A 54,969-nucleotide genomic window follows, 5' to 3' on the forward strand; every position below is an offset into this window, starting at 1 on the left:
AGTTTGTATTTAGTGTCCACAAAGGTCTTAATTAATGCAACCTGCAGGTCTTTACTCTCTTTCAAAGAACCTTCCATTCCAATAATTTTCCTTGAATTCTCCTCCACTGAATTCTTCACTCTCACTAGCAGTGCAGACACAACCTTGGCAGATTTTTCCCTTTGGTTCAATTGCCAGTTCGTGACAGTGTGTTGATTGCCTTCAATATAGAAGCCAAGGTGATCTCTGACTCAGACTCCAACCCTGCCATTGGCATAGCTTCCTCCCACCAGCAGTTAGCCCAGTCTCCTTTGTGGGTCAACAATACCTGGAATTGTGTCTATGGCTAAGACTCCCTTTCTTCTGCGTGGGAGCAACTTGGACAAGTTTCTGCTTCAATACACGGTTCCAAATATTTGCTTGTTCCTCCAGTGGAAATCATCTGGAAAAACAAGAATAGAGGAGACAGTTGCTCCAAATCAATGTTATGCAAATTCCTTTTATAAGTTTCAAAGTTATTTGAGTTTATGTTGGTCCTAAGTAATTTCAGTTTAATGATCTCTCCAAAATAGACACTGTAAAATTCAGACAAAATGCATTCTGTTTAATGGTCAGATATTATTAAATCCAAAGTATGACCACTCACATGTTTGGTATCAGTTTGTATTAAGTTTGCTTTTTTTCTGGTTTTGTATATTCAATTCTAAAGTCACTTAGAATGCAGTAAATAGCATATAAATTGTTTTAAATAAAAAAATAAAAAAAATACAAATATTCCTTTTTGAGCAAGCTTTGAGTCTGGGAGTGAGAAGTCTTACTAACCACACAGACATCCCAACAAAGCAGTGGGGCAGCCTAGGGGGCAGTGCATTGAACTTCACATAAAAGGTCCCAAGTACATATCACATTATAACTCCCTTATATTGTACGGTGAGCCCTCCAGGAATAGCAAAAAAATGTACTGTACCCAACTGTACACCACTACAATAGCCCCTTATGTGGGTTCAGTAGGTATTGGGTTTTGAGAGCGCTCACACTTTCCACCACAAGAGTACCAGTTAGAATGGGATATGGGCCTGTGTCCCCTTCTCTACAGTCCACTGCACCAACCACTGGGCTACTCTAGGGAACTGCTTGCAGGAACAAGGCTTCAACAATCAAGGCTTTCAGGAACGAGGCAGGCTTGCTGCGAAGGCACTGGAAGAGGGGGTTCAGTCTCCATAAAAAATGCTCAGCCCCGACAATGCCCAGGCGTGCCCCTCCTCCAACATACTTCCCTCACTTCAATTCAAGGCTTGCTGCACGTGGATGCCCCCCAGGCAGGGGGTGCACGGATGTGGGAGGATGCTGCCACCGTGAATCTGCAGGGCTGAGATCAACACCCTGTTGCAGCCCCAGCGAAAAGAAGCACTCTGGACCTGAAGCAGTCATGGTAGGATTGTGACAGGCCACGCCTTCCTAGAGTTAAAATCTAGTGAAGACAGTTATATAAGACATACAGACAAAAAATAAATAAAAGGGTTTGAATTAAAACATTGAGGCTATAAATATGAAAACCTAATTCTAATAGGATTACATGGTGTTTGCAGGTGGAAATAGTGGAAATGTTCAGATGGTGTCTAAGTAGTGATTTTTGAAAAGCTGCTACTTGCATGTGTATATCCACAGGGGCCCATGCTTTTTAAGGGGATATGTTCTGGACAGGCCTGGAAAATATGCATATATTTCCTATATGGCAGGGCAAACCATGTGCATGTTTTTTTTTTTTTTTTTTAATTATATGTTACTTTGCACTTACACCTACTCGGTCATGAATAAACTTGCACTTAGACTTTGGAGGAGGGATTGAGGGAGCAGCTGTGTTTAAAATTGCCACTTGTTCAGGATTTACCCATGATAGGCCCTAGGCAAACAAATATATTGCTCCCCCTCCCCCAAGTATGTTATGTTATGTTATGTAATGTTATGTTGTGTTTTGTTCTGCCACTACCTGCATAGTTCAGGGTGGATCACATCAGCAAGATACCAGACCAAAATGTCTAGGAATTACAATGCAAATGTGCTGAAAACTGAATGTGCAAATATGAGCATTTACCCAATTTGTGCGCACAATTTAATTGATTAGCAAGCCAATTAGCATTGATAATTGGGTGCTATAATCAATTATCTTATCTTACTACAACATCACTTTGTATTTGTTCACACCGGAGTCTGCGAACGCCTCTCCAGTATTATGTAAGCCACATTGAGCCTGCAAATAGTTGGGAAAATGTGGGATACAAATGTAACAAATAAATAAATAATCAGTGCTAATCAATTATATCTGCAGCTGTCATAGAGCCTGGTATATACTGTCACTTTCACCTCTTAGGGGTGGGTGGGAGGGGGTCAGTAGCCACTGTGGGGTTAAGGGAAGGTCATGCCTTTAACCCTCTAGTGGTCATCTGGTCAGTTTGGGCAACTTTTTGGCACTTAGTCATTACTGAAACAGGTCTAGCCAAAAACATTCTATTTTTTTGTCCTTAATGTTTGTTCCATTATTGCAGAAAAAGTCCAAATTGTAAGACCCCCCCCCCCCCAGTCCTGCCCAAAGCACGCATCCAACATGCTCCCTTGAGATTTAGACGAACTTCATAGAAAAACGTCTTAAAATTTGTTTTGAAAATAGCGATTTTGATGTTTTTCCGAAAAAGAAACCCATCCATCTGCTGCTTTGTGCCATTGTTTGGACGTTTCTCTGTTTCAAAAATGAGTCCCATTATATAATATGTTCACTGCAAGTTACTTAGGACCCTGTTTACTAAGCAGCGATACAGGCGCGTTAACATTTTTTTTTTTTCCATATCATTTTATTGATAACATGAACATAGCACATCAAATAATGCAAACAGTACATACAATAATGTCATCAACTTTTTGTATATTCCCTCCCCCCTCCCCCCCCCCCTCTCCCACCCTCAACTATTCCGCTACAAGTTCTGTTAACAATTCAATATCCTACTTCTCACAACGGGTGTCAAGGTATCCCAAAACGGGAGCCAGGTTTTACAGAACTGGTCTCCCTTCCTTGAGGCTAAGTCTCCCACTTTTTTTTTTTCCAACATACAACATTGCATCATAGCACCACGCCATTGTGGTGTTTCGGGTGGGTCTGGTTGTAACCATAGTTGTAATATGGTACGTTTGCCCATCAGAATTACTCTTTTCAAAAACTCTTTGAGTCTCTCTGGTGACTTGCCACCAATTTTAAAGACATCAAATAATTGTCCTGGTGTTGGCTGCCAGTGTATGCTCCACATTTGTGATACTTGATGTCCAAGTTCTATCCAGAAGGGCTTTACCCTTGGGCAGTGCCAGAACATATGTCCCAGAGATGCCCCCCTCGTTCCACATTTTGGGCAGTCGTCTGTTGCTCTCAAAGTCGCCTTGTAGGCCCGGTGTGGTGATATATACATTCTCATAATAAATTTATAATGCATCTCCTGCCAGGTTACATTCTCCGTCACACTGTACACACTCTTTAAGCTCAGTTTTATCTGCTCTGGATCCAGTTTCCATCGGAGCTCCTGATGCCATTGCTGTGACACCTGCGTGTAGTCAGGTGTTTCCTGTAAGTCTCTTAAGTGATGATGAAAGTATTTTAGTGGTACTTTTAATTGTGCTTCTAGGCCCATCATCTCGCTCATTGAGTCCCATATTTGTTGGGTGAGGGCCACGGCCGGCAACGTGCATATGTAATGTTTAAGTTGCAAATATTGAAAATAGTCTTTTTGTCCAAGTCCAAATTCTGTACACAGGGCCTGAAATGTTTTAATAATCCCTGTCTCCGACACTACTTGGAATAGATATTTAATGCCACATATTTCCCATTTCCTAAATAGCATAGATTGTCCTCCCTCCGGGAATGCTAAGTTACCTTTAATAGGTAATAGTGGGGACACCCCACTATTCCATTTGTGTTTTTTACTCAACCATTTCCATGTTTTCCGCAAAGGGTTCAATAGAAATCTATATGAGCCCAGGTTTGGGAGTTCCCCTGGAGGGGCTTGCAGCCAATAAGCAAATCCCATTGGGGCCATCAACAGGGTTTCCACTTTCGTACAGGAGAAAAACTCTCTAGAACGAAACCAATCTGATAAGTGTCTCAGGTTACAAGCAATTGAAATAAGCTTTAGATCAAGCAGCCCCAGCCCTCCTTTTAGGCACGGTCTCATAAGTTTATGTAAGCCAATACGTGCGCGCTTTCCTTGCCACAAAAAGGTTGTGAGGGTTTTTTTTAGCCACCTCTCCTCCTTATATCCCAGTACAGCAGGAATCATCTGGAAGGTATATGTCCATTTGGGAAATATAAACATGTTATACATAGTGATTCTTCCCCTTAAAGACAAAGGTAAACCTTGCCACCCCTGCAGGGCCTCCCCTGTATGTCTCATTAAGGGGTCCATATTTTCCTTATATAGCTTTGTTAGATCTCTCGGTACCTTGACCCCTAGGTACTTAAGTGAGCCCTGTGCCCATTGAAAGGGAAAAGGACCCTCCCACTCCTCCTGCACCGCGTCCTGTACTGAAAGGGCCAGTGATTTTTGCAAGTTTAATTGCAATCCTGAGTAGAACCCAAATTCGTCTATGACTTCTAATAGACGTTGAACTGAGGTTTTTGGTTGAGTGAGTGTGAGAAGCATATCATCGGCAAAAGCCAGGGTCTTAATTTGTGCCCCATGAAGCGTAACTCCCTGTATGTCTGGGTCCAAAAGCATGGTACGCAACAGCGGTTCTAAATATATGAGAAATAGTAAAGGGGAAAGCGGGCACCCCTGTCTAGTACCACGCTCTACTCCGAATGGCTTAGACCTGGTACCATTTATTAGTAGTTGTGCTGTAGTGTTTTTGTACAGTGTTTTTGTAGCGTTTAAAAACCAGCCATCCAAGCCTGTATATTCAAGTACTTGGAACATATAGTCCCAATTAACTTTGTCAAATGCTTTGGCTGCATCTAGGCTAACCAATATGAGAGGGTCCCCTGTAGCTTGCCCATATGCCACTGCCAATAGTGCTTTCCGTACCTGCTGAACTGCTTGACGGCCTTTTACAAACCCCACCTGGTGTTCTCCAATTAATACTGGTAAGTAACGCATCAATCTATTTGCCAGGATTCGGGATAGAATCTTTACATCGACGTTAATGAGGGAAATAGGCCTATAAGATTCTACTTGATCTTTAGGTTTGCCTGGTTTAGGTATTAGAGTGATCAACGCCTCATTTTCTCTGGGTGAAAAGGCTCCCCTGGCAACCACTGCTTCTAGGTAGTCAGTTAGTGCTCCACATAGTTGTGGCGTTAGCATTTTATAGTACTCATGAGAGAAGCCGTCCAATCCTGGCGCCGACCCTATTTGTACATTTTTTATTACTTTGAATACTTCTTGTGTTTGCAAAGGTTTAGATAGTATTTGACTGGCTTCCTCTGGCAATCGTGGCATTTTTGCATCCTCTAAGTAATCTTTAGTTAGGGGGCCTTGGACCCTATTTTGTGAAGTATACATCTGTGAAAAGTGCTCATGGAATGCATTTACTATGTCCTGTAGCTGATTGAACTTGTCTCCCCTGGCATTTTCAATCGAGGGGATAAATCGCTGGGTGGTAGTTGCCCTGGCCACTCTTGTCAATAATTTCCCAGACTTGTTCCCAAATCTTTGAAAATTCAAACGTCGCGCTATTAATTGTTCCTTTGTTTGCTCATGTATCAGGGAATTCAATGCTACTAAGGCTGCCGACATTAGGTCTCTATTAAGTATTGTGGGATTACTTAAGTATTTTCTCTTAGCCTTTATATAAGCTGATTCTAGTTGCAGTATGCCGGCTGCCAGGCGTTTTTTCCTAGCACACTGAAATGCTATTATTTCTCCCCGCATGACCGCCTTAGAGGCTTCCCAGTATATTGTAGGGGAATCACATGATAATAAGTTTGTATCTTCATACAATTGCCATTTTTCTTGCATGTGTTCTAATAATTGCTTATCTCGGTATAAGTATGCAGGAAATCTCCATTTGTTGCTTCCTCCACTACCTCCACCCATATTGATCTCCACCCATATCATGTTATGGTCCGATATTTCCATCGGGCCAATAATGGCTTGCTGGACTTTAAAGAACCAGTGTTGTGATATTAGTATGTAGTCAATTCTGGACCAGGAGGAATGTACTTTAGACTGATGTGTGTAATCTTTTGTTGAGGGATGAAGGGTGCGCCATGGATCAATTAGTTGGAGGTGTTTGCAGAGCATTGGTATCCCCTTTCCCTTACCTAACCCGGGAATGGCGGTTGACGAGGATCTATCTAGATTCGGGTCTAGCACTTGATTAAAATCTCCCGCCCATATCCAGGGAGCATCGCTGTGTTGTAGTCCTAGTGTTATAAGGGACTGGAAAAAAGCTGAGCTATATGTGTTTGGGGCATATATTGCACAAACGTAAAACTTTTGCCCTTGGTAGTTTATTTGTAGAAGTACAAGTCGTCCCTCATTGTCTTTATGGATTAGCTTTGCTGTGCAGGGTAATCCCTTACGAATAAGTATTGCTACCCCGCTCCTCCTATTACCCGAAGAGGAGAAGTGGCTTTCCCCCACCCAGCGCTGACATAATTTTTTGTGTTCTGAGTCAGATAATTTTGTTTCCTGTAAACATGCAATGTCTATACCTTGTCTCTTTATCTGTGTCAGAATTTTGTATCGTTTTACAGGTGATGTGACTCCTGAGACATTCCATGACAAAATCTTAAGACTAGTTCGACTGATCTTTCCTGCATTTCATTGAAACTATTTTAAACATCATCAAATTATTCCTCCAGGGGCCCAGCCTCCCCCAGAGGGTATATTCAGAATGTGGGAGATTTTCCATTGTCCCAAATACTCCATTTGTGAGAACAAACATTATTAAGAACTTCTTCGCTATTTTATAACATGGCTCCACTGTTATCTCTGCCCTCCCGTCCTTGCCCACCCCCCTCCCTCCCTCCCTCCCTGTGTCTAACCCCCTTATTCCCCCCCTTTGCTCCAAGATTGGCCCCAAGATGGATAACCCCATCTAGGCAGAATCACAACGTGCCGGTTCCCCACTCACCCCCAGGCCCATCAATGCAATAATAAAACACATAAACTATGACCTCTATGTATCAAGTCTTTACAGTGCTGTTTGTCCCATCAAGACAGTTCAATCAACTGCAGAATGTGCTCACCACCATGTGCTCAGAACTGGTTCAAGCCGGCGCTTCCTGGCTTTTCAGCTCTTGATTAATATGTTGTCGTGCTAAGTGTTCTGATGTAAATGATATCCACTTCCCATTCTCCATAATTTTTAGGGTGGCAGGGTAAAGCAACATAAACCTGGTATTTTGTTCGATCAAAGTTGTACACACCGGGTGAAATTTCCTTCTCCTTTCTTGTATACTGGCTGAGTAATCTTGAAATATGCGAATCTTGGCACCTGCGTAGTTAAGCGAATCTCTTTTCTGGCGGAATCCCTGTAGGATTTCTTCTTTGTGGATATAGTTGTGAATTTTTATAATTACCACTCTAGGCTTAGCTCCATTTAGGCGTGGTTTCCCCAGCCTATGTGCTCTTTCAATGCATAGTGGGCCTCTGCTGTCTGAGATAGCAAATTCTTTAGACATCCAACTTTCAAGCAGCGTGCCCAAATTTTTATCCGGGATTGTTTCAGGCAGTCCCACCAGCCTAAGGTTGCATCGTCTGGCTCTGTTTTCTAGCTCATCCAGCTTCTCCTCTTGGGCGGCCAGGCGTTTTTTTAGGTTGGAAAGTTCTGGTTCTTGTTGTTGCCAAGTTTCTTCGATTTCAGATACTCTCCTCTCCACCTCCACGGTTCTACTATTGATTTCTCCCAATCGGCTGTCCAGTTTTTCCAGCTTCCCCTCTAATGTGAGGAATCGAGGCTCTAACGCTGTGCCCACCGCCGCTACTAGTTGCGAGAGCTGTCTGGCGGTAAATTCCGCGTCACCGCCGCCATCTTGGATTCGCCGCTTATTATCAGGATCTTTTCTTTTTCGTTTTTGGAGCTCTTCCTCGTGCTTCCAAGCGGCATGGGTACGAGAAATGGGTCCATGCACCTTCCACCACACTTTAATGGGACGAGGTTAGTATAGTTTGAGGTCAATCAATTTGTAGGGCGCCGGGAGCGAGCGGGGTCCGCGGAGCAGCAGCAAAACGTTGCTATCGCTCCAACTGCATCACGTGACTCTCCGCGCGTTAACATTTTTAATGCGCTTTAACCATGTACGTGCTTACAATATTCCTATAGGCGCCTACATGGTTAGCGCATGCCCTTTAAATGTAGGCGCGCTAAAAACACTAACACACCTTAGTAAACAGGGCTCTTAGCGTTTTAGAGGAGCAGCATATAAGTTTTTCTAATTAATAAATTTTTCCACTCTGAGGGGCCTACTCTGTTGACCCTAGACTGTGACAACTGCAGGCTTGATCAGAGTCTGCAGTTTGTGAATGAAAGGGTATTCATTCCTCTCTCACTGCAGGCTCCAAGGACTGAGAAGGGAGGACATGCTCCAGCCCCAATACACACCTGTGCAACTCCAAACTGCATGTAAAACAGGGAGGTATGTATATCCAAGAACAGCACCATGGCGTGAACCTCCTGGCAACTGTAGAGGGAACACGGCAGGAAGGAACATGTCAGGGACACCTAGAAATTAAACACAAATAACAATTCTAAGCACTGCTAAGGCTGTACAGCACTCGCAGGGTATTCTGAGGTTCAACACCAGCAGCCATCAAAAGCTAACACCCTCTGAAACTATACATTACTAGCTTTGTTACATCATACCATTCAATAGTGACTGCCTATTACCCCATCGTGCATCTCCAGGAAAGGGAGCAATGCCCTATTACCTTATCATTAGGCAACCATAGGCTACTGCAGCTTTGCACCAGACACTGAAGCCAATAGTCATTATCAGCTATAGATGCCAGTGTGAGGAACATGTATATAGACAGCAACAGCATGGCAGAGGCTGTCAGGCGTGTGCTGAACAGCAACAGGACAAAAAAAAGGGAAAAGAAAGATAATTTTATCGTTGTTCGTATACCACAGGATTCTATATAGGACGACTTAAGTTGCGCACGAAATCCGGTCATATTCTGTATTTGCATGCGCAACTTAGTTAACAAGCCAATCGTCTTGATAATTGCCAATTAAGCAATCATTGACACTAATTGGCATTAATTAGAATTTATGCGCATAACTGTCTGTATTCTATAACATGATGTGCGTAAATTCTAAGTTGCATAGTTGAAAAGGGAGCGTGGAATGGGCAGGTCGTGGGTGTTTCTAGAATTTATGTGCATTGTTACACCTGGTCCATGACTAATTTAGTGGTCGACGTTTACACCATGTTTAACTTGGCGTAAGTGCCCGCGACTAAATTTAGTCGCACAGATGGGCAGTCGGTGTATTTTATAAACCGCACAGAAATTTAGGTGTATTCTATAAAGTATGCCTTAACGCTTAGGCGTATTTCATTTCGGCACAGATTTTTTTAGGCGTGATATACAGAATCTAGTCCATAATGCTACCAGGCACACATAGTGCTTTAAGAGGTATACAAGAGATGGTCATGTTGTGTTTTGGGGTACTGAGCCCTTGGACCACAGTCGTAGGCCTGACTGCAGCAGACAGATCACCTCCAGGGCCTATGATGAGAGACAGGAGCCGGCAGCCGATATGGCTGACAACCAGGAGCAGGACTTAGCTTGACAGGCACCAGGAACAAGACTCGACTCTGGCAGTAACCAGGAACAGGGCTTGACTTGACAAGAACCAGGAACAGGTCTTGGCTTGACAGGAACCATGAACAGAACTAGGTGAGCAGGAACCAGGGGCGAGACTTGGCTTAAGCAGAAACCAGGAACATGTCTCTGGCAAGAACAGGAGCAGGGCTCACAAGAGCAAGGCCCTCAGGAACAGGTTCGCAGGAGCAAAGCTCACAGGAGGAAGGCCCTCAGGAACAGGGTTTGCAGGAGCAAGGCCCTCAGGAACAGGTTCGCAGGAGCAAAGCTCACAGGAGGAAGGCCCTCAGGAACAGGGTTTGCAGGAGCAAGGCCCTCAGGAACAAGGTTCACAGAAGCAGGGCTCTCAGGAGCAAGGCACTCAGGAACACGACTTGCAGGAGCAGGGCTCACAGGAGCAAGACCCTCAGGAAAAAGTCTTTCAGGGACAAGATTTCAGGAACAAGGCTTCAACAATCAAGGCTTATTGTGAAGACACTGAAAGAGGGGGTTCAGTCTCCTGACATGAAGCAGTCACGGTAGGAATGTGGCAGGTCACTCCTTCCTAGAGTTAAAATCTAGTGAAGACAATCATAGAAGATATTCAGACAAAAAATAAATAAAAGGGTTTGAGTTAAAACATTGAGGCTATAAGTATGAAAACCTAAGGAGCTAATTCTAATAGGATTACATGGTGTTTGCAGGTGGAAATAGTGGAAACGTTCAGATGGCGTCTAAGTAGTGATTTTCAAAAAACTGCTACTTGCATGTGAATATCCACAGGGGCCCATGCTTTTTAAAGGGATATGTTCTGGACAGGCCTGGAAAATATACATATATTTCCTATATGGCAGGGCAAACCATGTGTATGTTTTTTTTTGTTTTTTTTTAATTATATGTTTGCACTTACACCTACTCGGTCATGAATAAACTTGCACTTAGACTTTGGAGGAGGGATTGAGGGAGCAGCTGTGCTTAAAATTACCACTTGTTCAGGATTAATGTGTGATACGCCCTAGGCAGACAAGTATATTGCTCCCCCTCAGTATGTTATGTTATGTTATACTCTGCCACCACCTACATAGTTCAGGGTGGATCACATCAGCAAGATAACAGACCAAAATTTCTAGGAATTACAATGCAAATACGCTCAAAATTGCATGTGCAAATATGGGGACTTACCCAATTTGTGCACACAGCTGAATTGGTTAACAAGCCAATTAACAATGATAATTGGGTGCTAATTGGCATTAGTTAAAATTTGCATGCACATCTTTAGGCACTGGGTTCTGCACATAAAGTTTACATGCAGATCTGAAAAGGGGGCGAAGCCATAGGAGGGGCATGGGCAGATCAGGGGTGTTCCTGGAAGTTATCCGCACCTAATTTAATTGCGAGAATTTACACCAGGTTTTACACCAAAATTGGGCGCCATTTATAGAATTGAGTCTTTGCCATTATTCTAATCATTTACATATGTATTTGACATGAAAATGTTAGTGCCCACTTTATGGAATTACACCCTTTGCCCCTAGGCACATGCGTAGTTTGCCTATGCCTTAATTCTGCCCTGCTTACTTGCTTAGGTTGCAGAATCTGCCATTATGAATTCAAAGCCCTGAGATACGCTGCTTTTTTTTTTGTTTGTTTACGTGTTTCTTTGTAAAATGGTTATTCCAAGTGTACATGCTACCAACTACACATGCATTTCTCATGAGTTTGTATTTTCCATTCTCAGGAGGAAAGCAGTGGAAATGCAGGCACACTTGATGATGAAGTCTCAGACTGATCCTGTATGTCGATGCTCTCCCCTTGCTACAGCTATGTTTTAGACTCACTGGGCATACGCGAGAGTTCCCACGTCTGGCGTGCTCCTCCCTCTCCTCTCAGTTTTTATTTCTCAACCGTTCCTGGTCAGACACAGCTCTCCCTTCTTCTCCACACAGAGAAAGAACAACAGCAATCCTTCAAACAGCCAGGAGAAGAGAACCAGATCTCACGTTCGCACCTGCCTGTCTCTTCCAGCCAACTGCTCTCGAACAACTGCATGGCCTTGCAGTCCGACCCTCCAGCAGCTGTTTCCACCAGTCCCTCCAACCAGGGCCCTGTTTCTGCACTGTTGGGGGAGCCGAGCCGCAGACCTCCGCCATCAGCAGACCCCGGATTAGTGTTGCAACATATCTCTTCCAATGAAGGATGCAGCAGGCAGACTATAGACCGTTGCTTCACCCCCCTCTCCTCTCTCGGCGACAGTGACAGGACCTGAGGCAGTGCGGGCACCTTCTAAATCAGCTCGCCAGCCACAAGAGTGCAGCAATGCTCCTGCGGGTCCAGGCTCGGCCTCACGGTCCTCTGCTCCAAAGAAATCTTCAGCAGCTGCTCCCTCTGATAGAGGTAAGGCCTCTAAGCACACACAGCCCTGTCCCCGCAGCACCAAGGCCTGGGCCCAGTGTGCTCCAGCTCTAAACGACCTGCCTCGTCCCACCTCTCCTCCCCAGAGGGCCTCTCCCCCCCAAAAATGGTCTGCTCTACCACCTATGCCGGAGCTCCTCCCAGAGTCCCCACAGCATCCCATCACGCTGGGACCTCTAGCAGCAGCTTTCCTACAGCTGCTCCAACAATTTATGCAAAGCAGTGCTTCTCTCCTGCAAGATGCTCCCACTCCAGCCATGCCACCCCTTGCTGTGGCACCAGTACCCCCACAGGGCCTGCCGTCAGCACCTATTTGGCCCAAACCTTCTTCTCAACCCTCCATCTCGAGGGAGCTTTATGCCCTGCCTCAGCATCCTATTCCTACTTCGGACTGGGGGACATTTTCTTCCATCTATTCTTCTCCTCGACATCCTTCTGGTTCCCTCAACATCTGGTCAGATGCTGACCCTGAATCCGAGTCTACGCTGTATCCTTCTCTTCCTCCCACTCCGCAGCCTCCGGTGGACCTACTTGAAGAATACTCCTACCCTGTTCCTCCAAAACGTCTCCTCCTTCCTCAGTCTCAGCCAGATCAACACAACTACAAACAGAAGGGATTTTCAAGCCATCCTTCAATCCTGCCAGGCTCCTCCTAAGGAACTCGTTGCACTGCCAGTCCATCAGGTCTTGCAGGATCTTCAGCTCTCCAACAGGCAGAAGCCTCAGCCCATTACCACTACCTCCATGCATTTGGACCTTAAATACAAAGTCCAGAAGGCTCCGGGCCACGGTTGTCAACAACTTCCGCACTGGGTTTGTATTTTACAAAAGCCTCCACATTCAGTGAACTTTTGGTAAAATACTCTTTAAAATGTACATGTTCAAATTTGGCAGTTCCTTTTCCTATTTGTGCAAAATCGTGCTTTAAATCAGGTAGGATATAGGTAGTACTGAGGAAGTGTCAGTTAAATTAGGTAAAGCAGCAAGGAATGAGGCCTCTCAGGAGTCTGCACAGAAAGAAGAACCAGTGAGGTGGATGGGATACTAAGAGGCTTATTTTCAAAGCACTTAGCCTCCCAAAGTTCCATAGAAACATATGGAACTTAGCCTCCCAAAGTGCTTTGAAAATATGCCTCTAAGGGGCTCATTTTCAAAGCACTTAGCCTTCCAAAGTTCCATAGGTTTCTATGGAACTTTGGAAGGCTAAGTGCTTTGAAAATATGCCTCTAAATCCTTCTTAGGATGTGTCTGACACCCAAAATTCATGCCCAGATTGATCACCATTTAAAGGTTGCTTAATACAGTTTTCAAAAGCGTTAAACAGAGATCTTTATCAATTTTCTATTTCACATGGTAACGTTGCTAGAGAATTCATCAAATTTTGGTCTTTTGTTCAAAATGGCTGTTGCTACTTCCAGGATTGATATTATCACCTGAAGACTTTTATTGATATACATAATAGAAAATGACACGGGGACAAAGTTTGTCCCCATCCCCGTGGGTTCTGTCTCCGTCCCCACCCCGTTCCCGCAGGTTCTGTCTCTGTCCTCGCCCCATCCCTGCAGGCCCTATCTCTATCCCCGCCCCGTCCCCGCAAGTTCTGGCCCTGTCCCCGCCCCATCCCCGTGGGCTCTATCCTCATCTACAGAAGCCTTGAACACTTACAAATTTATATTTAAATCTTTTTTATTAAAATATAAAAAGGAACAATATGCTGTGCAACTGTTGTGTATAAATGACAAATAGAAAACAATAATAACAATGAGCAGCTATAATAACCCTCCTTCCCACCACCACCCCCTATCCTTCCAATTAGAAAATGACAGGGAGACAAAGTTTGTCCCCATCCCTGTGGGCTCGGTCCCCATCCTCGCCCCGTCCCTGCGAGCTGTCCCCATCCCCGCGGTTACTGCGGTTCCCCATCCCCATGCCATTCTCTAATACATAACATACATTGTGACAAGGCTACTGCCAGGGCAGCTAGGATGAAGCAGTTAGACCCTGAAATACAAGTACCAGAAATCATTGCAAGGAGGGAGGCAGAGAGTAGGCTGGAGACAAGGGAATGGATTTCCGGCTCCAGCAGAGGGAGCCAGGGGGATAGTCAGGCTGAGCCTATAATTTCGTCACCCACTAGTGGGAGGCAGAGGGAAGAAGCTCAGTTCCCCTAGATAAACAATCAATATACCATGCGGCCCAGCTAGGATAGAGAGGGGCCCAGGGAGAGGGAAGAAGATGATTGAATGGATTATATGGAAGGGGGGGGGGCAGATCAGACAGGGGAGGAATCCCAGAAGGGGGGGGGAAGCCTCTATGGAGTGGGAGAGTTCAAAGGCAGGAATGGCCAGCTCCCAAGGGTTTGGAAATGGTGTTAAGAGGTGAAAGTAACCTGCTTTACTGGAAGCCTGATTTATTTGAAAGCCTGCTTTATTTACCTGCTTTACTGGAAGCCTGATTTACTTACCAGCTTTATTGGAAGCCTGATTTCTTTGGAAGCCTGCTTCATTTACCTACTCATAGAAAGCCTGACTTTGAAAACCCTGTGGGGTTGGAACCCTATTTTGGGTGGAACCTGTTTGTTTGGGGATAACGTATGTACTGAAGTTTGAGACAGCTGTTATTGGCATTTGATCTAGCCACTGTCTGCAAGTGTGGTGAGATCTGGAGGTTCGGCATGTGGATGGCTCCACTTTGTTGGGAAGCAATGGTCCCTTTTCACAACATATACAGAGCAATTCTATAAGGTGGCACCAAAGTAGGCACCAAATACATGTGTAGATTAGTGTGTACTAGCACTTATGTGTGTCATTGGCACCAGTAATTGGCATTTACACACATAAGCGCTAGATGCTAGGGCTGAATTGCAATTAAAATGTTTAATCGTGATTTAGCACACAATTAAAGTTTTTTTTTTAATTTCCCACTGCAGCTCCCTATGACTCTGGGCAAGTCACTTAACCCTCCACTGCCCCAGGTACAAAGTATGTACTTATATATAATATGTAAACCGCTTTGATTGAAACTAGACATATGTCCTAATAACCTCAAAAAATCAGCCCCCCCCCCCATTCAAAACAGAACTCACGAGACATTTGAACTATATGCTACAAAATGGACTCTTCCCAAAAAAACAAAGCAAATATTTTACTTACCCCCTTACCTAAAGACGCAAAGAAAAGCACAAGTGACGTAACCAACTATCGCCCAGTTGCATCTATCCTGCTGATAACCAAATTAATGCCCTCAAGGATCTCCCCTCTCGCCAACCCTCTTCAACCTAATGATGACACCACTAGCCAAGTTACTATCCAATCAGAAACTTAATCCATTCATATACGCAGATGACGTCACAATCTACATCACGTTCAAACATGATATAAAGGAAATTACCAACAACATCAACCAAAGCTTCCTAATCATGCACTCTTGGGCAGATGCATTTCAGCTGAAACTTAATGCAGAAAAAACACAATGTCTTATACTTACTTCACAACATAACACAAATAAATTCACCACTGTAATCACACCAAACTTTTCCCTTCCCGTGGCAGACACTCTGAAAATTCTAGGAGTCACCATTGATCGCAATCTCACCCTTGAAAGTCAAGTGAAAAATACAACTAAGAAGATGCTTCATTCAATGTGGAAACTTAAAAGAGTAAAGCCTTTCTTCCCAAGGGCTATTTTCACAACCTGGTGCAGTCATTGGTGCTGAGTCACCTAGACTACTGCAACGCAATCTATGCTGGCAGTAAAGAGTATATTATCAAAAAACTTCAAACAGCCCAGAACACTGCAGCCAGACTCATATTTGGAAAAACAAAATACGAAAGTGCAAAACCACTAAGAGAAAAGCTACACTGGCTCCCAATCAAAGAACGTATTGCGTTCAAGGTCTGCACTCTAGTTAATAAAATCATTCAAGGAGATGCCCCGGCCTACATGATAGACCTTGTTGACTTGCCACCCAGAAATGCTAAAAGATCAGCCCGTACATTCCTTAATCTACACTTCCCCAGCTGCAAAGGACTGAAATAGAGACTAACACATGCGTCCAGATTTTCCTACATGAGCACGCAGTTGTGGAATGCATTACCACTTACCTTAAAAACAAATTATGAGCTAATCAATTTCCGTAAATCTCTGAAGACCTATCTATTCAAGAAGGCATACCACAACGAGTAATAATTTAATTATAACACAACACCACTTCAACTTTACTCTGAATATTTTCTCGCTTTATCCGTCTGCTTAATTCTATATCGTCATCCATGTACTCCATGTAACACCAATTGTATCTTTTACTCTGGAATGGCGAATGCCATAACGGAATATTGTAAGCCACATTGAGCCTGCACATAGGTGGGAAAATGTGAGATACAAAGACAACAAATAAATAAATAAACCACAGAAAAGTGATATATCAAATCCCGTCTCCTTCCCTAAAGGGCTGATAATCTCCTTCCCTCCCACCCCCAGATCCAACATCTTTCCCTTTCTCTTCCTTCCCTCCCTCTCATCTTCCTCCAGATCCATTATCTCTCTCTCTCTTTCTTGGGTTCCTTATCGCTCTTTCTTCCCTTCCTCCCTCCCCTCCACCCCCACAAGATGTGACACAAACTTGGTACTGAGCAGCACCAAGCTCTTCTGGTGGCTGCTGGAGCTCACCGCTTTAGCCAAAGCTTTATTTATTTTATTTGTTACATTTGTATCCCACATTTTCCCACCTATTTGCGGCTCAATATGGCTTTCATAGTACCATAGTGGCATTCGCCAGTTCCGGAATGAACAAGTACAGGTGTTATTGTAGTAGATTAGGTTCATGTAAGGTATGTATATTAGGGAACTTAGGAAGGAAGAGGGAAGTTGGGGTGTGTCCATTACAATTTTTGGTTTTGTTGTGTTGCAGGTGCTCAGGCTTCCATCGGTGCCCCCTCCAGTTCTGCTCACAGGTCTGCAGCTCCCTATTTGCTCTCCCTCTCAATGTCCCCCACCCTTGCCAGTTTATCTTAAAGGTGATCTTCTGTTAGTCCCTGGCAGAAACAGCAGTGTAGCATATACACTGCCTGCATCCTGCTCCAAAGCTTTTCCTCTGGCCCCAAGTTGCCAGATGGTGAAATTTTTTCCAGCAAGCAGCCCAATATTAATATAAATATTAATAAGGTCAATATGAATATTAATGAGGATAATACAGATATTAATAGGTCAATATAAATATTAATAAGGTAATCATAATCAGAATAATCAGAATCATAATCAGCATCATAATTATAATTAGCACAAATTCATAATCTATCCATCCACCCACAAAACAAAATGGGCAAGTTCCCACCACAAACCATCTATCTCTTTTGATCTAGGCACAGAAAAACAGATTTTACTTCCCCCAGGTTTCAACCTAAATCATGTTTAATGTGGGATATAAATTTTGTAAATAAGTAAATAAATAGAAACTCTGAATGTTGAGCACCTGATTCTCATAACATGATGTCTGTTTTAGTGGCCCTTTACCAGGAGAAAAAAATCTCTTCACGATACAACACATGCTCCTGTCCTGCCTCTCGTCTCCTCCAGCTGGTCATGGCCGGAATGCAGGGCGCAGGCCACACAGAGGAGCCACGGTTGGGGGGGGCACAGAGCCATGACCACCACACCACCACTCACTCACTGAAAGAGAAAAAAAGCACACCCACGCAGTCAGTGCACCACGAGGACAACATCCGACACAGGCAGCAGCAGCAGCACTGGAAATAGATAGGCACCTGATGATGGATCCCACCTCCCTCACCCTCCTATTGGTCCAATTAAGACCAATAGAAGTGAGGGGAGCTCAGGGCAGGGAGTCAGGGAAGAGCACGAGCAGCAATGCAGAGCAACCTATCATAGAAATCCCATGGGCGGTTGTGGGAAACTGCCCAATTTGGTGGTATTCCCGCCAACATGGCAATTATGGGCCCATCCTGCCTCCTCTGACATCACTTCCTGTTTCTGCATGGGCGGGATGGGTCAGAGGGAAAGCTTTGGACCAGGCAGCGTATGTGCAACACTGCTGGCGACCAACCAACAGAAGACCACTTTTAAGGTAGACTGAAGATGGGTGGGGGGATGCCAGATTGCACCACACATGGGTTGGGAGTGGAAGAGAGCAGAAGAGATGTTTGAAGGAGACAGGAGATGCTGCAACTTGATTAATTTTTAAAATTGCGATTAATAATGCATTAATTACAGAGTTAACTGCAATTAACGTGCAGCCTTACTAAGCAGTACCTTATAAGTTATGCACCAAATTTGCTTAGTGCATACCTGCAAGGGGGCAGACACACACACAACTTATAAAATACTATCAGTTGCACACAATGTATGATGCACTTAGGTGTGCCAACTTACACTAGCCACTGACCTACCATAGGTGGGTGCACTGAAGTTTCAGTGTGCAAGTGAGCCCTTTATTCTATAATGGCTTAGGTATGCCTGTGTGCTGTCATGGAATTGCACTAAGTGCAACCTGCTGTGGTGCTATATCGAGGTGCCAAGTTACAGAATTGTCCCAAACGTGGGAAATTACAATTACTTCAGTAACTGCAAGTAAACCAAACCTGAGACATGAATGGTTATGGAGAGGTGACTCTAAACCTACAAAGGAGAGGTTGATAATTGCAGTACAGGATAGTGAAAACTGAACAGGACAGTTCACTTGCTCCGCTCCAGTGTTTGCCTGGGCAGCAGCAGCACTTATAGGCTGCCTGTGGCCTGCACTGGGCTTTTTCTGTGAACTGTCCCGTCTTTCACCAAACAGGAATATTTGTCAGAAGGGGGTTGGGCCATTCACAGAGAAAGTCCTGGTGCAGGCTGCAGGCAGCCTATGAGTACCACTGCTGCTGCCCAGGCGAAAACTGTAGGGAGATGATTTTAAGGTACGGACTGGGGGGAGGGGGTCTGACAGGGGGTGCGTACACAACACACATACCAGGAATAAATATGCCACTGGTTCACAGGCAGAATAGGAAAAAATGGTAACATAGACAAATGCAGATTTCATAGCACTGAACTGGAAATGGTCGCACACCTGATTGTTGGGTGTGAAGTGCTGATGTCAGAAGGCACAATAAGGCAGCACAACTCATTCATTGGAAGCTATAGGAAAACCCTAGGATCACAACCCTGAAAGAATTTGTGGAGAATGAAGAAGTTGTGATCACCTAGGCCATTCCTATTCCCAGTAAGAAATCACGGTAGAGGAGAAAAGCACAAGGACAGTGATATTAAACGAAGTGTCACTGCAAGATTAAGGCATAGGCAAACTAGACGCATGCCTAGGAGGGGCCCTCTCAACTGTGCTATTTTAATAGCTTCCAAGGTAGATTTTTGCCCTGGTAATTCAGCTGCTGGCAGAAGGGGGGGGGGGGGGAAATCAGCACCTCTGCTACCCATAAAGGCCTCTGACCACCAGTACATAGTCCTCCAATCAGCAAGTGGATTGTCTACTACTTCATCATCTGCTGGTTTTTCCAAGGAGAGTTAATTGACAGGAGATGGTGGGAGTATGCTTGGCTCATTATTACTACTACTACTTATCATTTCTGTAGCGCTACTAGATGTATGCAGCGCTGTACACTTGAATATGAAGAGACAGTCCCTGCTCAACAGAGCTTACAATCTAATTAGGACAAACAGGACAAATAAGAGATAAGGGAATTACTAAGGTGGGGATGATAAAATAAGGGTACTGAAGAAGTGAGTAAGGGTTAAATGCAACATTAAAAAGATGGGCTTTTAGCCTAGATTTGAAGACTGCCAGAGATGATGGAGCTTGACGTACCGGCTCAGGAAGTTTATTTCAGGCATATGGTGCAGCAAGATAAAAGGAACAGAGTCTGGAGTTAGCAGTGGAGGAGAAGGGTGCAGATAAGAGAGGTTTACTCAGTGAACGGAGTTCCGGGGGTGGGGAGTGTAGGGAGAGATGAGAGTGGAGAGGTACTGAGGAGCTGCAGAGTGAATGCACTTATGTCAATAAGAGGAGTTTGAACTGTATGTGGAAACAGATAGGGAGCCAGTGAAGTAACTTGAGAAGAGGGCTAATATGAGCATAATGACACGGGCGGAATATTAGTCATGCAGCAGAATTTTGAACAGATTGAAGAGGAGAGAGATGGCTAAGTGGGAGACCTGTGAGAAGCAAGTTGCAATAGTCTAAGCGAGAGGTGATAAGAGTGTGGATGAGGATTCTGGTAGTGTGCTCAGAAAGGAAATTGTGAATTTTGGTGATATTACAGAGAAAGAAATGACAGGTTTTAGCAGTCTGCTGAATACAGAGCTGCCAAGTTGCCCATTCCAGGAGGGAGACTTTCTGGCCAGTCCTGGATTTCTGCCAAACTCATCTTTGTGTATTATGGGACCTGCAGCTCTGACCTCAATGGATAGAATCATGGACTACAAATACTACACTGCTTTGGGCTGTAAGTTTAAAACCAGCCGGCCAAAATGTCTCCCTCCTGGAATGGGTAACTTGGCAGTTCTGTGAATATGTGCAGAGGAGGAGAGAGAGAAGTCGAAGATGACCCCAAGGTTATGAGCTGATGAGACAGGGAGGATGAGAGTGTTATCCACAGAAATAGAGAATGGGGGAAGAGGAGAGGTTGGTTAGGGGGAAAGATAAGAAGCTCAGTCTTGGTCATGTTCAGATGAAGCCAGTAGGCGGAGCTTGCCACCATACTGAGTCACCCAAAACAATAGCAAATACTTATTAGAAATAAGGACTGCCTATATGTGGCTTGGCATGGACCAATAGCTTGCTTTGTTTTGAGTGGATCAAGATAGCTTGTCACATGATGCCATCACCTGTCAATTAAAAATCTCCCTGGGTTTTCCTTTGCAGCCAGAACTACACAAGGTCCCATTTATGGGAGTTTTGAAATGTATTTATAGATCTTCTACCACCCGCCGGAGAGGCAGATAATTAAATGAAAACAAGTTTGTCCAATCAGCAGGGATACGAACCTCTAAATACCAAATGTTCAAAGAGCCCCACTGAAAAGGAAACTGGGCTTCAATAAAGTCTCCATATCCGCCAGTACATTAATATTCAGTATTTCCAATTTAGCAGCATTAAGAATAAAGTGTAAAAAGGATATCGTCTGCATACAATATGATCTTATAAACCTGTTCCCTGACCAAAATACCCCGAATTGTATCACTAGAACGGATTGTATATGCTAAGGGCTCCATAACCAAAGCAAAAATTAAATAGGACAGGGGGCAGCCCTGTCTAGTCCCTTTAGAAATAGAAAAAATTTTGAAATATGGCACAATGGACCCAAGAATCCAAATTTCCGGAGAGTTGCCAGCATAAAGATCCAACAGACATTATCAAATGCTTTTTCAGCATCCACTCCCAACACCATTGTCGGTAGTGTCCCATGACGAGCCACCCAGATCAAATCTAATAGCCGCTGCACACTGTCACTTGGTTGCCGATCCCAATAAACCCCGTCTGATCACTGTGAACTAGTTCTGGGAGAAAACACTGAAGGCACATGGCTAAAATTCACATCAAAATTTTATAATCCACCCCCGGCAAAGAAATCGGCCAGTAAGAAGTACAATTCTCTGGATCTTTCCCAGTTTTAAGCAGCGTCACTCCAGCCTGGTGCAGGGAAAGAGGGAGATGGGACTCTTCAAGCAGCACATTAAACATCTTTGTTAAAGGGGTAGCCAAAAGATGCACAAACGTCTTGTAAAAAAGACTGGAAAACCCATCAAGACCAGTAACCTTGCAGGAAGGGAGCCAAGCAACGATAGCATACACCTATTCCACCATAATTGGGGCCCATAGCAAATGTGCTGCACTCTTGGATAACCGAGACAATGAAATGCCCTTTTAATATGCCTCAGTTTCCGACTCAGATACTCCCGGCGTTTCCGAGTAGAACTGGGAATAGTAAAGATGCAAGATCTGTCGAATGTCCTCATCCCCCTGCACCACTCGCCCCTGCAAATCCTTAAGGCGCAAGATAAGATTGTGAGCTTGCTGTTTTTTTCAACTTAGTTGCTAACAGCCGACCCACATTATCACCCCATTCATAATTCTCTTCACGGGTTATTCAAAGGAGGCATGCAATATCCTCTAAGACTCGGGCATTGATCAAATTACCCACCCCATTTCTTTTTTTATGTTTCTTATTAGCTGCCAGAAACACCGAGGGATACTGTGGGTGTGAAAGTAAACGTTGGTGTGAGGGCGACCCGATCTGGATACCTATGCAAGCATACCACAATGTCTCTGGGTTTGTTTCCCAAATGGGCACCTGCCACCCGGTGAACTCGCTCCAGCGTGGGAGCCTGCAGAGGAGTAGCATCGCCATCGGGCTGCAAATATTTAGCAACGAAAAAGCTAACCTCTCTGGGACGCCACGCAAGCGAATACTGCAGCGGCAGGTGCAATTCTCCAGATCCTCTAATTTCAAAGTTGTAGTCCTGCTGTTGTTCCAGTTGTACCAGTCGAATATGAAGGCACTCCAGGTCTTCACCATGAGCCTCCACTTGTACTTCCGTTTCCGCAACCCGCTTCCTGATCTCACCATCTCTCCTGAGCTCCTCCAGTGTGTCCTGAAGCTCTGGACTGTGGTGAGATCCGATTTCAGCTCTTGGAAACAAGAGTGCATCTCCAAGCGCAAAGAGTTAAATTCCAGTGCCTAAGGCACCTCAGGGCTTAAAGGTGCGGCAGCACCCACTGCCATCTTAGACACGAGCCCCGTGCTCCGCAAAGAGGAAGAACCCTGCACTTCTGCTTTTGTTGGCTGAAGTTTTCATGTTGACATCCAAGTCCAGTGTGGTAGCACAAAGTATTAGAGAAGAAAGCACAGTACTAATCCATTAACAGGGAGATATGTCATGTCTTCTACATGAGGATCACCCCAGACCAAACAGCTCAAGCTGCAATTTCTTCAGGCGATGTCACTTCCTCCTCCTTATGTGAAGTTTTAAATATTGGAATAAAGTGTTAGATACTGGTATTAAAATTGTTGTGTGTGTTTGAAAATTAGTCATAGTATTAATGTGCGGAATGGTATTGACTAATATATGAAAGGGCAGCCCTATACTGTGAATTATTAATATTCATTAATAAATTGCACACAGGGTGAATATATTCCACTATAGCTGTATTACCTGTTATACACACTCTACTAATAAGAACTATGCATGTATCAAAATTTCTTTATTATTTCAATATCCAAATATATTAAAAATCCTACAAAACTGCAGCTCCTTGTGACTCTGGGCAAGTCACTTAACCCTCCATTGCCCCATGTAACCCGCATTGAGCCTGCCATGAGTGGGAAAGCGCGGGGTACAAATGTAACAAAAAAAACCCAAACAACTGCTTATATATATGCCTACTCCACTCACACTCATGCATGAGTTTGTATGCATGAGTGTGAGTGGAATAGGCATATATATGTTTAGTACGATTTTTAATATATTTGGATATTGAAATAATTAATAAAGAAATTTTGATACATGCATAGTTCTTAGTAGTAGAGTAATACCGAATGTCTATTCTCTTCTCTGTTCCACTATTCATGATGAATTGTAAGCCACATTGAGCCTGCAAAGAGGTGGGATAATGTGGGATACAAATGCAATAAATAAAATAAAATATATTGGGGAATTTAACAATTCCACTCCCTCGCTAGAATTGTTGCAGTTATAAGGCCTGTACAGCAAAGCTTTTCCCCGAGAGCCGTGTGTCCACAAAGGGAACTAATCTTAAAATTTAAACACTTATTAGCTTTTACGCGGTAGCACCTTCCGCCTCATTTTTAGGCGTTTGTGTAATGTCTCTGATCTACCTTAGTGCTTGTTTCATTGTTGGTGTTTTTTTTTTTTTTTTTTAAGTAATGCACCAAGCCGCCCCCTCCCCGATCAGGTGGCGACTAATATATATTGCTCGTCGTCACGGCTGCGTTTGATTACAGCCAGGGAGGCAATGGCGGACGGTTCGGAGGCGGAACGTCGCTTATCACGTGCTCCTGGAGGGGCGTGGCCGGGCTGCAGCAGAGCCGGAAGTAGCCTGTGAGTTACCTCTTTGTCACAAAGCCCGGATGGCTGATCATCAGGTATTAGTTGTAGAGTCCTCCTTACCTTTGGTATAGCGAGAATGAAAGCCATAACCCTCCATTGACCTCTTTAGAGTAGAGGCTGCCTTACAAGGAGAGAAACCCTACGTGCCTTTGCCCTTCCCTTGTATAACGCGTGGCCAGAGGACTCAGATATCTCATACCGTTCAAACTCTGCCTGATCTCTCTTCCAGTGAAGTGCTTTTGGGCCAGGGGGGGCCCAAATATAACTCGCACCCACCACCCCCACCTAGCTCTGTGCCCAGTGTAAAGAATTAAAATATGATAAAAAGTTTGGTATGGTCACACCTAGTAAATAATGTTAGGTGAAAACCAAAATGACTCATCCAGTCTTAAGGTAAGGAGTTTAGCGTTGTAATTACTGCTCAATGTCTTCTTGGAAGCATAATGTTTTTATTATTTTGGCCTGTATCGCCACTGCCTGCAGGCTATATACCAGTTTCTGTCCTCTTGCTACTTGGGATCCTTTGAATTCCACTGCTGTTTTTGATGCCACCAGCTCCACTTCTGTAGTGAGAACAGATTAAGCTTTGTCAAGCATTATGGTGAAAAGGCTTTAATGCAGTTTTCTCTCCCTGAATACACTGTGTGTCACTTTAGATATCCCCTGATGAAGCACTACATGCCCGACTGCAGCAAGCCCAGAAGTTTAAAGAAGCTGGAAACCAGAGCTACAAAGAACAACATTTTCGGGATGCTGTCAGAAGGTATCACCGGGCCTTGCTGCAGCTCAGGGGATTAGAACCTAGCGTGTTGGCTCCTCTTCAGGCCTTTGGTGCACTGACTCCAGCACTGACTCAAGCACAGGAGCAGGAGTTACACAACACCCAGATAGACTGTTACAACAATCTGGCAGGTGAGTGCAGAAACCAGGCCCTGCTTTGTTTCCAGAGGCTGGGGTAAAGGTGAGATAATAATCTCAGCAGTAGGGTATGCTACATGGTAAACACCCTGCTCACAATGCAAAGGGGCAGAAAATCAGTGGTAATACTCAATGTGTAATTAAACTGTGGACTTCATTGCAAGAGAATGTGGTAAAAGCAGTTAGCTTAGCAGGGCTTTAAAAAAGATTTGGATAATTTACTAAAGTCCATAAGCCATTATTAAGATGGACTTGGGAAAATCCATTGCTTATATCTAGGAAAAGCAGCATAAAATCTGTTTTACTGTTCTGGGATCTTGCCAGGTACTTGTGACCTGGATTTGCCACTGTTGGAAACAGGATACTGGGCTTGATGGACCTTTGGTCTCTCCCAGTATGGCAAACACTTATGTTCTTATGGCTGTGCAGAAACAGAGGCCTCTTCCCACAAGGGGTGGGTAGATGGAGTAGGATTAGAGCAGAGATGTCAAATTGCAGTCCTGGAGGCCTGTAAACTATTCTGATTTTCAGGCTATCTCTGCCAAATATTTGAGAGAGATTTCATCATCTTTGCTTTCATTGTATGCAAATATCATCATGAATATTCATAAAAGATAACCTGAAAAATCCTCCAGAAGTGCACTTTGATGCCCCTGGGTTAGAGCCTGCGTTCATGCCACTCTTTCTGTTTCACTGCTTACAGCCTGCCTCCTACACATGGAACCTGTGAATTACGAGAGAGTACGGGAATACTGCCTGAAGGTTCTCTTGCAGCAACCTGAGAATGTAAAAGCACTATACCGTGCTGGTGTAGCATTCTACCACCTGCGAGACTATGACCAAGCCCACCACTACTTCACAGAGGCTGCCCGTAGGGAACCAAAAGGTAAGATGGAGCACAGCTCCTAAGGCTTTAGTTTTCCTGCCCATTCTTTGAGGGCCGCCCACAGGTTAGGTTTTCAGGGTATCCTTATTGAATATGCATGAAAGATTTGCATGCCTACTGGTCTAGTTGTATGGCCCTTTCTCATCTGTGTATTCATATGGAGTATCCTGAAAATCTGACATATTGCCTGCAGTGTAAGGTAGGGACAGGGGTCTCAGGGGACTGCAAGGTGGTGGAGAGGAGCACATAGCCTGACTTGGACAATAAGGAATCATGCCTCTCAGATGAATTCATCAGCATATTACTGTTCCTGCCTACAGATGTCAATGTGAAGAGGTACTTACGACTGACGGAGACAGAGCTCAGCAGTTACCGGCAGAAGCAGCAGCAGATGTATTTGGGCATGTTTCGATAGTGAGAGTAATGCCTCCCCCTGAGCCCATCTCTGCTTCAGGACATCAGCAATGCCACATGATTAGATCTCCCTTCTTTGTCTTGGGGGGGGGGGGGTGGAGGAAAATAAGGGGCATGGATATCAAGGGACCAGAGCTGCAAAGAGGATCGAGGGATATATACCTCTGCTCCCTACTAGCCATGTGGGGGTAGAAGAGAGGATTACAGGGGCTGTGCAAGGACTCCCTGCTATCCCTCCCTGTTGGTGGTGCTGGGGGTGGGGAGATATCATAGGCACTACGAAGTTGCTCCCTGCAGATTTTTATGGGCTATGTGTTGGCTTCCAGGGGTCTCAGTAATTGCTCATTGCTGCCAGATAGGGGAGGGGGATGTTTAAAGAAGGCTGTGCAGTGGAACCCTGCTGGGGGAGGGAGCAGAAGAGAATATAACAACATAGCGTCATGGGTTGAGAATAATAATTTAAAAGGCCTTGGAAACTCTGTAGTGATAAATCACCTTGCAATGTATATTAAAACTGACACATACTTATCGCTTCTTGTATTACTGGATTTCTTTTGTTACTGTAGCTGGATTTGTGAATCCTGGCACTGGTGTGTCATCTCTCCTTATCCACTGTCTTCTCCCAGGGAACCGTGCATATCTATCATCTTAAAATTTAGCTCCTATGTTTTATCTTCCAAGTGTCATTACTGGATTTCTTTTGTCATTGTAGCCGGGTGTGTGAATCTTGGCACTAATGTGTATATCTTTCCTTATCCACTGTCTCCTCCTCACAGGTCTCCCAGGGAACCATGTATCTCTGCTATTATATTTAAAATTTAGCTCTATGCTTTATCTTCCAAGTGTCATTACAACGGTGTAAGTCCTGTTTTCAAGTGGCCTAAACAATTTCTTCCATTTCATGAATGGAACCCAGCTTGGCTCCTCATCCACTTCTACATGTGGTTTAAGACTCGCCTGCTGACGTACAGGCTGGCTCACACTGAAGCCCCTCTTTACCTCTTATCTCCCCCTGCATCTTTCTTCCTTTTCTTACCTGTGCTGTTTCACTCCATCTCTCCCCCACCCCAAGCTCTGTACTTCCCATTCTGTTGTGCCATATGCCTGAAACAGCCATTCTGAAGTAGCGTGTTCCATCACTGCTGTAGCCATATTCACATCCCATCTAGAAACCTACCAGTTTGAGGCTGCTTTTAAGTCTTAAACCCTGGCTCTTCCTAATTAAAGGCTTGCTGCTTTTCAACTGTGCCCTGTAATAAATACATTTCCTGAAACCCCTGTTTGTATTGGCCATGTGTCATCTCTGGCTTGTCCAGACAGCACTGCATATAGTGAGAATTCTACTGCACTCCAAGGCACTGGGATATGTGGATCTAGCTGTGACCAGGATCCTGTTACTCTTGTGTGCTGATGAGGGCTGGTGGTTTTTTTTTTTTTTTTGGGTGGGGGGGAGGTCTCTCTTTGCTGATCTAATCAGTCATGCACTCTCCTTACACCTCCTTTAATTAGCCTTTTTCCTTTAATCTTTCCTAAACCCACCTACTGACATCCTTGTAAACATCCTTCATTTCTGCCCAGCTCCATTGTATAGCTCTGAACTGCAGTGATGAATGGCTGGGACATAAGAGGCCAAAACCCAGCCTTCCCCTTACTGTGCTTGTTAAGGGTCATTGGTCTCTGCTGTTAAAGAAATGTTTCCACAAGTAAGATGGTTTTATTGCAGCATCCCCCTCCCTTTCCCCAGCATAATTACTGGTATTCTGTCCTGTACTTCTGAAGCTCCTGAACAAACAGTAATCAGCCTAATCCGGGAGCCAAGACAGCACAGAGCAGAGCAAACCACCTGCCAACCACAGCTTGGAGCAGAGAGGACTGTCATACCCCCACTTTCTCCAAGGCTCCAATGCAACAGTGAGGAGACCTTGAGGGTGCCTAGTCTGGAGTTCTGACTGCACTAGAAACACAATGGTGCTGTTATCTTAAGTTTCCTGTGTCCCAGCCCCTTCCCCCCTCACCCCATAACAAATGTATGAAATAAAACACCAGACTACACAGATAATCTGGAAAGAGCCAGACCTTGTAGGATGTCAAAAGCCTTACAGTAGACCTCTGTCACCTCTCTAGTCCCATCACAGTCCTGCACAGAATTTTTAAATAATCAGTAAGCTCTTTATTAAATATACCTTCAGATAAGGAGCCAGGGAAGCTCCTAAGTTGTAAAAGAAAAATAATACATTTACACTTTTTCTTTTGTTTAAGAAAATCAGCCTTGCTTAGGCTGTGACCAGATAAATCCAACTATGTATGTTTATTTTGGACTCTGCTCTGGATAAGAACAATATGTAAGTGGTAATAAATGAATAATCATAGGCTGTGGCCTTGAATCTAGTCACAGCCAGTACCAAGGCCACATATGCAGTTTTTTTTCATGTCTTAATTCTTCGGTGTTCAGCTTAAAGAGCAGTGGGGCACCTACATTCCCAACTTAACCCTTCGGAGATTATACTCCAACATGGTGCATTTTTTAAAAATGCTGATTTTGGTGACACCTGGCAAAACTGATGCACAGATGGAGGAACAGGTGGCTGAGTTGGATGCATGCCACAGGCTGCTTACCCCGGGGCATCAGATATTATTTGGATGATGGGTTTGCCCCCGTGTGAAGGGTCGCATGGATTTGCAGACCATTCTTCTAAGTTCCTTCAGGGACCTGGCTCGATGGACCTTGAAGTTGGCACCTGCCATATTGCTGGCTTCTAGTGTGGCAGCCTTGCGTGAATGCTGTTCCTTGCCCCATACAGTTTGCTGGATCCAGTCCTCACTAAGACTGGGGCTACTGGTGGCATTGGCCTCACCCAGGCCAGAGCTGGAGCCAGGTGGTTGATCCCAGAGGTGCACCCGGACATGTTGATGGAAGTGCAATGGAGAGTCTGTGGACAGGTGGCGGCTGAGTAAATGAGCAGAGCCTCGCTGTGCCCGTTTCCTGGGAATTCCCTCTATATTAGAGCTAGAAATCTCCAGGACAGATGACCACTTCTCTCTGGGGTCGTCCTCTCCCCAGTGTTGAGAGCCAAAGTTTGTCTGTCTTGCCATAACAGCATTCACATCCATCTCGGACTTGCAACAGCTGTTCCCTCGTGGTGCTGGCTTCTTGCGCACACTTAGCTTCCGCAGGATCTCTCTGGGGCTAAGCCAGCTGTGTTCAGACCCTGTACGACTCACAGGGGCCTTCACCAGTTCCTGCGAAGTGTGCTTCCCTCTGTATAGCCTGCCCAGCTCCCTGCCATTACAGTTTAGTGAGTTCCACTTCTTAGAGGACATATTGACTGGCTCCTGCAGGCTACTACAGCAATCCAGTCTCTGCAAAGGAGGTGCATCCTGTTCATGAAACAGTGTGAGGTCTTCCAGGAGTGACCCCAGTGAGAAGTCACTGACCTTTGATACATCTGTGGTGCTGGACCTGATGGAACCACTCTCTTGTGAGGTCATAGAATCCCAGTGTGGGGCCTGGGAGTCTCGGGTTCCTTCAGGGCTGTCGAGGGATCTCAAGTGCGAACAGGTAGAGATTCGTCTGCGGATCTTCCATCCTGCGGAGGCAGGTCGGGGTGGCATGCTGGAGCCTGGTGGAGAGCTGAGCAGCTGGCCGTTGCACACAGAGGTCAGGGAGAGGCTTTTCTGATGGCTAGCCAGGAGCGTGAGCTCAGATCGGGACAAGGCCGAACGACAGCGATGCCGCAGTACTAACTTGGCGATGTAGCGCTCCAGCCTGCACCTGTACAGTTCTGGTGAGAAACAGGGCTGGTTGTACAGGGTCGGTCCAGGCTGTGTAGGCACTACGGTCTGGCCCACAGGGAGCTCCTCCTGGGATAAGCTGGTAAAGAGTGGGCTTTGTAACGCCACAGCATGCAAAGGGCTAGGGTACCGGTAGACATCAGTGGTGGTGTGGGACACAAGGTCACATGTGTACAGCTGGAGGTGAGGGTTCAGCTCTTTCTGTGGCAGTGATGAAAGGTCAGTAAAGTGCAGGAATGGGAGCGGAAAGTCGAGATCACCTGTGAACAGAGCCAAGATGGATATTAGTTATTCTGACTCCTGCAAAGCTCTCCCAAAACCTTTCCCTATGACATATCCAGCAGCATCCCCTTCCATAAGTCCATCAGAAAAAGAATGTCTCCTGTTAACTTCCTGCTGTCATGGGGGAGGGAGGCGCTGCTAGGATTAATAAAGCAAAAAGCATGATTGGAAAATTATCTACACTCAAACTTCAAGAAAGTGGTTTCCACCCCCTCCCCCGCTTACCTGTCCCTGACAGTATCATCATTATAACCCCTCCCCTTTTTCCAATTCATCTCATGTAATGGCTCCCTCCTTGTAACCTCATGCAACATCTAGCACAACATCTTACTTCCAAAGTACACTCCCATTCTCCATTAGGACTGCTATCACCTCTTTTTCCACTTAAGTGACCAGATCTGGAAGAAGGGTATTTCACTAACCTGTAGAAACAGGTCTTCGGGAGCCCGGACGCTGGCTGCAGACCTGAGTCGCCAGGGTCTGAGCACCATTAGAGCCAAAGCTTCGCTGTACCCGGAGGTCCTGGAGTCGTACTGCTGCCTCATCTGTGGAACGCGGGCGAAGAAAGCCATTCTCCCGAACTGGGGCTAGGTGACAGAGGGAGCTCATACTCCAGTGAGACCCCCCAGGGCAGTTGCTGCATACAGACATGCAGGAGTCAGAGAGTGAAGATGAGCCCACCTCACTGATTTCATAAAACCCTGAAAGGAAAAGAGGAGAACACACTATTCTCTGAGGTTCAGCATTTCTCTGATCAGTCACTGCATATAAATAAAAGATGGGATACAGACACTGAAACTGGACATTCTCCACAGAACAGGTACAGCACAGACAGCAACAGTGCAAGCTTTACACACACTGTCCCATAGGAGCCAACTTTTCAAAATTATTGGGGGTGCTAACTAAACCCAATGGAAAATTATCTCTCCTTGGCCACAGTCAAGAAGTTTGTTCACTATTGGGGGTGCTTAAGCACCCACAGAGCTGGCTCCTATGCACTGTCCCACCCCAGAAGAATTTCAGCAGTTTTGACATTTTGCAATTGGTTTTTACGACAAAATTCCTTGATCAAGAAACTAATGCCTTTGGAAACATAAATTGAATGATCTTGAGAATAAAACCATACCTGAACTAGGCCTGGAGTCTGTCTCTGGACTGTCCTGGGTCTCTCCTGAGTGTGGTTTGGATTCAGCCTGTGCTTTTAGGGTAGTCTGTGGAAACATTTGAGGATCGGTCTCCAGCCATAAGCTGGAATCAGAGCCCAAATCAGTCACCTTTCTGGGGTCAGACTCAAGGCCAACCTGAGGTACACCATCCAGGTCGAGAATCCCAGAAACAAAGAGCTTCCTGCTGCCCCGCAGAATTTCGTCCAGCCAGCTCCCGTCCCTCTCCTATCACAAAAAAAGTCAAAATACAGAGTATCAAGCCACAGAAATCTGGCCCCTTCCCTCTGCATCTCCTAATAGTGTTCACATCTGAGGTGTGCAGGGCCGGTGTGGTGTTAGACTAGCTTAGGCCTGGGGCAGAAATTTGGGTAAAGGGCCCCAAAACCTAGCCTCAGGTTGTGCCTCCTTCAGCTCCAGGCAGACTGCACCCCCCTGTGGCATGGGCAGGACTGGTTTTCTGCTGTTCCAAGCAAACAATCTTTGGGCATCCACCTTTATACATTTTTTTTTAATTACCAATGCTTGAGCTTGTTCCATGTACAGAACTACAGCAATGCCATTCATATTAAATCAATTTAGAGTGTATTAAAAGTTTTAAGGTGAATTAGCCTGCCATGAGTGGGAAAGTGCAGGGTACAAATGTAACAAAAAAAAATTGAACTGAATGTGTATTAATGAACGCCTGGTCTTAGTCTTTACTTGTTAGAGCGATGGGCTTGGCTTGTACCTAAAGCCCGAACTGGCCACTAGTTGCAACCCCTCCTAACACTGGTCAACTTTCCACCTCAAACCAAACAAGCACAGAAAGAAACTAATATGACAAATAAAAGATCATTTGGCCCTTCTAGCACGTCCTGCTTAGCTTTACTATCTCATCCTCTCCCTCAAGAGATCCACTGAACTTCTCCCATTATTTCTTGAATTTAGATTGCCCCAGATACAAAAACTTAGATTGTGAGCCCACTAGGGACAGATAAAATACCATTGTTCAGCAGAAAGGTGGTATATCAAAAATTCATGACCCATTATCCTCCATCACTTCCAGTGGGATGTTGTTCTATGCATCCACCACACTTTCTGTGAAGGATTAAATCCATGGATTAATCCTATTCCCTTTCATCTTCATCCAAAAAGTAAAAGTAGTTAAAAGACAATCAACAATGGTAGGCTGAGCTGAGCACTGCCATACAGAGGACTTGTGCTAGATCCCCATGAAGGCCAGTTGGAAATAGAGATGTTCTGGGGTCCGTGGACAGAGCTCTCTGGTCAACAAGAATGGAAACTACTAGTGACTCATGTTAAAGCCTAGTACATTGCCCCTGGCTGAGGGCTGTCAATGTAATGACCGAACTAACAGATGGGATGGGAAAATCTCTGAGGACCTGTAGCTAAACACTCAGTGCACCGGATACTGGCCTAATTTTATATCACATGAACTGACTTTTATGCTTAGTGGGGTTTAAAAAAGGTTTGGATAATTTCCTAAAAGTCCATAAGCTATTATTAAAATGGACTTGGGGAAAATTAACTGCTTATTTCTAGGATAAGCAGCATAAAATGTATAGTACTGTTCTGGGATCTTGCCAGGTACTTGTAACCTGGATTGGCCACTGTTGGAAACAGGATGCTGGGCTTGATGGATCCTCAGTCTGTCCCAGTATGGCAATACTTATGTACTTATTTTACACTCCCTGGTTTCTGTGTATTACTGTGGTTATTTCTGGGATATTTACTGCAGGTTTTTGTTTAACGTTGTAATATAGTAACAGTAAATGACACAAGATAAAGATCTGAATGGTCCATCCAATCTGCCCAGCAGTCACACTCATCATACACTTTTTTTTTTAATTACCAATGCCTGAGCTCGTTCCATGTACAGAACTACAGCAATGCCATTCATATTAAATCAATTTAGAGTGTATTAAAAGTCCTCCCATCCTATAATATCTTTCTTCAGGTACTCCCCTATTTTACTAAAGTCAAAGTCCTGGATTTCAAAAATGCTGACTTTAGTAAAATGGGGAAAGAGCTGATGGGATGGGAGAACATAGAGAAGTGGAAAGACAGTGATCCAGGCTGAAATGAGTTATAAGAATGGCTACTGACCTTTACATGAGGAGAATAAATAAAAGTAAGAGAAAAAGGAAACCAATATGGTTCTTCAAACAAGTGGCTGAGAAAATAAAGGCAAAAGAGTTGGCATTGATGAAATACAGAAAAACTCAAGAAGAGGAACAGAGGAATACCGGATGAAAGAAGCCAAGAGATCCGCCTGGTGAAATCACAAGCAGAACAACAAATGGCTGGAAATGTAAGGAGGGGACAAAGGTATATTAGTGAAAGGAGGAAGGCTAAAAATGGAACTGTGGGATGGAAAGATGCTGTGGACCACTATGTGGAGAGTGATGAGGAAAAAGCTAACCTGCTAAATAAATACTTCTGTGTTCATGGAAGAAGGCCCATGGTTGGCTGGCAAAGGTACATATGAGAATGAAGTAGGTATTGCACCATACCAAGTTTATAAACAACTTGAAATATTGAAGGTGGACAAAGCCATGGGAACGGACGGGATCCATCCCAGGATGTTGAGAGCTCAGAGAGGTTCTGGCAGGTCCTCTTAAAGATTTAATAAATCCTTGGAGAGGTTCTACAGGATTGGAGAAGAGCGGATGTGGTCCCTCTTCACAAAAGTGGTGATAGAGAAGTGGGGACCTATAGGCTGTTAAGCCTCACTTTGGTTATTGGAAAAATAATAGAAATATTGTGGAAGGAAAGGATAGTGAATTTCATGGAATCCAATGGGTTACAAGATCTGAGGCAATCGTGCCAAGTGAATTTGACTGAATTCCTTGACTGGGCAACCAGAGAATTGGATTGAGGACATGCGCTTGATGTAATCTACTTGGATTTCAGCAAAGTCTTTGACGCAGTGTTTTTGTTAACGTGCTCCCTGCTACTGCCACAATCAAGTCAACCTTCCCCACAGATGCCCAAAGCAAGAGGACCCTCTTATCCTATCCATACACAGATGTCACCGGCAACAGACTCACAGATACCCATGCTATTCACCCCTTCCCACAGACATACGTCTGCAGCAAGAGAAATATCCTCACGTCCATGGCAGTCAGTCATTGTACCCCTTCTGCCAGCCCCATTCACAGCCAGAGAATCCCCATCACCATCAACCCTTCCACCAGACCTGTAGCAAACAAGGGTGGGGGTGGGGATCAAAATGATCAAAGAGACAGAACCTGTAGCAGCCAAACTGCCATGAGGTTAAAAATGTGCTGGTAACACAACCAGGAGACAACATGGACCAGCCCCAGACATGCCCTGCTTGATCTCTATAATGGCTATGTTCCTGTTAATATTTTTCTTTTAATATTTTTTTCTCTTTTCCTTTACTTTTTAACCATTTTATATGCATTGGCAATACACCACCAAATAGGTAATTAAAGTTCCCTGAATCTGAGAGAGAGAGAGGGGGGGGGGGGGGGGGGTTCAGTCAGCAGGTACAGACAGGGAAGTGAGCCCTGGGAGAGGGTGGAGAACACCCCTCTGGCTATGCCCTTCTGTCCCAGTTTTGCTGGTGGGACATATTTACTAGGAGGTGCAGCAGGCTCTGAACTGTCCCTGACTTTTAAACTGCCACACCGATCATAAGGAAAAACCAGGGGACTGTTCAGGTCAAAATTCTGCCACAGAACCCTCCCCTCTGTGAATCCCACTCTCTATCACATGCTAGATCCAGCCTGTACCAGCAGAGGGGTTTAAAGGACACACACACCTTCTTAAAAACACAAAGAATTGATCTCTGCCCCTTCTGGAAGAGGCTGAAAGGTTTACTGATAATCATCACAAGATCAGTGTTTACCAAGTGCATGATACTCCCAGGGCTCGTTATCATCCCCTGCAGAGGGGTACCAGTAGGGGAGAGAGGAAAGGGTGCTCTACCCACTGGTACCCAAGAGAGGTTATACTATGTACATCCATATCCAGGGAAAGACAAACACTTTGAATCCACTCAAGGGACTTACTGGGGTTAAAGAGGCACTTCCCAGGGTCGGTGGCAATGGCTGGGGATTAGATAAGACACAGGGCGATGAAGGTTTCCAGATGCCCTGTAAGAAGGAAGGCAGCTGTATGGGGAAGGGGCTGCAGGAGCTACAGAAGTAAAAGATTCCCATCCCCCTGAATCAGGCTGGCTCCATCACGAAGACAGCTGGTAGCACAGTATTAACCGGACCGACACTAGAGCTAAAGTTTCACACTGGGCGGAGTTGTTTTATTTTGTTGTTGTTGGTTTTTTTTTTAAATCAAAAATCGCTCCCCAGGAAGAAAGGAGGGCATTTCCTCCCCCCCCCCCCCCCCACCCTTGTGTGCAGGAGGCTTTGCTCCCTTGATTCCTGGGGTTGGGGGGTTTGGTCCTGGCAGCAGCTGCCAGGATCGGCAGCAGGTTAACAATGAGGGGAACGAAACAGGTCAAGCGGAAACCAACGCAGGAAGGTGAAACCCAGCAGGTGACGCCAAACAGCCACGTCAGGGTCCCCAACACAGAAAAAGGCCTTGTGCGGGAATGAAATGGGGAGAGAGATGAGGGTATCCTCACACCTCCCGCAAGGGAAAGGGGTGCTCCCTCCCTCCAGGTCCAGCGCCTGTACCGATCTTTAGATAAAAGGTTATCTCAGTAGCTGGAGAATGCTTTTTACAAGGAGTCATCAATAACCAAGGTGACATTTTTTTTACTGCTTTGATGCTATATTTAAATTCACCTTATTTATTGACGCTGTCTCTCATATTTAACCAACAACAGACAAATAGTTAAAAGATGACGTGTCTGGAGTAGTAGGTCCTGTCCTCAGATGTGGCAGGTATTACATCACCTGTTAAATATTTCTGTGCTGGTTAAATAAAAAATATTTATAACCCTGACAGTTTAAAGGCATATGAATAGGTTTGACTCCTTACTTCCACCTGGTCCTCTCTCTTGCTCCTTGAAGGCTTTTGATCGTCTGCATCTTGCTGCCATCCTGGGGGTCTCCTTCCCAGGGCCTCTTCCACCTTGTTTCTGTGCAGTTCCTTCAGCAGCTGTAGCTCCAGGAGTCCTGCCAAGCTGGCCTGCAGTCTCTCCCCCACTCTCACTTTATCACAGCCCGACCATAGGGAGGGGGGTCCAGCTCTCCTGGCCATGGGTGCTGCGAGGACCCTCAGAACAAGGGGGGGGGGCGTGCAGCTTTCCTCACCCCAAGCAGAAAAGTACGCAGGGGAGACACAGAATCAGGGCGCAGTGAAAAGGGTGAAGCAATAGGGGAGGGGGTCAGGCCTCAAGCCCCACAATGCTGAAAGGGGAAGATCAGGGCTTACATTCCACACTTAAATCCACGGAGAGATGCAGTCATAGGACTGAAAATTCACACCTCAGACCCCCCCCCCCCCTCCACTCAGTGTACAGAGGGGAGATGTACCAATAAGAGAATCAGGGCTTCGACATCCGACCTCACATTCAGTACACAGAATAAAGATGCAGCGAGATGATCAGGGTTCAAACCCCAGACCCTTTACACAAAACATCGATCAGGGCTCAGACTGTATAATAATATGATGGAAGAAGAAGGACCCTGCTGGATTCCTGTAAATCTAAGGCAGATTGTAGGCTAGAGAACAGCCGTACGCAGAGCCAGTGGCTACTCCTCGGTCCCGATCCTTTCCTTCAAGCTTCCGTTCCCTCTCCCGGGCTCTAGCTCTCTTTTGTTCCTGAGGATCCAGGTCCAAATCGCTTCCCTAGCGAGTTCGATCCGGCTGCAACCTTTCCACTTCCAGCTTTGGTCTCCGCGGCGCGTAGCCCGCCCACAAAGCCGGCAGGGATTAAAGAGACAGTCACGTGATGGCAGGGCGGGGCCAGCGCTCTGCCCTCTGCCTTCCTATTGGTCGGAAAACAAAGCGGGGAAAGTTTAGGGGGATGCCGAGATTCCAGGAGGGGGAAGGGTAGAGCCTGCGCCTCCTGGGCACACACATGGCACGCTTCCCGAGTGATCCTGGAGCCCCCCCTTCCCCCAAGGCTGCAGATTTAACCTCTGCCCCCACCACGGCAGGAGCCAGAGAACAAAGGCCCATTACTCTCTCTAGAGATCTGCTTGGACGGAAAGACAGACAGATGCATCACGCACAAGATGCTGGTTAATTTAGTGAACATGTGCTGCCTTCTGCACTGTCTCATACTGTAACTTTATTTTTTATTATTGTAATAAAAGAGATTGTGAATCACAGGCGAAACATCACATTTAAGAATAAACTAAACTGTCCCCAAGTATGCACAAATTCCCCATTGTTATACATAACGTAATTGCAACTAAGTACCCCGAACAATAGGAAACTTCAACTACTTCTGATGACTGTACACAAGGCAGGAAAGGGGAGGGCTTACTTTAATCTTCACATACAAAACAGCTATTTAGTTAGGTATTATCTTTAAATCCATCTTGCTGACTGTTATCAGTTTTTCAAGGGTCTTTTTCCTTCCTAGCCAGGTTACTGCCATCACATCCTCATCACCTGGGGCATTTTCTACTTCTCCTCCTCCTCGTTATCTCTCTCTCATCTGTTTCCTCAGATTACAAATCTTTTCGCAGCCTGGGGCCACATTTTGTTTTAACAAAAGGTCAGATAGTGGAGGGGGTCGGTTCTTCACTTACTAAAGTAAATAACAGTTTAAGATTCAATTATACTAGCATTAGGGGGACGGGGGCTAACCTGCAAATAAATTCACAGTAAAAATAAACAAGGGTGAAGGGGTTTTGAGGCTGCCAGCTTTGTGCCTCTGAAGAATGAGGCTAAAAGCTGTACAGAAGGAGATCATTTTAAAAAGCATCTCCATGTGTAAACAACGGTATTAACATATGTTGATCACATGCACATGCAAACGATGACCCACTAGTTATAGGTGGAGATTCCCCCAACCCAACGCAGAGATTTCATGGGAACGTGTGGAAAATTTATATAGGTATTCTTCCACATCTTACAGTGGGAATACATGAATATTCAAACAAATTTGCACCAGTTCGAAGGTATGCACAGATTAAAAATAAAACATTCTCGTTTGGGACAGGGCTTGTGGCTTTACACCAGGAATTAAAGTAATTCTCCTTAATCATTTTTTTTATTTCTGCCTCAAAACTGTTAAAAGAATTGCAGCCTCAGTAGTTAATTTGAGGCTCTTATATACATAGGTTTGCACAATGAATAAGTATAGGATCTTTATTAGGGCGGGGATGTACCCTCAAATGTTCTGTAAAGCAAAACAAACGAAACCTAAAGTAAAATCCCTGGTTACTTGCTCCACATGTATTCATTTGCTTCTTGAGTTTATTGTAATTTGTGTTATATTCTGTTGTTTTATTCACTTTATTGTTTGTTTGTAAGCTACATTGAGCTTGAATCCATTTCGGGCTAATGTGGGGTATAAATATGTCATGAATAAATAAATCTCAATATCAAAAAGAAGGGGATTCAAACAATTTATAATCAATATCAATCAAAATACAGGTTTGAACCTATTATGCTGTGAGTTGAATTTCCCACTCAGTCCCACTAATTTCAAACTGAAACTAGTGCAGTGCTACTTAGCAAACAGAACCTCAATCTTCCTAGAAGGGAAGTTTGATACTTTCCCTACTGGGAAGTTTGAGGTTCTGTTTGCTAGGCAGTACTGCATTAGTTTCAGTTTGAAACTGGTGGGACTGAGTGGGAAATTCAACTCACAGCATAATAGGTTCAAACCTGTATTTTGATTGATAATGAATAAATAAATAAAATGGACCTAAAATATCACCAAAACTTAAAAAATAAAAAACACGGAGCTTGGATCTTATCCTCCTCCCCCCCCCCCCCCCCCCCCCCCGGCAGGGCATGCATAAGCTCCTGTTTTCACATATGGCCCCACTTTTCTGCTACTGAGTTTTAAAAATATATATGCAAACTTTTTTATCAAGTAATATCAAACTCAAACATATCACCGCCGTGGAAATCAGACTGCGGAGTACCACAAGGATCACCACTATCACCGCTCCTTTTCAACCTAATGATGACCCCGTTAGCCAAGACCCTATCCAACCAAGGCCTTAACCCTTTCATCTATGCTGATGATGTCATAATATACATTCCTTACAAAGCAAATCTGTCTGAAATCACCAATAAAATCAAGATCAGCTTCAACATCATGGACACTTGGGCAAATGCATTTCAACTGAAACTCAATAAAGAAAAAACACTGTCTCGTTGTCTCATCTCAACACAGCGTAGACAACCCCACGGTTATCAACACTCCAGACCACACCCTCCCTATCTGACAGCCTGAAAATCCTTGGCGTCACAATAGACCGTTACCTAACACTAGAGAACCAAGTTGCATCCACAACGAAGAAAATGTTTCACGCAATGTGGAAACTCAAATTTTGCGTGAAACAATACTTCCCGAGGGAAACATTTCACAATCTGATACAATCAATGGTACTAAGCCATTTAGACTACTGCAATGGAATCTATACGGGATATAAAGAACAAAGAGACTCCAGACCGCTCAGAATACGGCAGCCAGACTTATCTTGGGAAAAACCCGATACAATAGCGCAAAACCCCTCCGCGAAAAACTACATTGGCTCCCAATTAAAGAACGCATTGCTTTCAAGATCTGCACAATGGTTCACAAGATTACCTACGGTGAAGCCCCGGGATACATGACAGACTTGATCGACCTACCTATAAGAAACACGTCCGAATCAACACGAATGTACCTAAACCTGCACTACCCAAGCTGCAAAGGACTCAAATACAAATTAACCTACACATCCAACTTTTCCTACATAAGCACCCAATTGTGGAACGCATTACCAAAAGCCATGAAAACCTTGTACAACCACCTACACTTCCGGAGAACACTAAAAACGTATCTTTTTAAAAAGGCATACCCTACCAACCCAACAAATGCTTGATCTCTGCAACACAATAACACTAGAATTCAAAATGCACAAAACACAACTCTCCTACTGTTCAATGACCTTATGTGGCTGTCCCACATGAACTTTATCTCATCTCAACATCACTCTGTATTTGTAAACACCGGAGACTGCAAACGCACCTCTGGTACAATGTAAGCCACATTCAGCCTGCAAATAGGTGGGAAAATGTGGGATACAAATGCAACAAATAAATAAATAATAAATCCCCAGCTCCCAACCCCCCCCCTACAATAGCACATATATTGCCAAGATTACCTCATGTCGTTCCTGCCACCCCCCCCCCCCCCCAGGCACTTTCTTACATAGTAAGATCTGCTGTAAAAGTAACTAGCTCTGACCTCAGGTCCACTGGCACCATTTTGAAAAACAGCACTGGCGAAGAGAAGGAGAAGCAGGGGATCACGCTTGCCTAAAGAAGGTTGGTGGGCAACATGGGCAAGGCAAGGCTGGTGGAAGGAAGGAGCTTGGGGAACACACACAAAGCACAAACTGACCATTTTGTTCATTTTTCTGTTGTTTCATTTCAAAAACAGCACAAAAAAAACAACAAAGCGGAGTACCCGGGTGCACGTAGCCAACATTCACATGGCACCATGCACCTGATGAGCTTATGCCAGAGGAGGATTTGACAGGGTGTATGGTGGAAAGAATTTTCCCGCCGCAGTCAGGCATCCTGCTGGGGGGAGGATCCACAAAAGGGTTTTTTAAAACCCCAGCATTCGCCCATGAGTTCATGATGTTTAAGCTGAGTTTGATTTCTTTGGTGATTTCTGTTAGATCATGTTTGTAAGGGATGTATATTGTGACATCATCTGCGTATATGAAAGGGTTAAGGCCTTGATTGGATAAGGACTTGGCTAGTGGGGTCATCATTAGGTTGAAAAGGGGCGGTGATAGTGGTGATCCTTGAGGTACTTCACAGTCTGTTTTCCATGGTAATGATATGTTCGAGTTTGATTTCACTTGATATGTTCTGGTAGTTAGGAAACCCTTGATCCAGCTAAGTACACTACCACCTATACCGAAGTATTCCAATATGTTTAGTAGTATATTGTGGTTTACCATGTCAAACACACTAGACATGTCGAATTGAAGAAGAAGTACGCTTTTGCCTGTTGCAATTTCTTGTTTGAATTTGGCTAAGAGAATAATTAGTACTGTTTCGGTGCTGTGGCTGGAGCGAAATCCAGATTGTGATTTGTGTATTATTGTAGAGGAGTGTGGTAGCCGTGTTAGTCCACTCTTAAGGTTATCAATAGAAATCAAACAAAATAAAACATGGAAAAGAAAATATTATTGTGAATTTGTTTATGTAGTCAGTCATTCAGTTGTTTGGTTACCATGCTTTCCATCAGTTTGACTAACAGTGGGATTGATGCTACTGGGCAGTAGTTGGTGATATCGTCTGTCTTTTTCTTGGTATCTTTTGGTATTGGGGTGAGTAAGATGTTACCGTTTTCCTTAGGGAAGAGACCATGTTGAAGCATGTAGTTTAAATGGGATGTGAGGTCTGTTATGAAGCGGTGGGGGTGCGGATTTTAATAGGTGACTGGGGCAGGTATCCAATTTACAGTGAGTCTTGGAGAACCTATTAATCGCTTGGTCAACTGTTTCAGCGGTGAGGGGAGCGAAGCTTGTCCAGAGTCTGTCCGCTGGGTATTCACCGAGGATTGGGTCCATACATTCTAAGAAGTCACCGATGTCGGTGATGTGCTGAGGTAGCGTGTTGCGTAGGTTTATAATTTTTTCATTGAAGTATTTGGCATGTTTGTCTGCAGATGGGGTATCTGTGTTGGTTGTGGTAACTGAGGTGATGTTCATGATTTGGTATAATTTTTTCGTGTCTTTGTAGTCAGGCCCTATTTTGGTTTTGTAGTATAAACTTTTGGCTTGTCTTATTGCGTATTTGTATTTTCTTTGAGTTTGTTTCCATGCGTTGTTTGTACATCTTTTATTTTTTTCCCATGCTCGTTCAAGTTTCCTGGATTGTGTTTTTAGTGTTTTCAGTTCTTCGTTGTACCATGGTATTGAGTTATGCCTACGTGAGGTTCTTGTTTGTAAGGGTGCTATTTCGTCTAATATGTGTTTGCTTCTTTTATCCCAATTTGAGAAATAGTATTTGGAGTCTGTTTGTGCTGTCCATTCATTATTGTAAATCTGTTGCCAGAATGTTTCTGGGTCTATTTGGCCTCTTGTACTGTAGGTTGTGTGTTCTTGTATTTGGTGTGAACCCTTTTTCCGCCATAGTAGGATAGATAGGCTTAGTTTGTCGTGGTCTGACCATGGTGTGTTTGTCCATTTGAAGTCTGATATTATTAGGTTCTGGTCTGTGGACAATTTGTGTGAGATAAGGTAGAGTGTGTGCCTATCTCTAGGTGAGGCTCATAGAATAGTGCTTAAGTGTTTTTTTTCCACACTGATATTTTAGGTGCGATTTATAGAATTCACCCCCAACCGTGCACTAAAAAATATTTTTTGAGGGGGTGTGTCGGGGGGGGGTCAAAAAATGGACATTCCAGTGCAAAACAGTTAGTGCTGCTATATTACCACATAGTAACTGATTAACACAGGAATTCCAACAAAATGGTGATGGTAAGAGCACATGTAGTGACTTTTTTTAAAAAGGCTGCGTGCTAATGGTAGCATTAGCACATGGTCCAAATAACAAAAAAAGCACCAAGAGCCTTCAAAATTGGGACACAGTTCCTTTAATTGTATGACTTGAATATCAATCTTCCATAAATGATCCAACACGGGCCGTGTTTCGGTGCACAGTGACTGCATCAGGGGTCAAATGTGTAGTGACATCTAATTGATGAGATGTGCAGTGAGGGAACTTTCTCCAAAACTGCTTCTGAATTATTCTAAAAATTCCAAAAGATCCAAAACCACATGAACCCACTGAGAAAATGCGCCTGTCTCTCCTGAGACTTGGTCAATTCAGGAAATTGTCTGTACCATGGCGTTAAGTGAACATCCAAGCAAAATACAAAACCCACTCTGTGAAAAGTGACTACTACACCTTTTTGTTAAAGGGGAAGGAAAAACCTCAAAGACTGATAGAGCTAAAAGGATCAATTCGATCACTTAATTGTTCATCATTGGCAAAACCTTTCCCAAAAGAGCCTTCCAAAAAGAATGTATGCCCTTATTATTTATCTATGCATTTCTCCTCGATGTTGCACAAAATAACATTTCTTGATAAATTATATTGTTGCTTGACCAATTTAAGTTCAATCCAGAAAAAGCACTTATCTTTAGTGCTACTGTGATGTGCAAAATTGTATCATCTGTTTTATCCACACCCGCTTTTTTGAGTTATGTGAACATCTCCACTGCCACGATGAAAGTATTCTGTAACCACAGTCACATCTCCCTCATACTCACTTCCGGACAGAACATTAGCAAATGGCCATTAATACAAAAAATAGAAAACTGGCTGTTTTCTAGCTTCTCCTTCTTACCTACAAATGCACTCAGTCTGCTGCCCCTCACTATCTTTCTACCCTCATCTCCCCTTACGTTCCCGCCCGTAACCTCTGTTCACAGGATAAATCCCTCCTCTCAGTACCCTTCTCCACCACCGCCAACTCCAGGCTCCGCTCATTCTGCCTCGCCTCACCCTATGCTTGGAACAACCTTCCTGAACCCTTACGCCAAGCCCCCTCCCTGCCCATCTTCAAGTCTTTGCTTAAAGCCCACCTCTTCAATGCTGCGTTCAGTACCTAACCCTTACCGTTCAGTGAATCCAGACTGCCCCAATTTGACTGCCCCTATCGGACCGACCATTCACTTGTCTATTAGATTGTAAGCTCTTTGAGCAGGGACTGTCTCTCTTTGTTAAATTGTACAGCGCTGCGTAACCCTAGTAGCGCTCTAGAAATGTTAAGTAGTAGTAGTAGTATCAATGGCCTTAGTGCAAGGGAATGGTCAACGTATAGATGCATTAAGACCATTTTTTGCTGTAGCTTAATAAAAGCACCCCTTATTTATTTATTTTATTTTCAATGATTTTTATACCACAAATTAACTACTACACAATCATAAATAAAACTATGACATTCTTTAAATTGTCCGTGTGCAAATTTTTCATCCACATATATTGGGGGCACAGTCAGAGAGGTCATCTTGCAGGGTGAACGCTATATGGATAGACCTTTTGAATATCAACCAAATAGAAAATGGGGCAGATAAGACCATACAGTCCCTTTGCCCATCCACACCTGCTGCTCAGTCCTGTTGCAGAAATGCCAAAGAGTAATTAATATTTACCATCCCAAACAGCCAGCTTGTTTCAGACAGTGAGTCCAGTGTCATATTTCTTGAAACTCACTTAACCCTCTGTTTCCTGTGGTATATTGCTATCCAGGGACAGAAAACAAATGCTCACTGTACCTGAATGTAAATCACTTTGGAGTTCATTTTCGAAAGAGAAGGACATCCATCTTTCGACATAAATCGGAAGATGGACGTCCTTCTCCCAGAGACGTCCAAATCGGTATAATCAAAACCCGATTTTGGACGTCTCCAACTGCAGTCTGTCGCAAAGACGTCCAAATTTCAAGGGGGCATGTCGGAGACGTAGTGAAGGCGGGACTTGGGCATGCCTAACACTTGGACGTCCTTGACCCATAATCGAAAAAAGCAAGGACGTCCCTGATGAACACTTGGACATTTTCACCCAAAATGACCAGATGACCACCGGAGAGAATCGGCGATGACCTCCCGTCATTAACCCCCTCCCACCCTAAAAAAACATCTTTAAAAATATGTCGTGCCAGCCTCAGATGTCATACTCAGGTCCATGACAGTGCATACAGGTCCCAGGAGCAGTTTTAGTGGGTACTGCAGTGCACTTCAGACAGGCGGACCCAGGCCCATACCCCCCTACCTGTTACATTTATGGAGGAAACAGCGAGCCCTCCAAAACCCACCACAAACCCAATGTACCCATATATAGGTGCCCCCCTTCACCCGTAAGGGCTATGGTAGTGGTGTACAGTTGTGGGTAGTGGGTTTTGGGGGGCTCAGCGCAAAAGGTAAGGGAGCTATTATGTTCCTGGGAGCATTTTATGAAGTCCACTTGCAGTGCCCTCTAGGGTACCCAGTTAGTGTCCTGGCTTGTCAGGGGGAACAGTGCACTACAAATGCTGGCTCCTCCCAAGTCCAAATGGCTTGCATTTGGACGTTTTTGACATGGACGTCTTTGGTTTCGAAAATTGCCGAAAGTCAGAAACATCCATGACTAGGGACATCCAAATCTAGGGACGTCCAAATTTAAGGATTTGGACGTCTCTGACGGTAGTTTTGAAACGAAAGATGGACGGCCATCTTTTTTCAAAAATACAGTTTTCCCCACCCCTGGATTTCGACGTGTGACACATTCCTAATGGGAGAGAAGGGACTCAGAAAGAGTGAGAGCCTTTGAATGAGTGTGAGAAACACATACACTTCTATAAGTACCAGCAGGAACAGGGTATTTTATTATGCTAGATCATCACTATGGAACTCACTATCAACCAAGTTGAATAATATTTCTAGTTGCTCATTGTTTTGAAAGGCTTTGAAGACCTAGCTATTTGAGAAAAGCTATGGGTTGTAAGTGACTATTATTATTTCATGCTCAATGTTTGACTGATATGGTTTTAATTATTGTGTACACTATAATAGCATTTGTATTGTTTTGTTTATTTTATTTTTTTTTATTGTAAACCACTTTAAAATCTTGGTCGTGCTACGTGGTATATAAAATTAATAAATCAATGTTTATGTGTTGAAACAAATAGAGGGGGGGGAGGAGGGGGAGAAACGATAAAAATGTTTGATGACTGTAAGTCGCCACTTGGCCCACATGTTTATTTGTTTGCTTTCTTAAGATTGAATTTTTGTAAACTTGAACTGTGGAATGTGATGTTAATTTGGAAGTTCATCAATAAAAATGTTGAACCATAAAATTAATAAATCAAATCAACACTACTAAAGAGTGAAATTTGGCATCTCTGCTACAATTAGGACCAGATTTAAATTTTAGGTGTCCACAAGCAAGAGCAAGGAAAGCCCCCCCCCCCGCCCCCATTACTGCTGCACAAGTCCTCCCTTCTCCTCTGCCCCTGTTGTCTTCCAGAACAGTGCGCCCCCCCCAACTGGAAGAGAAAATTCAGTGCAGCACCTCTCAGCCTTCATGGAGGGAAGGAGAGAAGAGAAATGGTGGACATGGACTGAGGGGAGGGAAGAGAGAGGAAGAAGATGCACATGGATGGAGAAAATATGTAAAAGCTGGATCTACTCTAGTCCTTCTCCAGTCAAGTTTGCAGAGAACCCAGCTTTTACTTTTGGATGTAGGGCAAGAAGTGAAGAAGAAAGGAGGAGAGTAAAGAAATAAATAGACGGGAGGCCCTGGAAAGGGAGTTAAGAGAACAGATAGAGAGTAGCAGAATCAGAGACTGGGACCAACATGATCAGAAAAACAAAGTCACCAGACAACAAAGTTAGAAAAAATCATTTTATTTTCATTTTAGTGTTTGAAATATGTTCAATTTGAGAATTTACATCTGCTGTCTTATTTTGCACTGTACAGGAGGAAACATGTTTCTTTCTGTTTTCCTGGTATTATGCTGCATGCAGAGTCTGTTTTTTTGGGATTTCAGGTTAATGTTTGCCTGTATTTGAAGATGGGGCTATCTCTATTCTGCATGTGTGACTGCAAGGCCAAGTGTCTGAATAGGGATCTGTTTGTTAGGTTCTGAGATTTTGATAATATGTGTAGTGTTTCAGATTTGGCAACACTGTTCTCCTAATTCCTGGTCAGTGTGCTAATTTGGTTTGTGTCATTTTGGGTATACTAGAGCTGTAGCAGCTTACATAAATTATTTATAATGAAAAAAAATCACTAGTTATTTTTCTTCTCCTATACTGGTATAATATTTTCAATGATGCCTTCTTATATGCTCCATGGCTGGTATAAGGAGTGTGGCTACCATAGGGGAGGAGCTATAGATAGTGACCCTTTAAGATTGCCCATAATAAGTACCGGTAACTTTTTTCCTCTAAAAATGCACTGTGGAAAATTAAACAAGCCAAATTAGAACAGATTGATCCTATACCAACATTCATTGCCCATGGAATACCTGGTCTCTTTCATAAACATGGAACACAGACAGCCCTTACTAAGTAAGAACTGTGATGAAACAGTAGGCTTTTAAGCCTGTGAACTGTATTATTTCATGAATTGTATTTCTCCTAATTGGCCAGCAGATGGCGGTTTTGTGTTTTAATTCAAAGCTGTTGCAGAAAAGCTGTTTCTTTTCGAGTTAAACCTTGTGGGAAGGCAATATGTAGTACCATTGGCCAGATTGGGTTCTGATTGACCCTGGAGTTCAAATCTAGCCAAGAAGTACTAGATTCCCCCCTCCCCCCCCCCTCTCTCAGCTAGGGAGAACAGAGGAGAAACATCTCTGTCCTGAGACCCTGTTCAGCAGTTAATTTCCTGAAACTCCCCAGGTACTACCCAGGTAGTGTTAGATAACTTTTAATATTGATCTTTATTCAGTTACCTGTTATTGCTTGTTGTTTTTCCACCTATTTTTCAAGCATTCACTGTTCTGCTGTGACAACAAACCTGCAATTTTTCACAATCCACATGTGTTTTGACAACTTTGAATAGTTTTGTGGCATCTGCAAATTTAATAACTTCATTTGCCGTACCAATTTCTAGATCATTAATAAATACGTTAAATAGCACCGGTCCCAGTACAGATCCCGGTGGCACTCCACTATTCACCCTCCGCCACTGAGAAAAATTACCATTTAACCCTACCCTCTGTTTTCTGTCCAATAACCAATTCCTAATCCACATAAGGACATTCCTCTTATCCCATGACTTTTTAATTTTCTCAGGAGTCTCTCATGAGGAACTTTGTTGAAAGCTTTTTGAAAATCTAGATACACTACATCAACCAGCTCACCTTTATCCACCTGTTTATTTATGCCTTCAAAGAAATGAAGCAAATTGTTGAGGCAAGACTTCCCTTGGCTGAAACCATGCTGATTCTGTCTCATGAAACCATGTTTGTCTATGTGTTCCATAATTTTATTCTTTATAATAATTTCCACTATTTTGCCCGGCACTGACGTCAGGCTTACCGGTCTGTAATTTCCAGGATCACCCTTGGAACCCATTACATTGGCCAAGCTCCAATCTTCAGGTGATGACTTTAACAGCAGGTTACAGATCACTAACAGCAGATAAGCAATTTCATGTTTGAGTTCTTTCATTACCCTGGGGTGTATACCATCTGGGCCAGGTGATTTATCACTCCTTAACTTGTCGATTTGGCTCAGTACATCTTCCAGGTTCACCAAGATTTCTTTCAGTTCCTCTTCATCATCACCCTTGAAAACCATTCCGGTACATCTTATTTTTTTCATTTGGATTCTTTTTCCTTTTTTTCAAGGATGCTGTTTTGGCTGTAATAGCCTCTTTCACTTCACCTTTTAACCCTGCTGCCTGTCGTTAGCACTTCTTTCCACCTTTCTTAATACGTGGCATACATCTGGTCTGGGCTTCCACAATGGTATTTTTAAACAACGTCCATGTCTGATTTTAAAATCTTAACCTTTGCAGCTGACCCTTTTAGCTTCTTTTTAACCATTTTCCTCATTTTGTCGTAGTCACCCTTTTGACATTTAAATGCTGCTACAGTAGATTTCCTTAGTAACTTCACTACGGACACCAGCTCAAATTTGATCATGTTATGATCACTATTTCCCAGAGGATTCAACACTGTAACTTCTCATACCATGCCCTGCATTCCAGTAAGGACTAGATCTAAAATAGCTTCCCCTCTTGTCAGTTCTTGAACCAGCTGCTCCAAGAAGCAGTCATTTATTACATCTAAGAATTTACCTCTCTAGCACTCCCTGATGTAACATTTATCCAGTCAATATTGGGGTAATTGAAATCCCCCATTATTATTGTCTGTTCGTTCTGTCCCAGTGGATGGTAGTACAGCCCTACCAGTATGCTCTTTCCCTTCACACATGGAATTTCTATTCAAAAGGATTCCACGCTGCTATCTATTTCATGTAGAATATTTATTTTGTTTGACTCAATTCCCTCTTTAACATATAGCGCAACCCCCCTCCAATTTGATCCACTCTATCATTGCAATATAATCTATACCTTGATACAGTGTCCCATTGATTGTCTTCCTTCCACCAAGTCTCTGAGATGCCTATTAAATCTACCTCTTCGTTTAGTGCTATATACTTCAACTCTCTCATCTTAATTTTTAGGTTAATAGCATTTGTATACAGACACTTCAAACTTTGTTTTTTCCTTGCATCTACAGGCTGCTTTGAAGTTGGCAGGGATAATTCACTCATTAAACACTCCTGGCTTTCTTTCACCATTATTGAAACCTCTGTATTAGGATTCCCTAAAGATCCAGTTTCAATAGTATCCTTCAAGGATACTCCACATCGAACCATGTGCTCCTGGGCAACTGTCGGCTTTCTGCAGCCCCCCCCCCCCCCCCACCAATTTTAGTTTAAAAGCTACTCTATCTCCTTTTTAAATGGTACCGCTAGCAGCCTGGTTCCATCCCAGTTAAGGTGGAGCCCATCCTTTTGGAACAGCACCCCCTTTCCCAGAATGTTGCCCAGTTCCTAACAAATCTAAATCCCTCGTCCCTGCACCATTGTCTCAACCACGCAGTGAGACCGGAGCTCTGCCTGATGTTACAGAATTTTCTGGAACTTTCAGGCCAGTGCTAACACTTTTTTTCTCTGACTGCAATTTCTTTGTTCCACAGTGCTGGTTTTTTGCTGATACTGCTGTACAAGAAGTTCTGCCAGTTCAGATAAGACTTTTGCTGCTTGGGCACCCCCCACCCCACATGCCCCCACAACTAATGGCCTGTACTCAGAACACTGGTCAGAGTGAAGTCAGTGGTAATGATGTAGTGTAAGGGGTGGGGGAGATGTAAGGAGACTGTATACGTGACACTCTCTATGATTGGTGTGTGGTGCTGGAGGTGGGATAGCAATATACCCTATAAAGATATGTTGCCCCCCTGTTACCGGTGAGATACGCTTTTACTGATGAGGTAGACCCTGTGTCCTTGTCAGCAGCATATCCCCCAGGAAATATATAATTACTAGTAAAAAAGGCCCGTTTCGTACAGAAATGAAACGGGCGCTAGCAAAGTTTTCCTCGGAGTGTGTATGTTTGAGAGAGTGAGTGTGTGACAGAGAGTGAATGTGCGCGCGTGTGTGTGTGTGTGACAGAGGGAGAGTGAGACTGGGTGCGAGTGTGTGGGTGAGAATGAGAGTATGTGCCAGGGTCTCCCCCCCCCCCCGGTCTGTCTCCCAGTTGCAGTTGCAGGGGGGATTCCCCCCTCCCTGCCAGTTCCAGGGGGGTTCCCCCCCGTCCCTTTTTCCCAGTTGCAGGGTCCCCCCTCCCAGTTGCAGGGTCTGTCTGTGTCCCCTCTCCTTTTGTCCTCAATTTAAAAACGACAATGTGAAGCAGCAGCTCCTAGGTTTGCTTGTTTGTGAGTGTATAGCAATGACGGCTGCGTGGGGGAGTTGAAACAGAGATTAACCAATGGGCTTCCTTCCTTACCGTACACTTGGTTGGGTCACTTCCACTCCTGTGTATTAAACGTCCTGAAGCATGTCATAGGTTTGCTTCTTTTGTTTTCAGTGAATGGGATGACGGCTGCGCTGAAGTCGTAGCCAGTGCTGTTTCCTCCCCCCCTCCCCCCCGCTTCCGAGTCGCCAGTGGTCCTCGACCCCGAGCCCCCACCCGCCTCCTGCACATTGGACACTCGCCGCAGCCATTTGCTCGCCGTGTTGCCGCCCTTCCTCTTCGTCCTGTGCGAGAGTGTGAACCTGGCCTCTCTCCTGCTTTCGGCTACTGATTGGGTCCTTGAATGTGCTCCGCCCTCAACGTCATTACGTTTGACGCGAGGGCGGGGCCCACATCTGCTGCTACAGAGCTTCGAACAAACGAACTGGCTTCATTGACGTCAGTGGTCAATGGAACGTTGAGAGTGCTTTTTATGTGCAGATGGGGCGTGGCCTAGGGCGCAGATGGGCGTGGCTGAGTGCGGGAGTCCGAATAGCCTAGGTCAGGAGCCACAGTTGGAGAGAGGTGAGCTTCAGAACGTCTGAGGGGGATTCAGAATGTCTGAGGGGGATTTTATTTATATAGATATTTCTCTCCCCCCCCCCTTCAGAGATTGTAAGTACTGAGAACTATTCTTTCTTTCTTTCTTTCTTTCTTTCTTGTATTGCTTAGGGACTTTTGTATAGTGATCTCTCCATAGTTTGTATGATTATTTCTTATACAGAACTGAGAATGTTATTTCCTGCTTAGTTACATAATAAAAGATATTTCTTTTATTCTTCACCTGATTCTTTTCCGTTCCTGAGAATAGTATATACTCCACGCAGTTTATACATAATTGGTGACCCACCCGATGTGTTACGCAGCTTATATACTGCCTCTTGGGCTCTGCACGTGGCATGGGGAGCATTTAAAAAATGCTACCCCGGAGGATCTGGATTTCAGTTTTCTACCTAAGAGCCTAAATTTCACTTCTAGAACCTTCCTTCAACATTTTCCTATGTCATTGGTACCCACATGAACCAAGACAGCTGGCTTCTCCCCAGCACTATCTAAAATCCTATGTGGGTGACATGTGAGGTCTGCCACCTTCGCACCAGGCAGGCAAGTGGCCAGGCGATCCTCATGTCCACCAGCCATCCAGCTATCTATATGCCTAATGATCAAATCACCAACTACAACAGCTGTCCTAACCCATCCTGGATGGAAGCTCCTGGAGACATATCCTCAGTGTGAGAGGATATGGCATCCCCTGGTGGGCAGGTCCTGGCTACAGGATTACTTACTACTTCACCAGGGAGATGCTCTCCTTTTAGGAGACCTCCCTCCTCTAAGGCAGCACAGGGGCTGCCAGACTGGAGGTGGGACTTCTCTACAAGGTCCCTGTAGGTCTACTCTATGTACTTGTCTCCCTCAGCTCCTCCAAGTCTGCTATTCTAGCCTCAAGAGAGCAGACTTTTTCTCTGAGATCTAAGAGCTCTTTGCATCGAGTACAAACATAAAACCTCTTGCCAGCTGGGAGATAATCACACATGTGAAACTCAATGCAAAAGACTGGATAGCACCCCTCTCGCTGCTGGACTGCTGTCTGCATCTTAGTATTATTGAGTTGTTTAATTAATTAAAACTTGTTATGGTACTAGGGATATTAGACTAATATAAAGAAGTCTTAAGATTACATGGTATATTGTGTACTTACCTCTCAGAAAGTAATGAAATGCAATAAAAACTCTGTAAGGCAACTCCCCTATTTCTATCCTAATTATAATAATTGTCTATTGTCACGAAATGCCTAGCCACCCACCCACGGCCATTTAGAGGGTCTATCCCCAGCACAGCTCAGGTCCACCTGCACTTGCCGCTTGTGCTCTATATTAGCACCCTCCTCCCACCAACTCGGTCACAACCGCTTCTGGGTGTCTCCTGCTCTCCAATTATCCCCAGTGATTTCTAGGTGACTGGGGCCATACTCCCAGTGGTCCCACAGTTCCCAGAAAGCACTCACAGACCCAACACACAAACCACCAGGATTCTTTATCAGTCCAGACAGGCAGAGTCAACAAACTAAACAGGTTTATTGTCACACTGGAACAATGAACCAAAAAAATGCAATCAGCAAACAATAACAGGTAACTGATTTATGGATCAATTATAAGACTAACTAATCATTTGCATACTGTCTAAACAGTACCTGGGAAGACAGGATATATAATTCACCGAGCCTTAGCAAAGAGCTCTGTCTCTCTTTTCTCCTCGGCTAACACTGAAGCAACAGCCAGTACCACTTGGTAATTTCAAACTCCAGGCCAATCAGAGCCCAGTCAACAGGTTTTTAAATTTATACTGCTGCTTGCTTCCTGATTGTGTTAAAGAAAAAGAACACTCAAGCCCAGATGCACAAAGGTCCCGTAAAGAATCCGTCTGTATTTCCAAATCAGTAAAAATTTACCGATTCGGAAACACAGAGGGATTCACAAAGAGAATCGCATGCATATGAGCTGCTCATTGCTTTTACGACCCAGCTCATTTGCATGCAATATAGGGGAAGCCAGTCAGTGGATTGAGCATGCGCAGAACAATCGCTATGCGTGACTGCTCTGCGCATGCTACAGATGGCTCTCATACATGCAGACAGGCTGCGTGCATGAAAGCAGTAGATGTATCCTTTTTTTTTTTTTTTTTGCAAGCACAAAAGTGCTTTTTTTGGATGGGCAGACCTGTGTTGGGGCTCCTTGCCTCCCCGCTGCTGGGAAAACATGGGAAAAGCCTCTCTGCTGCTCTCAGCTCTCATTTGCGGTGAAGAATCAGCATCATCAGGGATTGATTCCACCACCAGCTGTTCCTGCTGCTTCCTTCTATTGGCCGGCTGACATCCTGAAACATCCATTTCCCTGAAGATGAACTCTCATTGGCTGGCTGCTGTCCCTACTCCTCCTCCCTGCAGGGCTTCCCCTGATGACATCACTCTAGAGCTATGAACTGATTGGATCCGAACTTCCTGGTGCCCCCCTCCAGTAGTGAGTGGGCGGGACATCCCAGGCTGACACTGTCCAATTGGTTTAGCCCCTCTCTGTTGTGCTTCTAGCATGGGAGATGCTGTTTCCCACAGACGCTGTTTGATGGACCCTTGTCTTCCTTGCATTTTTGGTAAGTCACCATTATTTTTATGCTTTATATTTCGGTACTGCCCCCCACCCCAATTTCTTGCCAGTAAAATGTTATTTCAAAAAGAAGCATGGCACGGCTTTCATACACGGCTTTCATACATGCAAAGAAGCTGCGTGTAAGCCGGTGTACTTTTTTTTTTGTGCTCCATCTTACCTGCCTTGTTTCTCCCCTTCTCCTACTTGTGACAATGAAGAACGAGAGCTCCAGACCTCCAGTTAAAATTTCCACGGTAAAGGTACAGACTGCTTTTGTGCATGGGGTTGGAAACAGTTGTGCATCACCTTGCATGCACATTATAATAGTAATTAGCTCATTATAATAGCTTTGCATTCCGTTTTCATTAGCTGCGACCGTGACAGGAAAATAGCTCCGAGAACCCTTTTGTGCATGTCTCGTTTTACTACTTGCTCACTAAACCAGCTAGAACTAGTTTAAAAACCAT

The 54,969-nt window shown here is 44.4% G+C and overlaps 2 protein-coding genes across 2 annotated transcripts; one reads left to right on the forward strand and one right to left on the reverse strand.

Moving 5' to 3' along the window:
* The first annotated feature begins 24,197 nt into the window (after window positions 1-24,197).
* On the forward strand, window positions 24,198-27,011 carry TTC9C (tetratricopeptide repeat domain 9C). The gene is made up of 4 exons (XM_030219713.1): window positions 24,198-24,295; window positions 24,917-25,172; window positions 25,882-26,064; window positions 26,385-27,011. Exons 1-4 carry the CDS (start codon window positions 24,281-24,283, stop codon window positions 26,477-26,479), a joined length of 549 nt encoding a protein of 182 aa, XP_030075573.1. The 5' UTR covers window positions 24,198-24,280; the 3' UTR covers window positions 26,480-27,011.
* A 1,342-nt stretch (window positions 27,012-28,353) lies between these two features.
* LOC115481047 lies at window positions 28,354-37,539 on the reverse strand. The gene is made up of 4 exons (XM_030220037.1): window positions 36,687-37,539; window positions 31,679-31,943; window positions 30,975-31,253; window positions 28,354-30,530 (listed from the first exon to the last, which is right to left on the reverse strand). The coding sequence occupies exons 1-4, from the start codon at window positions 36,906-36,908 to the stop codon at window positions 29,104-29,106; spliced, it is 2,193 nt and encodes a 730-aa protein (XP_030075897.1). The 5' UTR covers window positions 36,909-37,539; the 3' UTR covers window positions 28,354-29,103.
* Between the last annotated feature and the right edge of the window lie 17,430 nt (window positions 37,540-54,969).

The sequence above is a fragment of the Microcaecilia unicolor genome, chromosome 11, assembly GCF_901765095.1.
Source record: "Microcaecilia unicolor chromosome 11, aMicUni1.1, whole genome shotgun sequence".
Lineage (NCBI taxonomy): Eukaryota > Metazoa > Chordata > Amphibia > Gymnophiona > Siphonopidae > Microcaecilia > Microcaecilia unicolor.

Excerpts from the sequence above, each read along its gene's own strand:
- TTC9C (XM_030219713.1), top strand. Across the intron at positions 25,173-25,881 it reads CTGTTACAACAATCTGGCAG|CCTGCCTCCTACACATGGAA; the intron begins GTGAGTGCAGAA and ends CACTGCTTACAG. Across the intron at positions 26,065-26,384 it reads TGCCCGTAGGGAACCAAAAG|ATGTCAATGTGAAGAGGTAC; the intron begins GTAAGATGGAGC and ends TCCTGCCTACAG.
- LOC115481047 (XM_030220037.1), bottom strand. The coding sequence starts at position 36,908 with ATGGCCAGGAGAGCTGGACCCCCCTCCCTATGGTCGGGCTGTGATAAA. Across the intron at positions 31,944-36,686 it reads AGAGAGAGGACCAGGTGGAA|GAGAGGGACGGGAGCTGGCT; the intron begins GTAAGGAGTCAA and ends TTTTTGTGATAG. Across the intron at positions 31,254-31,678 it reads AGACTCCAGGCCTAGTTCAG|GGTTTTATGAAATCAGTGAG; the intron begins GTATGGTTTTAT and ends TTTTCCTTTCAG.